We start from the raw sequence: 54,345 nt of genomic DNA on the forward strand, positions 1-54,345 counted from the left end.
AAACTATGAGAACGAGTCACGGGAGAAAAGACCATTAGCCCGTCTACTGCTGCCCCATCCTTGTTCTTCCAGCAGTCTATTTCAGTCTGTTCTTGATGTTTTTCATGGAAGTTGCCCCTGTGCTTCACCATTCTTGTCCAGTCAAGGCTCATTTCTCCCAACAAAGCTTCTTCGACGTGCTGCGGTTTCCGTTAAATGCCAGCAGAGGTCACTAAAGACCAGGTAAATCCGAACACCCAACAGTTCAGTCCAAAATCGCTTTCATTTATATTCTTCATTTAATTTCATGTTTCAAATCTTCTTTTATTATTATTTTTTGGTTAACAATGATGTGTCTTCCGCTCCACATGTGACGTCTCCCGTGTTGGCCGAGAAACTACCGTTCCCTCTCCCTCCTCCTTTCCTGCTGTACTCCCGTATAACAATTTCCCCGAAAATATCTCGTATTGTGCCGCCCGCTCTCACGTTAGTCCCCCGGTCTCATGCTACTCTATGTTCAGCAACAAGCTGGAGTTTTTTTCTTGAACCGGAAACAAACTGTAGCACTCTCAGTTTGAGGTTGGCTATTGTGTAGAACAATGGAGCACTGTTCTGACATTCTTGTCCAACATACCAAACGTCTTGCAGCTCTCCAACTCTGAAATAAAGGAAGCTGCATTTGTTCACGTCCATCTCACACTTTTTACTCAGGGAGCAGGTGAGTCTGGGGAGTAAATCTACATTTCCCCAAATCACCATCCTTTTTAAATAGGGGTGCACCGATTGCAGTTTTCCCGGCTGATCCTCAATCTTTAAAAAGGCCCGATCGACACCAATTTTTTTTCTTAAGTTAAATGTAGAGACAATGACAAAGTAGGTTTTTTTGAGACCTTCACTGATCACAGATTTCCCCAAAATTAAGGAAATTGGAGCCAATTTCTTGATGCAACCCTACATTTTAAACATATAAATACTTTCTGTGAATAAATCAAGTATTCATTGTTAACAGATTGTAGCGCTTTCAACCAGTGGTCAGGCCTTAAATGTGGAATCTGCGGAAAAGCCGGACTGATTGTTTGGCTATTAACCAAACAGAAGAACCGATGATGGACAGACAGATGGACAAAGTAATGAATAAACAAAAAGGCAACATGATGCGACTCAGGGATGGGTGGACAAACAAGAAGCTGGACAAACGGATAAACAAACAGGTGAACAACTGAACGAAAGAACTTTTAGATAATGGGATGGGGAATAATGTGTGAAAATACAACTCAACTGGTTGTCCTTAGTACGTGGAAAACCCATAAACTTCTTATTGGTCCAGAATGAATGTGCGCATCAAGAAAAAAAAAAAGCCCATGTGGTACAGTATGGTAGTACAATATTTATTTTCCGTTAAAGTGTTACATGTTGAGCAAGAAACTTACAGTTGTCTTCAGCCACAAATTGAATGCAGAGATAAAGACCAATTCAGGAATGTGTCAGACACAAGAGAACTGGCTAACTCAATTGTACATATATATACATAATGTTTATGTACATATATGGATGTTGCACTAGACTTTAGAAGAGCTGAGATGATGATGAGCAGAAGTTGGTATGAAAAAAAATTGAAAAGACCTTCAGATGGGGACAGAGAGAGACAGGTGCTGAGGAAAAAAATAAAAAAGATGACAGCAAGACAAGAAACCATCACAGAAAGAGAGGAAAAAAACAGAAACCTTAATGAACCCGATTGGTTTACCAACCCTGCTGCAGGAATGAAAACACACACACACACCCACACGCACATGCACACAGTGTTCTCATGAAGCTGTATTCACAGGGCCGAATGAAAGTCTCTGACCGGTCTGAGAAGGGGCGTCGGTCGAATCATCGCCTATCAGCCTAATTAGTCAACAGCAGGACAGTAAGACAAGAAAGATTATTCTGTTGGTTTTGGTAGAGCGGCTACAGTATGTACAGTACAAACTTCATCTTGTTCTCACACACATGAATCGAGCCTTCGCTGTCCTGTCTGCTGTGGTGGGGGTTCGTGTGGGACACAGTGGAGCTTGGGAGGGGGCCTGCAGAGTAAAGGGAGGGAGTGGCGCTTCGTGTCTCAGCAGCATCCTCCTGGAGAAGGCTTAACAGTAGTGCCTGGAGTCAGCTTCACGTTGGGCTTCTCTCCGCCTCCGGCCGTGGCCCCAGGGCCCATCCTCTTCTTGATTTCGGCGGCCATGGTCATGAAGGCCTGCTCCACATTGGTGGCGTTTTTGGCGCTGGTTTCCAAAAAGGGGATTCCCAGAGAGTCCGCGAACTCCTGCAAACACAACGTTGGGTTTAGCAAAGTGGCAAATCGGGAGAGGAGGAGAGAAACAGACGGCTTTCATTTAATAGAAATCTGCTGTTGTAAAAAGGACTCCACATCTAAACACAGAGTGGATTAAAATCTCCTTCATGTGGCTCGCTGTAAATTGGTCCAACACAGAAAATGTTCTCTATCCGTCTCTTCCTTTCTGCACAGCATTCCCATAACGTGCAAGGCAGAGAGAAAGGGGCTGATCACAGCTCTCTGGAAACTTTTGGACATTTTTTCAACTTTTACAGCAACACAACCTTAACTTTAAAATACCTGTATGGAAAGAGGGACTGATGGATTATTGACATTTCCATCTTATTCGAGACCCGGCAAACATGTAAACCAGATTCAAAACTTCTCCACCCTTTTCCAGACAATCCAGGAACCCTCCCTGTTTCTCTTCTGCTGCTTCCTTCTAGACATTCCAGCTGCTGCCTAACTCAATAATTTCCATTCACATCAATAGCCTGCATGTGGAAGACTAAATTCCATATGCATCACACTGTTTCTTCTGAATGTTCGGTTTTGTTTGTCAGACAGTTCTGACCCTTCACACGTGACGTCATGCTCTTCAGAACTCGGCCCGCTCTGCCATGACGGAGGTCAAAACAACTAATGCGCTCTTGTAAAGCCAGTCAAAAAACACATCTGGTAGCCTAACATCGCTTATTTAGTGGATTTCACTTTTAAAATGGTCGTAGGATGCTGAGAGGTCGGCGACATAAACATACAAAACCAAACTTGTCACTTTAATGTATAACTTTTAATGAGGAAAGATAAGGCGGCAATGGATAGCAGCCGTCAATCATAATGACTGGCGGGTTTGCAGTGAAGGTAGAGGTAAGAGGAGGCATGGGTCGGTTTCTAAACTAGCCATTTCAAACTTTTGTAAATACCGCCGTCTATGAGCCCCAACCAACAGTGCTACATTGACAGACAAATTAGCATGACTTGAACAAGTAGAATTCATGGTTAAACTGGCAAAAAACTACTTGGGAAAACAATTTTCCTCACTCTGTTCAGTACTCTCATCCCTCATACCTGACATCAATCATGGCCCCTATAGTGACAGAGTTGCAAAGGGTCAACACAAAGGACCTTACAAACTTCTGGTTTCATGGCAACACATCATATTGACAACGTTCCGATATTGTTTATCCAGTTAAGAACAGAAGTGATGGAAATGTCGCCGCTCGCTGCATGTCAGGCCTCCCACAGTGGTACTTGGTATGCTCACAGTCAACACTACAACACCAGAAGCCCACTGAGTTTTAACTGAACAACAACCAGATGTTTGACCTGCTCTACACCAGGACAGTCATTCAGATTTGAAAAGGTGCCATAATAACATATTTTGGAGATACTACTATTTTCTTTTAGCACAACATTTTGCTACAAAAATATAAATAGAGCCAGAATCGAGTTCAGGGAAGACCTTCTCTAAGAGGCTCTGCATCTTGAACTCTTGCACGAAGTTTCCAAATCTATGCGCAGATCTGGGAAGCACTACTACTGAGGTACCTACCTTTGCTGTTGTATAATCCACCACCTTCTTTGTTGTCAGGTCACACTTGTTCCCAACCAATAACTTGTTGACATTTTCACTGGCATAGCGGTCGATCTCCTGTAGCCACTGTTTGACATTGTTGAAGGACTCCTGAGACAGGAAGAAGATCAACGTTAGGCCACTCCAGCAGTAGAGGCTGGTTTAGTTCAACGCGCGCTCAGAAACTGGTTTAGTTCAACATGAGGTAACACATTCCTATGTGAATGACTGTAGTTTGAGCAGCTTCCATTTTCTAAAAGATGATCAAGATGGGAAGATGCTGTGGGGATGGATTTCTACTATCGCTGCACAGCATTATGCTGCCATCACCCTGTTTCATAATGGAGAAGGTGAGTTATGTTGGGTTTGCAGTGATAGCATTCCACCTTTAATAGTGTTATTTAGGTCCCCTCTGACCACTGTTTGAGGTGGCCTCTCCATGGCAAAGTGCAAACGTTAGCCTCAGATTAAATCACACACAGGTTGACTCTATTTACTAATTAGGGAATTCTGAGCCAGTTGGTTATACTTGGTGCTTAATTTGAGCCAGATCCTGCCGAAATACTCTTATTTTGAAAGGGTGCATTCCGGTAACTGCTTGGACCTGGTTAAGTCTCAAGCCTGCTAATAACATTTCTGAACAAAATCTTTTACCAACAAAACCTATATTGGACATGTAAACTCCAAATAATTACGTAAAACTATTTGTAAACATAACTGCCACTTACTAGCTTTTTAACATTATGTCAGATCACATAAAACCTGACCCTTCAGGTAAGCATTTCTGCTTCTACCATTTAAAACTCCGCCCGTATAATTCCAAAGTCATAAAAACACCGCAATTAAATTGAAAATCAGTTTTAAACTTATGTGGGTCATAAATAAAATCTCCCATACACTTAGGACACAAAGCATATAAAAGTAACCAAAAATATGAATTAGTTTAGCATTTTGACTTCTGAACACCCAAGTGTTGCGTTGTGTGTGCATTCCAATATCCCTGTTGTCCTCAGTTAACCCTCGTCTCACATCACTGTGTAAGTTACGGTACTGTTTGATTTACAGAGTAAGCACTGGTTATACTGGATTGCATTCAATGGTATCACAATGAACGGGGATGAACAAAAATAAAAGCAGTCACACTTTAAAATAAAATAAAGTATTTAACCAGATCTCTTTTCCCTTCCAAGTTAACTTTTCCACGACCTTACGATAGCTTGAAAATCCTATTCAGCTTTCTGGTTGGTACAGAACGAAAAGTGGAACAGTTTAACAGCCAAGAAAACTTTTACAAACCATTATCCGGATGTTTTACGATCAAACCGTTGCCTGTCATAAGAAGCTACTTTACCAATAAGTGCTTACAAGAAAATATCTCTGGGACTTCAGAAGGAACTTTGGAGCTTCCACAAACAAAAACATGACTTCTGACAGCAATCTTCCATTTAGCAATAGAGGATTGTTAAGATCATCCACATTCATCTTGAAAGTGGATAAATGGAGTAGCTGCCATTCGAGCTACATCCATGGTGACGTAGTGAGACGTCAGTGTAAAGTGGGACCAACCTGATCTGTGACATCGTAGACTACAATGATACCATGAGCACCTCTGTAGTAGCTGGATGTGATTGTACGAAACCTCTCTTGTCCCGCTGTATCCCACTGTTGAATCACACACAAAAAACAAACAAACTGATAAACACTGGGAACAGTAACACTTATTGATTTTATTTGAAAATGTACAAAGCCATTAAACTACACAATTATACAAGAACATAAAAACGATTGCCCTAAACTTAGTTGACATTTGTCCAGAGCTTCCTTTGAGCCCTTCGAACCGTCTTGGATCATTTACGGTCTCTCCACTGTAAATTGGAACTGAAGCGACGGTGTTGCTTGTTTGACATCGTTGCTATTCTGTACTTACAGATTGGTTTCTGACTCAAATAGACATCAAACCAGTTTTAATATATCAGGCATTAAACTCGACTTTTTCAGCCGCTGACCCCTAGGCAGGGCACCCCCCAGGGAATGAAAATGATATGGTAAATTATGAATCTAAATGTTATATGTGCAAATTTAACTAGGTTATTTATTTGCTTTAAAAAAAAAGTGCAATTAGAGCTGCTTCAAACTGAAGCAGGAGTTGGCTGCATTGCCTAGTTTCAGTGGTTTAATGTCATTTTTATTGATTTCGTTCATTTTATTTCATTAAACTTTTGAACCACAAATCATGATCTGCAATACAAATACATATCTATAGTGAAATGAAATAATATTTTAAAAATTCATATAGGAAGAGTTCTGCATGAGTTTTTACTGCTCAGAAACTCTACAGGGAGTTTTAAATTTGCTTTGTTTTAACTGACAATATTCTGCTTTTACAAGCTTGACTCCGCTTTAAATTGTAGGACACGTTTGTTGCTTTTATTGTGCCCCAGCTCCTCTGCTGTAACCGACACCGTCGACCAGGCCCGAGCTCACACCATTAAATATACAAACAAATAAATAAGTAAACGGGCCTTGTAGTATGCTGCAGTACATTTGGACTTGGGGGTATTGAATATGATTGCTTCAAATAGGGCCAGCTGAAATTATTAGTCAATTCAGAGTCCAAAAAAGAGTTATATTTTAAAATGCTTTTTAATTTTTACTATTTTACCATATTCCAATTGGCAACTATGCTCTTGTGTGGTATTTGGCACCCTGACAGAAGCGAGGTTGTCATTTGGCGCCATCGGCCCTTCTGACCACGATAAATACTGCAGCCTCTGTTAGTGACATGAGTTTTAAGAGTTGAAAGAACAGAAATGGATTACTGATCTTAGCTTGCATTACCAACTGCAGTTAGCCTGGTCACTTATGGTTATTTTCCACTACAACCAGCAGCGGCTCAACTCCACATAGTTTAGCTTAGGTTTTTTCCCCCATTACAGTTAAGTAAGAGGTCTAGTGGGTGGGGTGGTCATGCAGCTGGGTGGTCCCGGAGTCTGGAGCGCTATGTGATCTGTACAGGACACAACACGACAGCAGGGGACATAATATTCTATTCAGACTGAGAGATTTTTGTCAGACTATTGTCACTATATTATTTGTTTTTCTGAATGGCGGCTCGAGTTATTGTAAGAGAGTTGCTCTTGTGACGTAACTAGTTAATCCACCTCTTAGCCAATCGGCGACTAACAGTCTTCTGAGTAGAGCTGCACAATTTTATCGATTCTACGATATTTATCAATATTTTTTTTCAAAGAAAGTATAGATTTTTCATCCGCGAGTATCGATGCATTAAATCCTACTTTGAGTTTTATGTCAAATCCACATTAATTAAATGACAGCTATCACGCATTACATTTTTCACCCAGCTGCACATGTTACAATTAATTAAATAATGAAATGAAATAGATAAATTACATTATCTAATATAAGTGTATAAGACAAAAACGGTTTATTTTCTGCATAACCAAATGCACAAAGCCACACAATTACCATTTAGACAAAGCAAATGTATAACAAAAACAACATTTATTAAACCAGTATTACACCATCACTTCAATGAATTCAATCCAAGTCTATGGAAGAGTCACAAAATGCCACCAAAATCACTCTGTCCCTCTAAAATCTTTCAGAAAATCTTAAAAATGTATAAAATTGTATTGTTTGCTGAACACTGTGATATATATCTTATTGTGAGCGGAATATCATGTATTGTATTGTATAATGAGATTAGTTTATCGCTACAACCCCACTTCTGACATCACGTTTCAGCCAGTCTCACTTGGCACGCGAGTGTAGCGGGTTCTAAAAAAACCACATAATGGTTACTTGTGGAAAATCGTTCTAATCGTGGAGAGCAGAATCCAGCAGCTCTGAGTAGGTGCTGGCCAAAAAGGACAAAATGTGATTACAGACAGTAAAGCCTGAACATGGTAATGAGACAGAGATACTGTACACTGGTCATAGTGGAAACACTCTGTGGCATAAACATGGGGACGTTCCTGATAATCTGTGCATAAATGTGTAAGTGTGCATTCACACCAGGTTTCTTTAGTCCACTTTAATCAAACTCCAGTTCAACCAGTTCTAGAAGGTCCGATTCAGTTGGGGAGTTGTGAATGCGTAATCGAACTCTGATGCGGACTAAAAAAGCAAACCCTGGTCCGCCTACAAACCCAGGTCTGTGTTTGGTTGAAGTGAACCCTGGTGAGATTCTAATGAATATGTGAACACCGGAGACTGCTCCAAAAGCAGGAAGTTGACTACAGCGCATTCTGGGTAAATATAAACAAAACAAATGCCGTTGCTAGCAGGAGAAATGGCTCATGGTCTTTTGCCAAAGACAGAAGAGACTACCAAATCTCACACCACTCCATTTTCATTTTTATTCTTGAAGAAGGAACCTTCGATGATTGCTGGTGCAGCGCCACCATAAGCGAGGGGATCGATTTTTCAATTAGTTTGGTTTGTTTGACAACAGTGTGAAAGAGAACCGCAGCAGCTGAAAATTTAACAAATGTTGCAACTTTGTCCCCAATCGCAGTCTACCGGGCTATTAGGTGTGAAAACACATCAACACTCATTCATAACTGCTTCCAGCAATAAAAATTAAATAATGAACAACAGATATTCACCAAAAAAAGCCACAAACTAGAAAGAACCTGTGGGATACTTACAATCTGAAGTTTAATGGTCTTTCCATCTAGTTCTATGGTTCGTATTTTGAAGTCCACACCAATAGTGCTAATGTAACTTTCTGTGTATGTGTCATCCTAGAGAGAGTGAGAGGAAGAAAAAGAGCTGGTCAGATGGTTCACATATCCTGGTTCACTTCCTTCCATGTTCTGAATGCGATTTTCTGAAAAACTCACCGCAAACCGGAGAAGAAGGCAAGACTTCCCAACACCAGAGTCACCAATCAGGAGCAGTTTGAATAAATAGTCACTGTGAAGGAGGGGATATAAACATGGTTAGAAGTGCTAACTAAGCAAGTTACACATTATTCACAGTTAACAGCAGCCACTAAGGAATGATTCTAGACGCCCGGGTTCTTCTTGACCTCTCAGATCAACCCTTTCGTTTCCATGACAGTTTGCAGAGTAGTTGAGACTGGATTTTACCAGGAAACAGAACATTCATGGCAGTTAAACTGTAGAGAGCTCTAGCACAACTCCAGAGGAAGTCCGGTAAAGCTGACTCGTCCCTGATCATGTGACTGGACCCGTGAAGTCAACAGAAAAATCTTGGGAGGGCCAAGAAGACAGAAGCAGCACACACTGGTCATATGTTGCAACAGGGACTGCAGCCCCTGTTTACTGGGATCATGTAACAGTTGTGTCAACTATTCCCAAAGTCCCAAGCAAAAGAAGGTTACACTTTCCAAAGTCTGGGCTACTACAGCCCTGAAAGCTAAACCTGTGCTGCTGACTATGGATCAGTGCTGCTCACAGGATGCAGCCCTGAACTTTTTATGCTGGCTCAAAGAACGCAAGTTCAGTTCCTCAGTCTGTAGACTGGAAACGGTTATATAGGGTGGCACAATGTAGCAAACTGCAATCCATGTTGCAACATTAACATGGGCACTATCACAATCCAGGATATCTCCCAGTATATTATAAGCCTGGCAGGCCACCAGGCTTTACTTGTGCCCCCACCAGGCTAAGCATTGTTTATTTATTTGATTTCCTTTGAAATGTTTGCATTTTTTAAGACCTTGTAGTTGGTGTTCAGATATTAATCTTCCAATAAAACATAATTATCAAGTGATATTTTCAAATTTTCTGTCAACTGTAAACATATTTTAACTGAAAAACATGGCGGGTCGCTGGATGAATGACTGCCGAGTGCCGCAACCACCGGGCTTAGCAGGTTTTCAGGGGGGAAACCTTGCAATCTCAGAGGACTGTTAGGATGAAATGTGAGGTATGTTATAGTATGTCAATAAGACACTTGAAAATGTCCTGCAGGACAGTAAAAGTCCTTGGGATTTACTTTTAATGACCTATATGGTAAAGCTAGAGATGAACCCATCACAGATTTCCATTTTTTCCTCAGATATTAGTAGGAAAATGTGGGTTAAAAGCACAGTTGTCATGACAAATTTTTAATTTCTACCTGGCGAACTAAGGCATAGGGCAGGGCCTGCTGTTATAATACCCAGATTAGCCCATTCAGTGAGCAACACCCTGCAACAAGGTGGCAGACAGCCAACAGGCAAGTCTAAACCAACTCCTGCTCTTCTAGCAGTTGCCACAGGAAGCTGATCTTTCCTAATAATTACTATATGGCAACTGTTTAACCTGTTAGTTTCACCGCTTTGTTTTACTGAGCAGCGAGAGAGAAATGAAAACAATGTGCCCCCATCCGTCTGAGTAATATCTCATCTTCCCAAAGAGGATCCACCCTCCAGTCTCATTGTAAAGAGTCCTAGTCATTCCCTCTTCATTAGACGTCTGACTGGGAACAATGGTTTTTCATATTGAATACTGACCAATCAGTATTCAACATGAATACTGATTTCATATTGAATACTGAAATATTCAATATGAAACATGCAGACATGCAAACATGGTCTGCATGTTTAGGAACATGCAGACCAAAACCAGCCGAATGAAGAAAAGCTGTGCTTTCTTGTTTTATTGTTCTCAGCCGAATCTCAGTTCTTCGACTAATCTAAACTTCCCGAATCATGTCTGAGGAATATTTAACTAAGCAGAGCAAGCCAACGGGGAGCCGACGTAAATAAGCCATAGAACAATCTTGGATCACAGCCAAGATGGGATTGTTCCCAAACTTCTCCGTTCCACCTTTGTGAATGGAAACCTAAAGAGACAGGAAGCTCAACTGACTGATTACTCAACACTGCTGTGAGGAAATCCAGGGCCCGTCCTGTGACATGTGACCCACACATGACTGAGAGGCTGTGGAGAGCTGTTAGAGCATATGACTGAAAACTGAGTCATTTACAACACCAGATCCAGCTGTAAAAAAAAAAAAAAACAGTTATCCTGACATAAACAATGGACAACTCCTGCTACAAACCTGCTTAGCTGTGTCACATTGGTAAACTACAATTATCATCATCCATCAACAACTAGCTCAGGTATCTAGAAGAGCAACCAGAAGTTAGCTTCTGATTCAGCACTTCAGTGAAAAGCTACTCCACTGCTTATATTTTATTTTCTTGTATTTGTTCAGCACTTTGTTTGAAGTTACTATTATCATTATGAGGAATTTGGACCACATTTGTTCTAATCTGGTTCAAATTCCAAAACAGACTGGTTGAACCTGTACTGGATTATTCGACAGGAATTGGGAGTTTCTTGAAAGAACGGCACATTAGTTCAAGAGTAATTCAGTACAGGTTGGACTGGTCCAAGTGCTGCGGATTTTAAAGAAGATTCATTGCTCCGAATAATAATAAACACAGTTTAAACATATAATTTAAGGAATCTGTAAACAGAAATGCAGTCTGGCCCAGTTTGACCAGAATAAGTAGGTTTTCAAACCTGCCTTGTTGGAAAAACATTAAAATTGTTGTTTGGGTTTTCACAAGACATTCATCGACGGTTTTTTAATTTCCAGTTTTCCTTCTCAGGAAAAAGAAAACTACAATGAAAAGGAAGTCATTCTTTTTATTTCATCCATCAAAACTGTATCTTTACTAAACTCAAAGAAGTGCAGTAGAGTACTTGCTGCCAACTGGTGCTACTAAACACCATAAATTGGTGGAAGTTCTTGGTTTTGGTGTGTTTAATGAAAAAGAGAAATAAAAATCCCAGTTTCAGTGACCAATTGATCTGAAAGGATCAATGGAAAATAAGTCAGTTCCCATTCCTAGACGACTTACTGATGATTAGATTTCACAAATAGAAGAAAAAAAAACACTTTTGGAAATCACAAGCTCCGTTTCTAAGAATCTATACTGCGTGAGAATCAGTCCAGGCCAGGTTAGATCGTAAAAACTGTTCTAGATTTTGAGGTAGAGCTGATCAAAGTTGGCCCAGATTCACCAAAAGCAGCTGCATCTGCCCTTTATAGTCGAGGCTGAAGCACCAAATCGGTTGCTAACTTCTGTGCGCCCCTAACAAGCTTTTTATTTCAACTTTATGAAATGCGACTAAAACCCGGTGCAGACGACAGCTGGACCTTTGAAGCGCGTGAGACCAGCCAACATTAGTTAACGTTCAAGCTAACTCTTCAATATGGCACCTTTTGTCCTGTATTTACAACTCAAGAGTGAAATCTGGCCAGCCAACACAGCTGTCAGTGAAGCCCACCAGCTGCTTAATAAGCCATTAATGGATAGCCGACACAATGTTACATAAAGCAGTGCAATGTTCTGTATGCACACAGGTGTACATGAAGGCCACAAGTCAGCTGATGTTCCACGTTCGCTCCGCTCATCACATATTTTCCAGCGCTGACTTGTTAGCACAGAGCTAACCTTAACTAGCAGCCCTCCGCATTTTAACTCGGGATACTTACTATTCGGGATTCATTGTCGACTCGTAGTGTCACCGTCCGCAGATAAGCAGGGCTGTCTTGAGGAAAAACGGGGGACGACGACCAGCTTGTACCGCTCCCCTTAGCGCGACCCGGCTGCTTGTTTTCTCGGTAAAAATCCAAAATGGCTGCAACTTCAACCAGGAAACGGCCAACATCAGCCAGCTGCTAGGACGGGAGGGGGGAATAACGCCACGAAATGCGTGGTTAGGCTTCAGTTGGGTTAAACAGACGCGTCGGTCGTTGTTTAATAAAAAACGACTGAACGAGCAGGCGGCTGGTGGTAGATGTGTCTCTGACTGGCTGGTTAATGTCTGCGGCTACTGCAGCAGGGAACTGTCGAGCCCTAACCGGAGAGATTACATCATTTAGTGAAACGTGGCAAAGCGGAGTCAAACTACACATCTTACACTACTTCCGGTCATGGACTTCAACCTAAAAAAAAACTCAACAAGCTGACGGTGCTACTGTTCACACCTGATAAAAATGGAATAGGATTATAAGGAGAAAACTCAAGAGTTCACCCCGCGGTCAAACGCCACTGACATGTTGACACAGCGACTCACGGTCCTTTATTTCATGGCCCGGTTTTAACATCTGTTTTTGTTGCAGTTTTTCCTCACTTCGCTTTGGTGCACTTCTCAGAAGAAAATCGAAATTCTGAAAACTGGGGATTGCAGGTAATCTATGGTGTTCTGCTGTTTGGTACGGACTGTTTTTGAGAAATGAACTTACAATTTGGAAAATGTTCAAAGCGATTTGAGAAATGCACCAAAGCGACTGAGAAAAACTGTAAAAGTTCATCCGTTAAAGCACTTGTGTTGACTCTTGTGGTTTGATTTGTCTGATCATTTAAATAAGTTGGAAAGAGCAGAGGAAATGAATTTACCCCGTAACAGATTTGCTGTTTTTTGCTCTTTTTTTTCTCTCCCCATCTTATTTAAATGTTTTAGATAATCAGACTGATATTCTCAAAGTACGCACAAGAAAAGACCATCCAAAGCGACATGGAACTCTTTCGTTTTACCTGCTCACGAATAAATACGCAATATTTTTAAATAAAAGTAAAGATATTTTTACTTTTAATAAAAGTAAAAATACTTTTTTTTAATGGAAAAAAACAACATTTCAATTAATTTAAAAAAATTAATTGAAGGTCCCAAAAAATGCTTCCCAAACTTATATGTGAGCGCAAATATGTATATATGTGTGTGTGTGTGTAGGTATACCTACAGTATGTAACAGGTCAGCAAGCCCACTGTTAAGTTTGGAGGGTGATAAGTGTGACTGGAACTGTTGAAACTCGTCATTCAGAGCATCTAAATGCATCATTCATACGTCAGACAGGTAAAAATGGAAACTATAACCCTGGCACTTGACTTGGTTTATACATAAAACCCCCGTGTTAAAAATGTTATATATATTAACATATCTTCCAGTACCATGTGACAGAATGACAGAATAAAAATGCAGCAATAATGGAGCTGTTTAATGGGACCAGGATCATTCCATTAAGTCCATTTGGAGGCATGTCCCACAAGGAGGAGACATTATTAGGTCAAACTGGAGCGATTGTACAGTGATGTTCAATAATTAAGAAAGGTGCGTTCCGATGAGTTTATCAGATTAAAAGTACCTTTTCAGCAGGTATTAAACATATTCTTCATTAAGATGTGATATTTTCATCTTAAATGTTGTGTTTTTATTAGCTGTAAGCAAGCATAAAATCTCAATTAACAGAAACAAAGGCTTGAAAAGTAAGTCAGGGTTTCCCCCCAGTGTATTATAAGCCTGGCGGGCCACCAGGCTTTACTTGTCCCCCCCACCAGGATAAGCATTTCTTTTTTATTTAGGTCTTTTTAAAATGTTTGCATTTTTAAAACTTTATAGTTGGTGTTCAGGTATTAATCTTTCAATAACACATAATTACCAAGTGATGTTTTCAAATTTTCTGTCAACTTTAAGCATTTTTTAACTCAAAAGCACAGCCAGCTGCTGGATAAATGACTGTCCAACCATTGGGCTTAGCAAGATTTCTAGGGGAAACCTTGAAATTGTTTTGTGAATTGAGCAACTGAAGTCCATGAGCTTTTCAATAACATTCTCATTCATTGAATATGACTGCATATGATTTCTGAAACGTACTTAGATGCTCTATGAGAAGCTTGAGAGGAACAGTGTAGTCTTGCAGTATCTGCAACCAGACTGGGGAACCTGGAAAACAGCCGATGGATGTCTGGAGCTGAAGTTGCTTTAAACAGCTGACCAGGGAAGCAGTCAGTGGTTGGTCTGAACTGGAGGCAGTCGTGAGGCTCTGTAACGGTCGCGACTCCGGAATGCTGAGAACGTCACTTTGAAAACGAGTGTCAGGACTTCTCGTGGTCCGTCCACACACTGGACCTATTAGGTTCCAGCAGAGTTCTTCTCTTCCCTCAGCTGAACAGGACTGTGGTGAGTGGGCAGAGCCAGACTGTCCATAGCGGAGAGGATGGAGGAGAAAACGTGGTCCGAGTGATTCTGTAGAGCTCCGGACTGCTTCTCGATAAGCAGCAGAGTGTCTCTTAAAACTTAAAACAAAGACAGGACATACTAGGGTCAGACTCTGCAGGAACATTTAATATTAGTCTCTTATGTCATATATATATATATATATATATATATATATATATATATATATATATATATATATATATATATTTGATGTACATCACTGACATGGAGAGGTGCTGTTGATGCAGCTCAGAAGATGCTGTCCAGCACGGAGAACGCAAGATGTCAAAGGTTGATGGCTGCTCAACTCCTTCTGAAAGCTCTAAAACAAATCAGAGTGTAGAAAGCATGAAGCTGTAACTTATGGTTTGGGTTCTTACTACAGACGGGCCACTCAGAACTGATTTTCAATTGCGTTTTTTTGTAAAGCTTTGACCAGCTGATACCAATTTTGGCTCATTCCCATTGCACCTGGCTTCTTTTTTTTCCTGAAATTTTTCCTTGCGTTTCAATTAAAAGATTATGAATATGCATCACAATTTTAAGTGGTTCTTCTCTTGTCTATAGGCAGCTCTAAATCCTGAGAAAACCAAAGCTATGAGGATTTTTTTTTGTTTAACCATTGCGAACATTTTGGGAGGTTTATTTGATACCTGATAATCAGCCAGCGATGACTTCACGCTGACTATGTCCCCTGCAGGAGCAGCAATCCTCTCCATGCTCTGTGACAGAGCATACAGCTGCTGGATGAGCAGCTCTAGCTGTGAACAGAACAGCTGGAAAAACAAAACCACACACACACACCATTCACCGTTTACGGTCTGCCATCAATACACCAGTCGTGTCCAGCTCAGCTTGTTCCTACCTGGATGTGTTCGGTCAGAGAGTCGCTCTGCTCCTGGCCGTCACACAGCTGCTTCAGCAAACATTCCCTGACCCCCGTCACACTCAGTTGCCCCCTCACACCGTCGCTGCTCGCCAAAGCCTCAGAGTCCCTGCCGCCGCCGGCTGCTGCTGAGAAACAAACCAAGTGAGAACAGATGGGTGATGAACAGAAGAAAATGTGTAGCTCGATATGGAAAGGAAATAAATACCTGACTCTGCTGCACAGCGCTGCGTTCCTTCGCATCCATCCTGTTTGTCCTGCGCAGTCTCTGGGGTTTTCTGTGAGGAGGTGATGGAGGGCAGCATGGAGGTGGTGTCCCGGTCAAGAGATGCACAGCGGGCCGTCGCAGGCGGGCTTATTTGGGCCGCCACCTCCCTCACCTTCCCCAAAACACAAAAACCACAACATGTACCTGACTTTCTGCTCCGTCACTTACTTAAAAAATGACAACTAGTGTGTTTACTGTCTTTTAATCATCTGATACACTCTTCTTCTGCTTTCACAAAAGTATAATTTTCCTTTTCTGTTTTCAAATAGACCACATAGGGACGGAAATAGCTCACGACATCACCCGGCGTTACCTAGGAAGGCTGACGAAAATCAAAAACATTAACTGTTAACATCTACAATTACTAGATGTCATAATCTTCTTGGGGGGGGGGCCCTTGGATAATGGTATGGGAAACGCTGCTACGTCATGTTGCCAGAAAGGTCCAACTTAAATGGTTTCTTGGTTTTGCAAGTCTAGTAGTGATAGGCCTGGGTGTGGCAAAAAGGTGTGGCTAATCAAAGTTAATGACTTCAAGGTTTCCCCCAGAAAACTTGCTAAGCCCGGTGGTTGGGCTGTAAGACAGTCATTTATCCAGCGACTTGTTATGTTTTTGAGTTAAAAAATGTTTAAAGCTGACAGGAAACTTGAAAACACCACTTGATAATTATGTGGTTTTTTTGTTATACTCAAAAAAAAAAGTTCAAATGTCACCTGTGCAAATATAGATCACCCATTGCCATTTTTCACACTGACAAATATCGGCTGGGAGAATCTTGCATGTCGCGCAACCTTGGGGGAAACCCTGGAAGACTGTGGATATTGACTTTTGTTCTAATATTGATACTGTTTCCGCTGTGTGTATTATTGCATATTAAGGGAAATTTGCCATTTTAGATTAAACCCTGTACATGAGGCTGCTGGACTGACCTGTCTGGACAGCTGCTGCAATTCCTCCAGCTGCTCTGGTAGAGGCCAGAACTCCTCATCCACCTCTCCACCAACCCACCTGGACCGTGGGAGAACTCTAGTGGAACGGATGAAAGCAGCAGACGAAGAGGCGGCTTCTGCATGGAGTTGATAGTCACCATCCCTGCTTTGGTCACTTCCAGCTCTGTCCCTGCTGCAGTCCAAACTGTCCACGGACAAACTGGTGAGATTGGCAATGGAGAGCGGTGTACTGCAGGGGGGAACGTCTGAGGATGCGAGGAACACGTGTGGGTCATGTGAGCTGCTTCTGTCTCGGCTCCTTCCAACTCCAATCTCCGAGGGTTCAAACCCTGACAGGCTGGCAGAGCTACACAAGTGGTCCAACTCGATTCCTGAGTCCTTCATGTTTGGTTCAGTTCTTAGAAGAGAGTCTTCCTGCAGCTCAGGGGAGTTCCATTCCCTGTTGACATGTCCTGGTCTCAAAGGGTAGGTGTAGTCCAGCAGCGCCTCATATTCTTTGTTTGGGTTCCAGGCAGCAGACTTTCTGTCTGGAGAAGGAGGCAACACTTTTGGAATGGCACAGGCCCAATAGTCCACCTGATACCAACACTCAGAGTTCGCCGCTGAAGAACTCGTCTTCGTCCCTTCTACACCACTCTCTTCCTTCGAACTCAAGTGGGCTTGGCTTATTCTGGGGTGGCACGAGCGTGGCGTGTAGGTTGGGTTAAGAACTGTGGAGGTCAGCTGTGGCCTCAGAGGAGGATTTATGCTCTGAACCTCTAGAATTGAGCTGGAGAAGCTTCGCCGAGCTGATCTGCCATGGAAAGTTAATCCTGAAGTGGGTTCTCTGTGGCACAGTTCTGGAACAATCGAGGTTGAACTGGGCTTTCCTCCAGAGGCTGTGGGAAGTGAGAGGTCCCTTAGAGAGAGGCCATGCATCTGTGGTGGGTTGACCCACTGCTTCATGCTGGGTCCAGAAAGCTCCTCCTGAAAGACGTCAAAGTATAAGTTTGAGTGTATGGTATTATATTTACAGATTTTTAGTTATTTATATATACTTTGGATGAAGGAAACAGCATTTTAATGATCAATCTCAAGTTAATAAATGCCTATTTACCTTAATAGTGAGCTATACTTCACACAATAGAAGAGCGTTTTAGAACTCAAGACAGAGTCTTAAGCACTGAACGTAGAATGAAATGTAGAGCAATGAAAATATTTTCCCCAACTCACCATTTCTGGGAGTTTCTTTAAGATGGACACACGATGCTCCTCAGTGAACAGGGGCTTTCTCTGCACATAATGTCTGTCTGTCATATTGTGAGTCTTGGATGCTATGGTCACACTTTTATGGTGCTCCCGATTGACTGTTGCCTCAACTTCGTCTCTACCACCATCTTGTGCAGCTAAGAATGCGTTGCTGCGTTTAAGTGTCGAGAGACGCATCCTCCATCACTGTCTGCTTTCATCTGAGAACAGAAACGCTGAGGGTTCCTGTAATGAGAACAAGTTTGGAAATGAAATGAAATCTAAGCCAGATTAAAGTATGTACTTTTCTAGGTTCCTAACAATACATCAAAGATTATAATTTAAAAAAAGCTTCAATAATTACAAGCTCTGGTCAGAAAAATACACTGACCAGCCACTAGAGTCTCTCTGAGGCTCAGCTGGAGAACATGAAGGCTTGTGATGCGGAGCCTCGATGTTTCAAAGATATCTGGGATACAAACTACAAACAAGAACTTCTGGTTGCTCAGCGAGTCTTTGTGTTTCTGCGGAGTCACTAAGCAGCAGACCGGTTGAGACTCCCGATGGATCCGGACGCTGTAATGACATGTTGCTACTCACCTAACTGGCCTCATTAAAACTGCATGTTCACTGCACCAACTAGGAAGAATCCGGATTGCCCAATGGAGCCACTAACACTATCACGGACGGAATGTGTTCAGACATGGAGACAATGGAGATATCAGGTGCAAAGACTTGTGTGGATTTCCCACTGAAACATAGTGTGATGGATAAATGACAAAAATCGAGTCAGGACGAAAGACCCAGATGTATGAAACTGTGATCAGAGCATGTTAGCTTTGCACATCTCTGTCAACATGGAACTGAATACATGAGGGAATAAACTCATCTCTATACACACGCCAACCTTTCAATTCTTACAAACCATAACGCAAAATGGTCTTAACTTCACCAGAGGCAAAGAACAAAACAGTCAAAAAACACTGAAAATAATGAAATTTCTACTATTTCTATTATGAAATTTCTACTATTTCTATTATGCATGGTGCCTGAGTTTGATGTTGGGATTATTGTGAAGTTCTGGTTTTCTAAATTTAACTTATCAAGTGATATTTTCAAATTTCCTGCCAACTTTAAAAATTTTTTAACTCAAAAACACGACGGGCCGCTGTATAAATGACCGGGCTTAGCAAGTTTTCTGAGGGGAAACCTTAAATCTGATATTAATATCAGACCAAAAATAACCAGTAGTAGTTTTCAAATAAAGATTTCATGAATGAAAAGTTAAAACCTGCCCTTACACAAATACACAAAGTAATTACAGTAAACCCCTGCCAATAAACGCTTCAGATATTTTTGTGGAACGCAACTACAATTTATTTGTCGAGAATTTTTCCTATTCAAATTTTTTCCATAGAGCATATCAAAATGTAAAGACAAAAAAAGATTTTGTCTTGGAAGCTGAAATATTTATGCTCGATGCTACCTGTCACTGTTGGCTACCTTTTTTGTGTGTGGAGGAATTTTGATCCATTCTGCTCTGGAGAATTGTTTGAATTTCTGTAGCTTTCAACATTTTTTTAACACAAAAACATGGTGGATTGCCCTTACGCCCCTACCAGCGGGCTTAGCAGGTTTTCTGGGGGAAACCCTGATATCCTTGAATCCCCCCTCATAGCCATTTTGGGTGCAGAAAACCAAGTGCTTCCTTTTCGAAGCTGCTCCCTGGAGTTGAGTTTCTGCCTCACAGAGCACTCACCAGTGTGGGTAGAGCGGTGTGACTCACCCACGCCACTCCTTCAGACTAGCAGCAGCAGCAATTAGCAAACACCTGGTGGATCTGCACATCTGCTGAGCTCATCATGTGAACTACTTCTCAGTGAAACACTGGTAAAGACGTTAAACAATTGGTACGATTATGATTAAATCCTGGGTGTTTTTGACGTTTCTACGGATTTTCCCATTGATTATCATTTTTGGGATATTACCATGGTAGGTCTCCGGCTGTATGCTCAAGGTCATGATTTTAGGATGTTGTTAGTTTACAGCCAAATATGCATGTAGGTAAAACAACAACAAAAAAAGCACATCCAGCCTAAGCAGAGCACCTTGTCTCACACACTTGCTGTGTGTTCGCTGCATGGACCTGCAAACGGGACTCCCCTCGGCTGTGTGTGTGTGTGTGTGTTTAGAACCAACTGTGGCTTTGTTCCTCTCCACAAACTTACACTGTGGACGACACCCCGGTACCAAGCGACACCAATAACCCACACAGAGGGAACATTTGTCCGGTCTTTGGTTCAAACGAGTATAGAAATATCAGTAATCTTCGTCACATCTGGTTTTTTTTAGAAGTTTGACGCTTGACAATGTCCACGAGGCGTTGAGCGGAAGTCTCATAGAGACCACATCGAGAAGTGAACAAAGAGAGGAGAAACTGAGGCTGGTGCAGCCATTTTTAACCGCCCAGCACAGAGCTCAGGGATTTTACCTGTTGTGTCGTCCAGCTGCTGTGGCCTTCTTTTCGGCAGCTGTCGCCGCCATCAGCCTTCTTCCTCCGCAGCTCTCGTCTCCGAGCTTCCGTTTCTCTCTGTCTGCTGCCGCTGTCCGCCACAAACACGCCTCATTCTCGTTGCAGCCTTCTCCTCACAACAGTACTAACGTGTTCATATAAAGAAAAACTTCTAAGTTAATCAGATACGCTCGGTGAAACAATATTATAACAACTACAGACAGTAGTTATAACATTAGTGATGGAACCAGAAAATGCACTTTCAATTTTTATTGTCCCCCAAGTGGACAAAAGTAGAAATGCATGTATAACGGAGACCCGTCTCTTTTCTTTTCAGTGTCACACCATTATAACTATTAAGACTGAATAATAAATCTAGTAAATCACAGACAGGTTTAGCCCAGGATTAAGCGACTTCAGGCCAGTTGCAGTTCCATCCCTGGTTAGGCAAGTTTTTGAATAAGTTATTAAAGACATGGTGGTTCCAAACCCGACCCAAACCTTTCCATCTCTGTAGACTACTCGGAAAAACAGAACTCGCAGCATGCAGTTATTATGCAGTTTTTGCTTCCCCATGTTTTCTCATTTTTATTGTTGCTTTTTCTGCACCGTCTAGGTTTACATGTAAATGTCTAACTTGTGTCCTGTCCCCCTTTCTTTTCACAGCAGCAGAACATTTAAAGAGACAATTATATCAAAGTTTAGTGAAGACACAACCCTCATGTCTCTTCCTCAGGGTTCAGATCAAGTCTTGCTGATGCATTATCTTTGTTAAATAGTGTCAGTATTCCTTCCTGGATGTTAAAAATCTCTCAAATAAACGAGCATGAAACAGATGGATTGGAAGTCAACAAATGTTTGTGACTAAGAAAACGTTCTGAACCTGAATGCTCTCACCGAACTGCTGCGTTGGACTGGATCTCATGTTGATCCAGTCCAACGTGAGACAAAGAGTCAGAACAAACACTTGAGGCAGGTTAAGATCAGACCAAATCATCCTTTAGTTACATATGTGGGACATCAGGTTCATCGGGTCTGCTTATTGTTCTGAATACACACATGTACAGTAAATATTTACATGGCCACACAGTCTCAGTCTCTTCCGAGGTTCCTCTGACTGTGCTGCATTTGGCGGGGAAGCTGGAAGACTTCCCTAGAAGTCCACACAGCGGCCCTTCCTCTCCCAGTCTCCGTATCTGGTGGGCTCCGGGCCCCGAGGGCCACCTTTCTCCTTGGTTACAGGGTTTACGTCATCAGGAAACTCTGCAGGAAAACAAGACACCAGTAAAAATCTCTTCTGTCCATGTCATGTTTCTCTTTGGACTTTGGTAGCTTTTTGTCACTCGTTCTTCATTATTTGTTCTTTCCTTTTATATTTCACAAGCTAAATAAATTTTTTTTTCTTAATTTTTATAGTTGCTATTTAAATAAAGAAATGCAGAAACTAAAATACTTTCCTAGCCAGTAAAAACTACAAATTGAGTTTCTAAGAAAATCAGACCGGTTACATTGCTTTTCAATACAGAAACTTTAATTATGCAAATGCCAAGATAATGTACAGTGCATAGGCAGTAAAATTAATTCCTAGATTAAAATTAATTAGTACTATATTGTGCCATATTTTAGTTTTCTGACAAACCTGTTTCGGTTTTACTACAAATATAAATCACAATCTTCAAAAATAGCAGAATAATAACAGAGCTAATGAGTTTCCTCAGTGAAATAATCATAGTGCAAGCAAACAGAACAAATCTGATAATACTAATTATTGACCTACAAAATTTGGTCAAATTTTACATCGACATTTTGACTCCTGAACTATTAAGTAAACGAAGAACAAAACGAGAGTGGAAAATAAGGAAGTAAATGCATGAGGAATAAATCGAGGAACATAAAAATGAAATGATTTAAAATGAAAGGGAAGATTAAATAAAAAACGCACCTCTGTCCTAAGATTTACAATGCGGAATTAAAGAATATGTGTTGATATCATTTTTCTTTTTGACTATTTTTAAAACATACTTTCATTTCTTTGCACAGTAACTATTTAATTGAGCCAATAATTGAATTATGTTTTTAATTATTTGTTCTGGCAGGTTTAGAAACACATGTTAGCAATTTAGAGGAGCGGGGCATCATCTGCGTAAGACCCTGAGAAGATGGGAACCAACCAAACAGGCTGTTTCTCACTTTCTAGAACATCTCCGCTCTTCTCCGGAGCATCGAAGCGACCCTGCGGGGTTTTGGCCTTCTTGAGCGGCTCCTGGTCCTTCGGGGCTCCGCTGGCTGACCGTGCCGAGCCTTGACAAAGACGACATGCTAAAAACTACTGCACTTCATCAGCTTTCACATCAGAACCAGCAGCCTCCCATGAAAAACTGACACAGCTCAGAGCCCGACAGTCTTACTCCTACCTGAAAACACCGAGCCCACAGCCTGGGTTCGGGACTCGACCCGTCTGCTCGCTGACACACATAACCGTAAAAAAGACATGTTGGACGGCAATACAGGACAGAATCACGCCGAAACGTCCTCCTAAGCTGCTGTGGGGACAGTTACACCACTGTCGGAGGAGCGTGGTATTTACGTAAAAAACCCCCAAAAGAACACAACACAGTCATCAATGTGCGACAAATGATTGTAATGTCACTGAGCGTCCAGCAGGGGGGAGGGGAGAGCAAAACAAAGTCTATGTTCTTATGACGGAAACAAATTATGGGCTAAATAAAATAATTGATGACGTACAGAAATTTGCAGTTAAAGACTGAGGAAAAATTGCTGAGATGATGATGAGGAGGAAGATGATTGAGAGTGTTGAAACTGACATGCAAATAATAAATACATTAACAATAACAGCAAACTATAGAAGTAAATAATAATAAACAAGAGCACACTCATGCCTGAGGGCAATTTAAACAAGCCAATTAACATAATAGAATAGAATAGAATAGAATAGAACATACTTTATTGATTCCCAAGACGAAATTGCTTATTTGTTCAGAAGCTACTCCACCCAAAGTGTTAAATATGAGTAAATATAACATAATTATAAATGATATAAAATATATATTAAAACGAATAATATATGCATACGTGTGATATTGTTATTTAAATATGACCTAAATATAAAATAAATAAACTAAGCTAATAACAAGCAGGCACATGGAAATATGTTGACTTATGAATAAATCTATAAATGAGTCCAGAGAAAACTTAGATTTAAAGAATGCTTGTGCTTTAATGATCACAATACGATAATTAATACGGAACGAGTTTTATTTTGGTAACCGGAAGTAGATCTTTTTTGCACTTTCCGTGTCTGATCTGTAAATTTAATTTTGATATATGTGACCTTCGTCCCTCGATCAGATGTTGAGAGGGCTGAAAAGTTTCAATGCTCCATGTTTGACAGCTCAAATATTATTATTTTAGGTAATAAGTGATATATATAAATAATGAATATTGCTCTGTCTTTGTCATGGTGGTTTTGTAGCTTGTGGATTATGGGTTGTTTTTCATTAATTCTGTATTTTTGTTACGTGTTTTTTTTTTCTTGTTCGTTTGGCTAAGTTTAAGAAAACCAGATCATCTTTCTTTATATACATGAATTGTTTTAGTTTTTTTAATAAAATAACCTTTGGTGTCCAATCTCACTCCGTTAGGCAAGGTGTTTGTGTGCACTCGCATATAGTACATATAGAGGAACACTTTCAAAATATTTATAAGTCATTAATGGAAAGTGAGGACCTTTCCCTGGTATATGCTTCTTTTTGCAGTTTACTGTGCTCTAGTTATTTTTAGCAGTATGGTGTGAATTAGATATTAGTTGTAAAACTAGAACTGGATAGGTTTAGGATTAGGTATGTGATGGTTAGGGGTAGGCGGTGGGTAAAGGTTAGGCTGGAAAATGAATGGAAGTCAATGTACAGAACCCACAAGACACGAAAACACAACTGTGTGTGACACACAGACCCTGTGTGTGTCTGCGTGTGTGTAAGCAAGCTGACATTACCCAGGCAGCTTTCTGAAAAGTTAAGGAGGAATTTAAAGGAGAGTTTCAACATCCACTCAGAACTATCAGCCCTCTAAAACCTTCTGGATATCTTCACACACATGCACACACACGAGTGTAAGCAAGTGTCAGCGGCCTGGCTACTTCCAGAAAAGAACGGCAATGCAAAATTGAAGAAGCAGAGCAATAAGAACATGGCGACTGTCTCAAGTTAGCAGTTAGAAAAAAAAAAAACATTTCTTAAAACCTGGGGAAAACAGGCTTTGATCTCTGAATTTATTTTACTGTCAGGTTTAAAGTGAAAGGCCAGAGTGATGTTTCCTTTTCCAAAATTGCAGTTTTGCTAAATAGCATGGCAGTAAATTATAAATTTCCAGTGCTGTACATCACCAAAATATGTGATTGGAAAAGACACTCAGCTCACGCTGATATGTTGTGGAAAAATTGAGTAATGCTTAATTAGCTGTGTTTCCCAGACTGGGGAACTCCTTTGCAGAAGTCAGCAATTGGCTGCCCAATGGTAGATTAGCAGAGTTCAGCTGTAAACCATAATCTTGCCTCAGTTCAGCTAGTCCCACCTGCTCCTGTCAGGTCATGTCCTTCTCAACAACGGATGCTGCCCAGTATATTCAATGCAATTCAAAAATAATTTATTGATCCCAAAGGGAAAGTAAATGTTGTAACTCGTTTATTCAAAGTGTTATTGTAGATGGTGATGGCTGTGGACAGGAAGGATCTCCTGTAACACAATTTGATTTAACATGAATTTGAAGAAGCCCCTGACTAAAGACAGTTTGTTTTTCTAAGACAGTTTCATAAATAGGATGGCCACAGTTGTCCATAATTTACCTGATGACATCTACAGGCCGGGCAAGGAGAGCATCCAAGAGAAGCTGTGGAGATCTACAGACCTGCCCAAATGTTAGTGGTGCACTCCATAAATCTAGGCTTTAGTGAAGATCAGCAATGCAAAAGCCCTTGTTTTAAGAAAATCAGAGGAATTTACCATAAACCACAAGAGGACAGAAAATGAGAGGAAAGATGTGATCTGGTCAGGTGAGACCGAACTGGAGCATTGTCCTACACTGTGGCAAAAAAAAGTCCATTGCTCATTATACACCATAAACTCATAGTGAAACACGAGAGTGGCAGGATGATGCTGTGGGGACGATGTTCTCAAGCAAAGATAAAGAAGCTGGTCGTAGTTGGGCAGAAACCGTAAAAGACTGGATTTGTTCTTCATTGACTTTCCTACTCTCTCTTTCAAACTCCATGTCCTTTTAGTATCTTTAAAAAGAAAACAACCTGACATTTTGAAAATGCCAGGTTGACACGTAAAACAAATAAATGTAACCAAACTCTGTTTAGAGTCACTAATTCAACTCCATAAAGTTGGTCTGACTGTCCGTTTCTTCTGCATAATACTGACATGGTAAGGAGATGTAAACTGGTACTAACAGTGATAATTTCGCCTAAATGTTTGGGATTGATCCTCAATATATCTCAATAAATAAATCATCATTGACTCTACCCTCCTGGTTTTTGTCTCTTTATTTCTTGCTCGCTTACTCCTACAGTGCCTAACCTGAGAAAATGTGGAGACGTTCACATACCTTTCTTTGTGAGGCACAGCAACAGCTGGAGAAACAAAAACCAAAAGGCAAACTGTTTCCACTGAAGGTCTACACGACGGGAACGTGTCACTGTTCTTTATTTAAACATAACAATGCATTGGTCCACCTTAACCAGCCACGTTTTTCTGAAGAATGTGACAAACGGCTTACTTTGTGCCGTTTTTTTGCGTTTTTAAGCAGTCGAGTCAGAAATAATGACGTGAATTTGCCTGGACTTGTCTACTCATAATAAAACAAGGTCGGCGCCACACAGAGCTGTGAATAAAGGTATTTGCACCTTTTCTGATTTTTTTTCTGTTTTTGCTTTTTTTGTGTGTTGCAGTTAAATATTTTGTATTTTTTAAAAAAAAGCTAGTATCCGACAACGGTAACCTGAGTTCATGCAAAAACCTGTTTTTAAAATGATTTAATTAAAAAGAAAAAATCTACCCAAGTTAACCTGGCCCTATGTGGAAAAAGTAACTACACCAAACGCCTTTATAACCCTTACAGACTGATAGTCGTCAACGACTCTATTTCCCATCTGCTCTTGAACTTCTTTACATCCGGGCACGATCTCTTGCTCTGACTTTAGATCTCTTAGCCTACTTCATGTTGTCAGACAGGTTCTATTTAAGTGATTTCTTCATCCTGGAACTCTGGCAGTAGTCAGGCCTGGGTCCAGCATATGTGCCCCCCCCGCCCTCCCTTCCTTCTCACATTGTTGGCTTGGTGAAGTTTAGACTTTATCATCCAAAAGCTGCACTTCACTCACGTCCTGATATGAAATTAGTTTGATGACTTGAAACATTTAAATGTGAGGAGCAAAAAGCAAAACCTAAATATTCTGCAAGGCAGACATATGTTTTCATACAGCTCTGTCTGTAAACAAGTGTCCACCAAATAATGCAGATGAAAGGGAGTGTGTGCACCCCCCCACAGCCCCCCAAACACACACACCCACACACACACACACACACACACACACATGCACACACACCAGAATGCTAAGAAGAAAAACAAAAAAACAACAACAGTAAAATGTGGTAATTTGCATTTAAATACATTATTTAGACAAAGTGCAATATATTACATTTCACCATTTAGGTTGTGTTTTTTATGGTTTGTCTTATTTGTACTGGGAAGTTTGGTCCATGATCCGGTCTGGAGATGTCTGTTAGAGTGACCACTGAAGCTGGTCATTTTGATGTGTAAATCTCAGGACTTCCTGATGGTGTTGCAGTTGCCGTGGAAGTTGAAACTCTTATCAGGGAATGAGGTCATATCCTGTATAAGTGTGCTCCAGTTGAAGGTCAGCGAATCGCTACTTGTTGTGCTCGGTGACCAAGCTAACTTCTGTTAGCAATACAAACCACCGATTATGTATTTCTACGCTTTCACTAAACTGATCCACAGCAGTAGCATACAGTGGATTTGTGGTTCATTATTTGTGAGTAGTTCTGTGGAATGTAACTCCAGATAATTATTGAAAAATAATTTTGTAGAACATATCTAACATCCATCCATCCATTATCTTACATTCTTATCCCTAATGGAGGCTGCCAGGGGTGCTGGTGCCTATCTCCAGCGGTCAGTGGGCGAGAGGCTGGTTCACCCTGGACAGATCGCCAGTCCATTGCAGCATATCGAAAATATTCGATATACAACACAGAGAGAAAATGCATCTTTGGGAAACTGACATGGCTATGCCCATATCTACTTGACATGATATTGGCTGGCATTTGCAAAACAGCCAATCCAGGAGTGGCATTTACTTTTGTTGGGACCGACCCTCAACAGCGGAGACAAGCAAGGCTGCAGATGTTACTGTCCGCTAAAATGGTTTCCGTTGTGCATATTAATGCATATTAAGATACAGTTGGTGTTACAATTATTAAAATAAACAGTTGCAAGTGTTTTTAGATGGAATCTCAAGTATTAGTGGATTTCAGCTGTTAGGAGGAGGCTGCGATCCCAAACTCCAACATACACAGAGGGTCCACTGTGCTATATAAGGGCTGTGCTATATCCTGAAGGGAGACTGATTTAACGATATAAATACAAATAAACAGCTTCTTTCTGCATCTCTCACTGTGTTGCATAAGCACCATGTTGGATTTTAAGATGGCGGTCGGAGGGAGGTTGACCGAAACCTCCAATTTTCCAAATCAAAAATATTTGATTTGTTCGAATTTTCAGCTGATTTTTCTGACAAAGAATTCAAACATTCCAATACTCCAAAAAAAAAGAACAAAAAAGAGAGAAAAAAGAAGAATTCAACAATGGATTTATGGGACACAGACCCATAAATCCAATATGGCTGCTGCATGCGTAAAAGCTAGTGATAGCTGCAATGCCTGTCTGTATGTGCTGAGGAACTTATTATTGTTAGTTTTTATTGCTAAGAGTCATCAGCCACCCACCGGGTCACACAGCACAACTATAAGCGAAGACTTTGATGGAACACGTTTAAAGTTACCACAACATCATTTCCAGGCTGCAGCTGTTGATTCGAAGGTAAATTAAAAGCGCGGTTAACAAGATTGAGAATCTCCATTGATCTCATTACATCCCCTTCTTTCTAAAAGATTGTTGAAACAAGTGCTTTGTTATTCTGCAGTCGATTAAAAAGTCGATTAAAGAAGGCCGATAAATACGCATGTCGCTCTAAGACAAAGCCCTATTCAGTCAGTCATATAAACTTTTATAAAAATATCTTTTTTAAAAGTCCCTCATGTAAAGAATATTAATAGCAATAATAATAATACAACATGTCGTCGTGTGGGCCCCATTTGATGGGAGAAGTGCAGAGAGAGCCCATCAACAAACAGCACCGGTGTCCGTGAGACAGAAAGAGCAAAAGGCCATGAACCAGTCCAACGGCAGGACGTCCAACGGCAGGATGTCCTCAGCAGGGGTCGGGCCGCTCCTCCACACCGCAGCAGTCACTGGATCCCGAAGGAGAGACGAAGAGCTAGAGGTTTACTCACAGGCTGACACGCTGCTGATCTTTGCCGTGTTCTCACTCCACGGCTGGAGGTTCTGCAGGGCGTACAGGGAGCTGTTCTGCAGGCACAGTGGGTCGGGGGCTACCGGCTGGTTGATGGTCTTCTGGAAGGCCTCCTGTTGCAGCTGCATGAGGATACGGTTGGCCTGCTGCCGCTCCGCTTCCCGCTCCTCCGCCGTCTGCCGTCTGCAAGGAGAGTGCAGAGAGTCTGTGAGGGAGAGAGGGCTGACTGCGGTGTGGGAACACGGAGTCCACACCCTGGGAGGAAGTGGACAGGACCAGAGCTTTGACACCTTCAGTCAATCAATCAATCAATCAATCAATCAATCAATCAATCAATCAATCAATCAATCAATCAATCACTCACTCACTCAGTCAATCAGTCAACCAACCAATCAATCAATCAATAAAATTTTTTATTTGTACAGCACCTTTCAGCAACAAGGCATTTCACAGGGCTTTGCATCATAAAAACACAATAATACAAAGTCGTAGAACACACAGTCAACAACATTACATTTCCCCGTTGCACATCAGATTATTGATTAGTATTTCATTATGTTTCAATAGCAACTCTAAACAATAGAGTTTTGAGTCTAGATTTAAAGGAACTCAGAGTTTCAGATGTTTTTACGTTTTTTTAGACGTTTGTTCCAAATTTGTGGTGCATAGGAGGAGAATGCTGCTTCTCCATGTTTGGTTCTGGTTCTGGGGATGCAGAGTAGAACCAGAAGGAGAGGTATCTTGCTGGCTCTTCTTTTCTTTTTTTTTTGTCTTTTCCACCCCCCCCCCCCCCAACTCGTGATGCATTTTTGAGGCCATGTCCAAACAGAGGTGTCTGCCAAATTTGAGACGGTGAGGGGGGGGGGGCATAATCAAACAGACCACCAGAAGGCTTTAGTGACATATTTTTATTCATGCTGAATAGAACGGGGATATCCTTTGATACGGTACAAAATGCCCTTCTTTGATTTTGCACCTTTAAAACAAAACCCACTTACTGTACATACACATAAACCTTTGTTCATTATCTTATCTATATTCACATTGATTAATCATGGAGAAAATTCAGATGAAATGTGAAATTTTGTAGCGTTTTCTTCTTTTCTTTTGTTTTTCTTAAACAAAAAAATACACACACAATTTGTTGTGTACTAAACACGTCCTTGTGTTTTTCTCTATTACTAGAGAAGCAAGCCGGAAGTGTTAGTCAAATTACCCCTGGGTAAATCCATACCCAGAGTTGTTACCGTTCTCTTTCTGCTCCCATTTCGTAGCAGTAAGCCAAGCATTTCGTACCCAGGTACTGCATATCAGTTACACTATATTGCTAAGTAACTGGGACGTATTCTGTATTTTACTTTTGCACTATATTTAATGTAAAATTAAAAGCTGGGCACCAATAACGTAAAAATAATAGAGTAAATATAGACTTATCCTAAACATGCTAAAATATGTAATGCTAAAGATAAATGCACAAATTACCTTTTATTTTAATGTATTTTTTTAGATTATTTTTTCTGAAACATTTTGTATTTAATTCTACTTTGATGTATTTAGTTTCTGATCCCCGTTTTAGTCAGTTAGGCTAAATATGTCCGATCAAACCAGAATAACCGAGCGGCCTCCTCCTGCTGACAGACGGCTATTATTTATTAATTATATGCCCACAGTTTATTACAGCAGATATTTTATAGCATCAATAATAAAATAAAATCTAATAAAATTCTATACAAATGTAGAAAATAATTGAAAAAGCAGGTATCCCCAATACCGTAACAACACGACGTAAGCGCACCGCAAACAGAAAAACAAAAGGTCAGATATGATTTTGACGGGGGGGAAAAATAAGAGATGAGAAAGGCTTCTTAAAGGTGGACCGGCAAAACTAAAAGATTGGGCCTAGACGATAAATGTGGGAGCTAATCTGTGATAACCCACGAAAACTGATTCTCCACTTTGGTTTTACGTGGGTCCAGACTTGCTGGCCCGGTTCTGGAAAAAAAAACCCTGAAGCTCTCCAGTCTGTCGCACGAGCGTGGTTGGAAAGCCTTTTTACTAATATCGCATAGAACAACTCTGCTCCGAAAAAAAGGTGTTTTGAGTCAAACCTAAAGAGAAGAGAGAGCGAAGAGAGCAGTCACCTCCACTTGGTGCGTCTGTTCTGGAACCAGGTTTTGACCTGAGCGTCGGTCATCTTCAGGGCCTTGGCCAGCGCGGCGCGCTCGGCAGACGCCAGGTACTTCTGCCGGTGGAAGCGCTTCTCGAGCTCGCAGATCTGCAGCCGGCTGAACGACGTCCGCGGCTTCTTCTTCTTCGGCGGAGTGCGATTCTGGTACGGGTGACCTACACGGCGCGTGACAGTGAGGGGTGAGAGGGAGACTTGACGGGGACGGTGGTCAGGAAGGGACAGGAGAGCAGAGCGGGACGCGCAGGGCGAAAGACAGGAAGCAGACAGTGAGCGGAGAGAAGCGGTACAGGAGCTGCACAGGAAAAGGTGAGGCTGTTACAAGAATATCTAATTTTAGCCATTAAAAAAAAAGTAACTTTGTAAAAGTATAGTCTAATCACATAGTTACAAATCCGAAAATCAAAATAAGATGTTTAATACTTCAAAAAAAAGTCGTTTTTTTGTTGTTGTTGCCTATATTTACTATAAAATTTCAGAAAATATTCTATGATTTAATGTTTTAAGACATTTTACCAGAACTTTCAAAAACGTGAGAGTTATTCAAAGTTTACGGTATAATTTAAAAAAAAAGTGTATGTACAGTTTGATTTTGGGGTTTAGTGAGAGAGAGAGAGAAAAAAATGCAAATATGCATGAACAAATGAAGCATTGAAACTAAGCGGTATGTGCTGGTTTGGAAATCAACTTAAAATGTTTGTGGGATGAAGGAGAGTCAGAGCTAAAGTCAAACTAACCAGCTGATAAACTAAAGGCGCATCGTAGCTGGTTGTCAGGAAACATTGTTACCAATTTAATGTTTTGTTTTTAATTATTATTTTACATATCGTGGCTCTTATCCATTTGTTTACAGCTGACTTTTTATTTATTCTAAAGGACAAACCAGATGAGTAAATAGATCTTAACAATTTTATAAGTAATTTAAATGAACTAGTTCATATATATATATATATTCTATTTCTATTTTATCAGTGTGTTGTTGTGCTTGCAGTGATTTCTTTTTCTCTTGATGTCTTTACTTTGTCACATTTATTTCATTTGTATATTTATCTTAGATCCCCCCCCCCCCTCTGGTTGAAGATGTACCTAATGTTATGTAAATTTTTTTCCCATTTCCAGTTATCCAGAGACATCAGAGAGCAGAACAAAAGCAGCAACAGGATCGCAGAAACAGCAGTGGGACCAAAGAGACAGCTCCAAGAAGAAGCAGCGACCGCATCTTATGTGACCAACAATTAAAAATATTTACATCTGTAAATATCTCGTAGTGTAAGATATTCTAAAAATGTGCGAGATTTTGTTAACATGATGAAAAAGTTATTATTCCACAAATTCTTACTTTGCTAAAAGAAAAAAACAAAACAAAAACAAAACATTGCTTTGCATGAGGGTCAGGCTTTAAATTGTCCTTAAGTCTACTTAATAATAATAATAATAATAATAATAATAATAATAATAATAATAATAATAATAATAATAATAATACCTGTGAACCTGTCTTTGGTGTAGCGCCGGTTGCTCTCCATCCACGGGAAGGTGAGCGCACTCAGGTTGCCGACGCCGCCGCTAGCGGGAGGCGGCACCGCGGAGCCGCCGCCGCCGCCGCTGAGAGGAGGCCGGTGCGCGGGGACGCGGATGACCCCGGAAGAGTTCATGTTAGTCCCGTTCATGTTCACGCTCATGTTCATGTGATAAGCTCCCCCGAGAGACGCCATCCCACACGAGCCGCCGGCGGTGCTGTTGTATCCGCCGCCGCCGCCGCCGCCGCACGCGAAGCCTCCCACTCCCCCGGCGCCGCCGTTGTACGCTGCGTGGCCGTAGTCCGGCTCCGGCATCCTCGAGCCCAGCATGCAGCTCTGCTCCACGTTGCTCAGGATCTGGTCGATGCCGAAGCTGATGGGCTCCACGTGCGCGTGCTGCTGCAGATGCGCCCCCAGGATCCCGATGTGATCCATGGCGCTCGATGCGCTCCCCTCGGCTCCCGTGGCCCACGCGCTGCTTCTCTGGACCTGCTGCTCGTTATCTGGCTGCGCGGAGCGGCGCGCGCGTCTTTCTGTGGGCTCCCCTGTACCCCCCCCCCCCCCCATGCTCCCCCCCAACCCTCTGCTGTGCTGGACCATCAATCAAGTTGCCAAGGAGACAGCACGACGTCCTGCACGGCCTGTAAACTCAGAGGGCTTCTCAGCCTTAAGTCGATACACTCCCCGAACCTCTCACACACAAGGCCCGTTTTATTTTTTAATGCCACTATTTTCCTCTCATCTGTGGAGAATCTGATATTTTATTGTCTTTTTAAGATGTTGTATCTTTTCCTTTTCTCCTTTCGTCGAGTGGACAGTCTGTAAAGTACATTTTCTAACCTTTTTTGTTCTGGCCTCACTTTTTTTTTGCTTCTGCAAATTCCGACCCTCAGACCAAATGAACATGTGCGGATTAGATTTTGATGGTTAGAGTATTTTAAGAATACATGGAGATTTAGATATATTTGGGCAGCATCAGCTGAAATATGCAGATCCCATTATTTCCCAAAACAAATGCCCCCTAACCCTACAAACACAGAAATAAATGAATAAATAAATAAATTGATCATAAGATTTTACAATACTGAATTGAAAAAATATGCCGAAAGTAGTTATCTCTGGGAGTGATCCCCCCCCCCCAAGAAAAACTTATTTATGCAAGATAAAGCTGCGATTTGTTTTGTCATTTTCTGAAGAGACATGTTCCAATATATAAACTAATGACATTTACATGCTGATGCACATTAATTGCAGCGTCAAAATGTGTAATTAATAATTACAACGCAGTGGTTAAGTTAAAAACAAAAACAGGAGCCCTTACTGCCATTAAAGAAATAATAAAGCTACATTAAAATAATGCATTTTAAGCAATTTTGACTTTGTTTTTATATAAAAAGAATCCTCTATCTTTATAATAAAACGGCCAATTTGGCTGAAATGATCCAGGGTGCGTATAGATGATAAATGAGCGGCTCTTAATGCGCCTTATTGCTGCGGATGTGACACTATTATTAATTCATGTTCAGAGGGAAGACACGGCTGCAAACACCGATCCACTCCTCGTGGATTTTCTTTTTTATTTTCGTTTTTTTTTTCTCTCTCTCTCTCTCTCTCTTCCTTCCATTTTCTCCGAACCCAAAACTCCCGGGGATCGGTTCAGGATAAAGCAAAAAAAAAAAAAAAAAAAAAAAAAAAAAGGTGAGATTTTTAAACATGTCAAGGAATGGAAAAATCTGCGGTTGTTTCCGCAAACTCCGTTATGTCGAGGCAGATATTAATACTGTGAATAGTTGATCATAAATAACGCGCAGCAGCCCCGCTGAAAAGCCAAACAATTAAGTGAAAAATTAAACCGAAAGCCTCATTGATTTTCTCTCGCCAACGAACGCCGCTGGGACTTCATTACTTAACGCTGGGGGTACTTACATATTAATATTTGATACGGTCTGAAGTCTTCTCATTGGCCTACTGAGTCGCATCAAATTTTAATGCCTCCGGTAGCCAATCGGCGCCCGGACGTGGGGCCCTCGGTTCAGACGTAGGCCAATAAATGATCATCAGGGACAGGAGGCATATGAGAGGCAATCATGCGGTATAAGGCGGTATTTGGAGACAATCAGCTGGTGTTTACCATCTATCTTCTGCATAATCGATAACGTTCATTTCAAAGACGAACCGGTTTTATTCGCTGAATTCAAAACATGACGGTAATTCGATTTTACCGGGACGTTTCAAATCCTGTTGAGCTCCAAAGTTTGTCGGTCAGATTCAGCTCGGAATGCATGGCGGTGGGTTTTTTTGTTGTTGTTTTTTTTTGTTTTTTTTTTTGGTTACAAACGTTGTGCCTCCTAACTGTGAAGTTCAAGTCAGACAGGAAAATCCAAGGGGATTTGTAATTGTAGTCTTTCACAAATACAAAGAAGTTACACCTCTTCAAATTCGTAAGTAAAAAAGAAGAGTCACACTTAAAAAAAAACCAAAAAAACTTACACTTATAATTTTGCCCAAATGACCCAAAATAGTGCAAACCAAATATGCATACCTTTGTCCGAGAAAAAAAAAAACCTTGCAAATATTTCTTCGTCACTCACAGGCACCCCTTCACAGATTTCATACAAGTCACAAAATATGAAAGCTCTGCTCTAATATTTTAATATCTAATATCACTCAATCCAATATATTTGGAGCAAAACTCATTCAATCAGTTGTATTAACATCTTCACACAGACACACAAGTCAGTGAATGCTACTACACGCGAATCTGCTGATGTGAGTCCCAAATCCTGCTTTACGAGCCACATCAGCTTCATTCACGCGCCACGATTTTTACACCAGAACGTCTGGCTGCACTTCCGGCCTGCAGCCAACGTTTTGGACGAGAGGCCGGGGTCACCCTGGACAGGTCGCCAGTCTGTCATAGGGCAACACAGAGACAGACGGGACAAACAACCATGCACACACACACTCACACCCCCACCCCCACACAAGAATGAGAGAATTTAGATAGACCAATTAATCTAACAGTCATGTTTTTGGACTGTGGGAGGAAGCCAGAGTACCCGGAGCCCAGGGAGAACATGCAAACTCCATGCAGAAAGACCCCAGGCTGGGAATTGAACCCAGAACCTTCTTGCTGCAAGGCAACAGTGCTACCGACTGCACCACTGTTATGTGCTAAATATTGTTTTAGGGTTTATGGCCTCTTGGAGCCGCCTAAATTGGGTTGATGCCACGGTGAAATTACAAAATGATTCACATCTCAGCCAGATTTCTGACTTAAATTAGTTGTCTTTTACATTGAAAGTTGCAGTCATCCGAAACAACAAAAGCAAATGAGATGCACTATCTCTCAATTCCAAGGTCTTATGTATCAAGCCAGGACAAATATGCTCTGTTCTTAACCAATGGCAACATTTGTTTAAAATCTGCAGGTGTGAAAAAGACGCCAATGTCATTATGTAGAGAAATGAAGTGAAAACGACATAGCCTGTCTGTCCAAAACTAAGTACACCCTTTGTGCTTCCACAGGTTTAAAGTTTAGCATTCGCAATTTCACAAAAAGAAAGATTATTCACAAGATCAAAAGATTTTACACAGCTGACAACCTTCCTAATTTGGTCCCAGCATCCTCATCTCAAACTCATCTCATGCAGCATAAAACTCAGAGTAACAGACAAAAAACAAAACTAAACAAAACAAAACTGTAGGTCTCCATCTCTTATGGGTGTTAGTAGCTTAGTGTTAAAATTCAATACAGCAAGTTAGAAAAATGCTGAACCAGTTTGACTGCTTGTAAGGATTGAAGGTGAAAGTCTCTTATTTCTAAGACAATAGGGCAACAGGACTTGCTGACCTGCGATCATCTCTGTCAGGTGTATTACAGCATCTAGAACATACGGGGCAGCATGCCTAGAGGACCAGGATTGAAAAACACTGCTCAAGACAGACAGATGAGACCAAAGTAAGCATGTTTGGAAAAGATGCAGTGCTCCAATTCTGGAGAACACGAAACACGTCCTGTCGACAGAAATTACTTTTGTCTTATTGACTTTCAAGCACATCGGCGGAGGGCTGATGATTCGGGCTCGTTTTTCCATCTATGACGAAATGTCAGATAATAAAAACAACGTGTTACAATGGCCCGGTCAAAGTCCAAGACCTCAACTTGATTTGAAATGCCGTGGCGGGAAGCTGTGAGGGAATGAATGTCTGGACGCCTCGATGAACTGGAGCAGCATTTGGAAGAAAATTGGGCCAAAGTTCTTCCACAATCTCCACAGTACACTCCGCATGACTTCAGGCTAGGCTCTTACACGTACCATTCCAGTTCGACTTCTTTTATGTTAAATCATGACAAGTGGAATCAGTCGGGTTAATTGAGGTTAAACAATATTGGCATTTGCCAAACACTGATCCAATCTGATCATGTCCTTATTCGTTTACTTTATTTTACACCTATCATAACAATCATCACATTGTCAGGGAATTTGGCTGGATTGGTAGTTTGCTGCTGCTTTGTTTGTCAGATGCTGACATCGCAACTTTCAGAACTCATGCATCATCTGGATATTATGTTATGAGTTCTCCTTTTATGTGGGATATCCCATCACAATTACAATTAAATGCTGTCTTTGATGGGTTTATGTTGGGTTTAGTTTATTCACAAATTCAATTAGTTGCAAATAAGTAAAAGAAAACTACATTGCCTAACACTTTTGCGGTGCATGTGCCGCAGAAGTGTACAGCTACTGAGAATTTCCTTCTCAATGGCTGTGCAAAAATCTGTGAATACAGAAATGATGTACTTCCGTCACAGTCTTTCACCAAAATGGCTTTTAGTAATTGTGCTAAACTAAACCAGTGCTGTTAATATTCAGGTCACAGTGTCACACTGGGTCAAAAGAATGGTGAGACTGGGGTGCTGATATGAAGAGCTGGACATCGGGGTGATTTGTTGGCTAATGCCAAAGGTAGCATTTGGATTCTGATGTTTGTTTTTTTCGTCCAGTCAGATCATTCCTACAAAAATACCGAAAGCATTTTTTTGTAAAGACTCCACACAACTCTTTCTGCCCTCTTCGGACATTTAATTTTCCATTTGGGTTAAAGCAAAACAGCGGCGAGGAAGCGTTCCCAAAACTGTGTGTAAGAGCTCTTCATCTCTCTGCATGTCACTCAAGACATGTCAAAGCACATAAAGAAGACGATCATGAGTTTAAAAAACCTGACTGCTCAGAGCGCAGGAACAATAAGAGAAGGTATTTAAAGTCATTACTGGCCACTGAAGTTCAGTATATGATTACTGAACTTTCCTTCACAGCATTTGACTAGCGAGAAAATATTCTACAGGAAGTATATACATCGAAATTCAAGGCACGCCTGTATGTCGTCAGGTGTAACGCGTTTCTTCCAACCGGAAGTACAGATCCGTTCAATAAATGAGAATTTTATTGAAATGTTCCTTTGTTTCAGTAACTCAATTCACTCAGTGAGTGACATTAAATGAATCCCATACGGACTCATTAGGCTGATTTTCTGCCAAAGAAAAAATACATTTGATTGAATATTCAACCAATAAAAACATTTCTTCAACACAGAAACATTGTCTTCTGAAAGTATTTTTAATCTTAAAATAGTATTTCCAAATAACCTGCATTCGTGCAGTACTTTATCAAGTCCAGCATATGGAGGACCAGAACTGACATAATTAAAAATATTAACTGAATTATCTGTACATATATATAGAGAGAGATTTTCTTTTCTTTTCTGCTTCAAGGCTTATATTGGTTACTTGATATCTTCGGTCGCCATTTCATTTGGAAAACATCAGAACTGGGGTTGAGGCTGAGGGCTACTGTTTTCCTTCCCACTGTGTGACTGACGGCTCCCTATCAGAGCACTTATCAAGTGAAAGTCAAGGACTTCCAGAAGTCCCATTTTCAGGTGATTGATGGAAGCCAGTGAGTAAGTAAGGAGACAGAGTGAAAGAGGAGAAATTTACCAACACAAAGAGTGAAGTGAAAAGAAAATAAGCACGGATTTAAGCAAACTGGCATCAAAGGGACTAAATTTGGTTGAAAATAAACTATGGATGTTTGGATGATTATTATGACGCTCACATTTTATCGTAATAAACAGACAGTATGTGACAGTTTCCCATTTCAACAATTAATTACAATACCAGATTTTTCACAATGTGCTGAAAACTTTGGGAAAATAAGAACTATGTTCATTTTGTGATGACCAGCAGGAGAGTGTTAGAGCTCAGTTCAGACAATGTAATTTCTGCCAAGACAAAAGTGGGTTCTGTTGGGTTAGCATGTGCACACATTTTAAGTGTGTGTACAAATTTAGAAGTCTAGGAAATGCATGCTTAGCCTGAGACTCGTAGATACTTGGATGAGCAGCTGCAAACAGGTCCGATACAGAATCACAGGTTAGGTATTTAAACTCTCACGACAACTCCCCCCACCTCGTCCGACGACCGGGCGGTTGAAACTGGGGAGTCCAAGGCAATGCACGGGCCGCCACAAGCCGTCCGCAGTTCCTCCGTCCCCTGGTCGTACCCAAAGAAATGAGAGACCTATCCATATTGATGTGTGACCCTGAATGTCTTAAAGCCCCATAGAGCCCCCAAAAAACCCTAAAAACTTTTAAACTGACTAATCTTTTTCCTAAACAGCAAAATCAAAGTAGCAGTGCAAACTGTCAGAATTAAGATCCAAAACAGACAAACAAAATAACTCAACATTGGGGAAGTAAATTTCTTGTTTATTGTAGAACAATCCTAAGCAGGATTGCTCTACAATAATAAGCAATTATTGGACTAATGAAAGTCCAAGGTAACTTGAGTTAAGTCAGGTTTGTGTAAACACTTTATTGCAATTATCTTTGTAAAGTCAAGGACACATCATCAGTAGTGCACCTTGGGGTCTCAGGGTGATTTGGCCATTATCACTAGACACCCTACCCAAGGAAAGCCCAGCTATGGTATCACAGGTTAGGGTTAGGGTTAGGGTTAGGTTGGGGATTCTTGGTAACACCAAGCTCCTTTAACAAAGTCCCCTTGACTACCACTGATAGTTTCTCATAGCTGAATTTGGTACCTCCCTAGCCTGGTATAACCCAGCACCTTGTGTAAGTGCGGCAAGCTCTCACTAGTCTAGCCCCTTAAAGCTCTTTCGTACGCAACACATTTCTTCTTCTAAAAAAAAAGAGGTCTTGAATCCTAGGGTTAGGGTTAAACACACACACACACACACACACACACACACACACACACACACACACACACACACACACACACACACACACACACACACACACACACACACACACACACACACACACACACAGGTAAACCTGTAGTAAAACCAGTGAAACGTCTATACCCATACATGGCCTCTAAAAGACACACACTGACTCAGTAGTTTATACAGATTTTCCATAAAAGGCCTTTTTTTTTGTCAATTGGACCTCAGCTTGTTGACGTCTTGAGGAGAATAGATGAGTGGTCGATGGGAGGAATGACTGGCTCTGTGGGAGGAAACGAAGAATGCTTGATTCTTGGCCTCGGCACTCAGAGTGGAAGCTCGAAGGTTTCAGTAATACGGAGAAAACTTTTCATCTTCTGATCTCTGACATGACACGCTGTGTGAATTTCCACAGAGGAAGAGCGACGTTGGCATCGTTCAGTCAGAAGGACTGAAAGCAGAAAGTAGATGTTACGAAAGGGACAATGAAAATAGCAACGACAATGTTGACTTAGGTTCTCATTATTGTATGAATAGCTATCGCTATGATGGAGCTTTACTGGTTGAAACAGTCAAGCCTCTACTTTCAACCCTTTATAATCGGACATAATGGGATCGAAACATTAATATTCAGAATATAACTTTTGCCTTTCCAGTTCTAAGAAGGAAGGAATATAAAACATACTAAGGGCTCTAAAGAACATGGGTAGAGTGTATAAGTTTGAATTAAAGACAGACACATACAGTTAGCATTTCTAACTGTATGTGTTAGAAATGCTAACACAATTTTGGAAGCTTTCTTGTCTGATTCTGGATAATTGCTCACTCTTTTTATTTGCTCCCCTCTTGGCATACATGACTTTTAAAAGGCTTTTAAAATAGCCAAAAGAAATGTAAAGTGTGGAAGTTAGGAAGGATATTCCAGAAGTCTGAAGTTAGTCTGCATTTTCCTTTTCATACTAGAATTACACTGAAGGTACTATAATTTTTTTAAAATTATTTTGCAATTAAAATAATATTTAACTTGTTTGAATTGTATTAGAAATAAATACACTCGTTATTAATTTAATATCACTATACTTTAATAATACAAAATACATGCAAACATTTAATTGCATTCATTATGCAATTCAAATAAATAGGCTGTATTACACTGATGAATATGAATTTGATGGGTTTGAATAAATATTATAAAAAAAGATAAATGGAAATTTGTCATGTAATAAAACTGCATACATTTTAAAAGTCAGGGTTAAATATTTCAGTGAGTGTAGTGGTGAATGATGAATCTGAGCGACGGGCTTAGATCCCGTCACTCGCAGGTGAGGAAAGTGAAAATCACTTCCTGGGACGTCCTGAAGTCCCCAACCCAGTGACCACCTACAGAGAGCATGGTTCAGTGCTGTACGAATGAAAATGTAAAGCAATTCTCCGTCCTAAAAATTCCCAGTCTGCTCGCAGGGGGCTTTCACAAACAGTAGCAATCAGCAGACGGTCATCAGTTGACAGTTTCAGTGACGCTGCTTTATCAGGAGTGAATCTGTCAGCAGGGTAACAACATGCCTGTGGTCATAGACACAACAGAGCTGTGATACTACGGTCCATCTCTGAATCCAGTGTGAAACAGCTAATTTCAGACCAAACATAATCTATCATGTTACCTTCCTCTGAAAGGAGCCTCAGACTTAGATAATGACTCCTTTAGAACAGAACCTGAGACGGCGTGTTCACGTCCAACAGCAACAACAGCCAATTTTACTCTAATAAATTGTAAGGAAGTAGCTATGCTAGTTTGAGATGGAGTTCATATGCCAGCATCCAACAGGTGGAGTGTGTCTGGTGGAGTGCGACAGTAGCTCCTGTCAGCAGTCTGAGGGCCCCAGCCGTCCCAACCAGAGCACTGCGGCGGTCTCTGCCCTGCGTTAAGGCGCTCGGGGTCGAGTGCCGGCTTCCTGCTGTCTGCTGTCCAGAGCAAAGTGAGAGGAATGGTGACTCTTCTGGCTTCCATATTTGGTCCATCCATCTTGTATGTTCAGCTGGGAGACACTGATGGGATCGTCCTGCTAAGTTTTCCGTGTAGTGCGTCTGATACGAACACTGACCTGTAAAATAGATGGAGTTTTTTATCAGACAGCATATCTCATTTGGAGATTTTTGAATGTGTTTTTTTTCTTGCTAGCTCTACGGAACAGAGCTTCTTAATTGCACACATCTATAAAATATCCTTATTGTTTAGGATACAGCAGTTTTACTCTATTTGGGATGGGTTAAAGAGAGCAAAGATTCTGTAAACTGAGCAACTTGTTCATGCAAAAAAAGGTGTGAGCTTGGTGGCTGTGGTTAAACAGAATCAAGATTTCCCAAAGAGAAACCAACCTTACCATTATCAAAAATGTATAAGTGGAAAACATACTTAATGGGTTGCTTTTTTTTTTTTTTTTTAAATTTAAGACATTTAAAGTACGGAAACATGTACATACGAAGAATTTTATAGAGAAGCAGTTCTTCACTTCATTTGCCGTCAGAATTGTAGTTTTTTAAAGGTCACGAATTAATAAATTTGTTCAAATCAGAGTATTAGCAGAATTAATAATGAACATAAATCAAATCCACGAAGAACAGACACCCCCCTCCACCCCCCACACACACACATCCACACATAGATGCACTTCAGAATCAGACTGGCTGGTGCCTGTGCGGCCCCAGGGGTGAGGACTTGCTGCCGTAATGACTTACTCAGATCCACATTAGGCTGCTCAGGCTCCGCAGTCTCAAGCAGGGAGGAGGAAGGAACAACAGCAACTGACCCACGGCCTCCCCCCTCCGGCTTCTCTGCTCTTCCCGTTTCTCTCTTTTTTGTTTTTTGGAAAATTCGTGTCACATTTTCTTTTCAAATCTGAGTTTGTTTTGTTTTTTTTATTTAACCTGTACCATCTGCCAAAGGGCTCTCATTCTTACCTCTTCTCCATTTGAGCAGACATGTCTGAGTGTGGCCAAGAATCTCCCCGCCACTTCATTAAATTGCACTCACTCTGACAAACTCAAGTGGAGCAGCGACTGTTTTCCACCATCTCGTGTTTGGACAGTTGTGCTTGCTGTGGGTTCTCGTTAAATGGGATCTCAATCCGCGTTCTAAGAGCGCCACGAGAGAGACACAACCCGCTTCAGCTTCTGCGTTCTGCTGTTTGGATTCATAAAACAAATATGGTCTGAATCCGGCGTGAAAACATGAACAGAAAACTGGCAGGTATAAGGCCTTAACAACTGTGTATGTGTGTGTGTGTATACTTGTTTATAGAGCTATTTGTAACCCTTTCTGGTCCAATAGGCCTTATAGGGACAAAAGCCTGTTTCTAATATAACAAACCCCCATATATGGAATAATATTTACTCTGCAAGCAAGTGAACTGGTCTGACAAGCAGAGGCATCTACACACAAATCAGAAGGAGAGAGATTGCTATGTGAGACTTTTAGTAGACGTTTGTCTCGAGGCTGAATGACTAAAAGTGTTTTTCCCTATGAATCATGCTCTCCTCAACCGAAGGTCAAAGGTCGTTCTCTAATTGACTTAATGGACTGGACAGATCTCAGGTCAGTGCTGATCAGAGACTAGCGAGGACCTGAGAGGGACAACAAACCAGCAAAACACACACGTGTTAGACACAACACCGCCATCCAGCAGCCAGATAGAGTTCCTGAGCTTATCCTGGCTGTGTCCACGGGGACTTTAACTTTGAACAGATAAAAGACCAGCGTGGAAACATGCACTACTTTTTTCATTTTCCAAGCTGAGCACAATTTTCTATTACCCATAGTGAAGCAATCACAGTGCACACAGAGCAGTGTGGAACAAATGTTGGCGTAAAGATGCCAGGGAATGCCTGGTAACCTCGAACTGATTTAAGGAGTGACAACCAATTTTTATGTCCTACCACAGATTCTTAGCTGAGTTTAAGCGAGGGCGTGTGGAATGTGACAACTGTGGTTTGAAGTCCAGACTTTGACTAGGCCAGTCTAGCACATGCATAGGCTTGACTTGACCAATTAATTGTCGCTCCAGCTGAATGTTTTTGTTCATTGTCCTCTTGGAAGGTGGACCTTGAATCCAGTGTCAAGATCAGTGTGCATTACAAATAATTTATGTATTAATTAATAAATGGGTCAGTTAAATATATTTGAGCATTAATTCATTTAAATCAGACGTGAACTATTTTCCTTTATGTATTAAAAAGCCTAGCATTTTCTCAGAACAGTAACATATTTCTTCTGGAAACAGACGGCTGGTGTTTTGCAACTGTTCTGTTGTTTCATCACACCTGAACTGAACAATTCAGTCATTATCAGGTCTTTGGAGAAGGCGATTACATGCAAAGATGTAATTTATATATTTGTTTCAGAAGCAATGGACCAGACAGATAATTCAGTTTACCTCCAATCTTCACCAATTCACAGCAAATGTGGTCTCAAGGCAGTTTCTGAAAAAAATTAATTTCATTTCAATAATACATACATACATACGTACATACATACATACATACATACATACATACATACATACATACATACATACATACATACATACATACATACATACATACATACATACATACATACATACATACATACATACATACATACATACATACATACATACATACATACATACATACATACGTTATCAAACAGTAAAGCATGTTCAACTAATTATTCAAAATAGTTGAAACAGTTTCTAAAGAAACCCAGCAGATTGAATTGAGTCACTGAGTTGCAGCATTGTAGTTATGACGATCACTTTGTGTTGTGCCGTTGACGGACTGAATGGAGCAAGAATTTTAGAGCAGGACTTCTATATGTGTGACTTGTAGAGCAGAATCTGTGTACCTGTGCTGAAGAATCTTTGAAGATGTAAAATTTCTTTATGAGTGATAAAGAAATATTCACAAGTAATTTTTTCCAACAAGGATTTGTTTCGGACCATTTGTTTTGGATTATTTGGGGGACAAATTTGTAAGTGTCAGATTTTGTGTGACTCAAACACTACTATTTGTGTACCTGCACCTAAGAATTTGAAGAGTTGTAGCTACTGTTTGGTATTTGTGAAATACTGAAAAAAAATCTACAATACCAAAGCTCTTATAGTAGTTTCAACGTTCAAATACTTTTGTACGAAATATAACTTCATAATTTCTCATTTAGATTGATAGGCTCAGTTGCATGCCCTAAGCATCAGATTTATGAGACGCAGTACATCTTAGTCCACTTTTTATGTATGTTGCAGCAATAGCCAGGAAAGAATCGGAACTCTGGACTTTCCAGCTCATAAATATCATTGTGTATGACAAGCCAGAGAGGCGCAGAGACGAGAACTTCCGACCAGCTTCAGGAAGCTGCAACAACTGGAGGTATGATGACTTCTGACACTTGACCCACACTAAGAATGAATGGTTGTTCTAAAGTTAGAAAAAAAGGGGCTTGCTGTTTTTCATCACAAAAATACTGCTGACAAAGGATGTCATTGAGGCGCTGCACTATGAAAGAGAAATGAATGAAAACAGTAGCCCTCCCAATTTATTTTCATATCCAAGGTAACTTACAGTGAGAAACTAACGTTAAAATCTATTATGTTTAAAAATGTATAATGGATTTAACCAGCAGAGGGCGTGCAGTGCCATATGCACCTGTGTTGACGTTCTAGCCGGCAGAAGAAGTTGGCCACTGCTGAGGAAGCAGTTTTAGAGCAGACATAAAGCAGCTGCTATAACCCACTGTATGGGGGAATTTTCCTGCCATAATCCAAGAACACACATTTTCAGTCTGAAAACAAGATTTGGTGTCTTTTGTTCTCAAAACTTTTAATACTTTTGCTTACATTTTCATTTGAAAGCAGGACTTCATGTCTTTCTTCTCAAAACTTCTCCTCGCGCTCACACTTAGTCTCTGCTCGCTGTAGGAAACGCCTTGTGGCACAGTCGCCTGGCAACCTCTCAACCAATGGAATGAAAGTGTTGTACTTAGTGCGTTTGTTTCCTTCTAGCAGGTGTGCCTGTGTGGCTACTATCGATTGTAGGAACCTGCGCCACTCACTGCATCTTTGAGTGGTGCAGCTATAATGAACCATGGTAAAAGCCAGAACAGCACTGGGTTAAATTATATTTTCACCTTCATTATTTTGCAGCAGCACAGGAGCACCCAGTTTTGAACCCAAACCAGGTGATGTGTGGTTTTAAGGTCCAGCCATGATTATATTAATCTATCCTTAGTAAAAGTTGATACCAAATGTTTTTATTTTATTTTATAGAATTTCTCTGCAGGAGATTGTTCACATGTATAAATTCCTGGTCCAGAAGTCACAAACATAACTCTTGCAAAGCATCATGGGTTACAGGAAAAATGTGACTACAAATACAAGAATTGCAAGCAGTTACCATCGAGTTCCTGGCCCCACCCCTCTCACACACATGGGCAAGTGTGTCAGTAGCTGCAGGGTAGACAAAATTTTTTTTTCAGCATTAGTGGCCTTTATTTGACAGTAACTTGACAGAAAAGCGGCAGAGAAGTGGAGGACATGTGGGAAAAGAACCACGGAGGTGTTGGCCACGTCGAGGTATGGAGCCTCTGCATACGGGAGCTGCTGCTCTAACCACTGCGCCACGCGACGCCCCGGGACGCTGTAATTTTAACAAGCTTTAATTGACCAAACTTTTGTTTGACATGCTCTGCAAACACGGCCACATCAATCTAGCACCAATTACAAGTGGCCTCATGGCGACCAGCCCCACCAGTCACTGTGACAACCCAGATGATTGATCACCAACAGCAGCAATCTTCTAACCTGATCAGGCAAATTACCATGGTGAGTGCCAGGGCCATATGAGTCCCCATGCTGCAAAATTAAATTTACTAAGCTTATCAGCTTGTCTTAGTGACAGTCTCACAGAGACAGCGCCACAAAACGCGTCTCACTCACATCAAGTCGACACACTGGGGACTTGCTGTATTTTTCACACACACGCACACGCACGCACACACGCAGACACACACATAGTTTGTCTTTCTATCTTTACAGGAACTTTGCATTGACTTCCATTAATTTTTCATTCATTTCTATAGCTTAACCTAGCTTTTACCACTTCTAGGATACCATACTCTTCAAGATCTGCTGGTGCCTGGTGATGGGTCATTTTATTTGGTTCAATCATGAAGAGACACCCATAACATGTAGGACATGGCCTTTAAGGACTGATTTTGGACTAATTGATGGGGACATAACAAGATTTAAGCTCCAGTCAAAAGAACTGTCAGAAATATGCATCTCGTTTCAGTTTTAGTCAGTTTAAAATATTACAGAAAAAATAAAAAAACTTCTTTTCAACATTATGAAACTCTAGAGAACACACTGCTCACTTCCTGTTTGTGTGTGTGCCTGTGTGTGTGTGTGTGTGTGTGTGTGTGTGTGTGTGTGTGTGTGTGTGTGTGTGTGGGTGGGTGCATGACTGTAGGTGTGTGGCTGTATAAAGCTGTGGCCAGCTTTGAGAGGGTAATCCATCTCTATCACTTAAATGATTATCCCCATTAATCTGTTGTAAACTAATAAACACCCTCCCTCTCTCCCTTCCTCCTCCCTCTGCTCATAGTCCTGTGCCTCTACTCTGAATGCAGGTTCATTAAGTCTTCAGTACATTAATACGTCTTCTTGTCCCCCCTTTTGCTCCTGTCACCTGGTGCTTTAGACCCCTAGAGGCCCTGGAAGAGATTGGTTCTTTTTCCATGTGTGAAGAGGTGTAAAAGCATGTAGGCGTATGTGTGTGTGTATGTGTGAGTACCAGGTTTTATATCCTTATGGGAACCTATTGCTGTCTCTGATGTGGGGTTGTGGGGACCATTACTCCTTTGGGGACATTTTCTTGGTCCTCATGAGGGGAAATGCTGTTTATGGGTTAGGTGGTTACATCTGTGATGGTTAGGGTTAGGTTTAGGCATCTATTGGTAATTTTCTGAAGGTGGAATTTCAGAAAGATCAGGAGTTTCAAAGAGACAGACTTTGGCTCAAACATGTAAGGTTGTATCGTTGTTAATAAACTCAAAAAATGGCATGTGAAAAGGAAGGATGTAAAAGTATGAGTCATACTTGAAATATACTATATTTTTATAAGAACTGAAAGTAACATATTTACTTGATTGTGCTATAAAATGGCACTATTTGCCCAGAAAATACATGATACTGCCTCTTTACAAGCTTTCAAGCACTCTATCTGTCTGCAGCTGATGCTATATGTAGAATGATCACTGAATAAACCCTAAATTTCTGGATGGGTTGGAAAATTCTGTGGCACTGTCATCATGTACTGAAATGTTATACAAACCACATGTAGGACATCACAGTCAACAGAGCTAGCACTTAGATGCAATTTTGACGTAATAATAGCATTGCTTGTTTCCATGTTAAACCAGGCAGATGCTCAGTTTGCACTGATGAAGATTCAAATCCCCTTGAGATGCTGAACGTCAAAGTAGCTCCATCTAAAATTCCCTGACCTACTGTTTAATCCATTTGCCTCAAAGCAGAGTAATACCCAACAGGTGTCACAACGGCCGAGGACAAATTCAAAAACTCAGCCTCCTGCTCGCACCAAAACTCACTCCACTCCTCAAGGCAACCCAACCCTGACTTCATTACAGTCATGCAGAATGGGATCTGTAAGCAATAACATAAACGCTGCAGGGTTTGGAGTTGTAAATAAATATTAGACTAATGAAAATGTGAAGCGTGGCCTGTTGCTCGAGCGCTGAGTGACTGAGCTTAATGCAGCCGCAGGCTTGATGGGGCGAGTGACTGCTCCCTGAAGAAATTAAGACAACATGTTGTCACCTGCATCTGGCTGTTGTAGGATGAGATATTGCTTCTATTGGCTGGTAATAAAAGTGTCAAGCACCTTATGCCTGCACAGAAACACTAACCTGATCTCATTCCAGAAACGTTGACTTTATTCAAAAGCAGACTCTGATGCACACACAACGTACACTAAAGTAACCCTGCTAATGTGTGCAGAAATATAAATTGATCCAAATGCACCCAAAGCCCCGTTCATAGAACCACATGTTGAATGTATTCTTACTTCAACATAGACTAAAAAATGCCTTTTAGAATTTAACCGACAGACTGATAAACGTACACTGTCCACAGAGAAGCTTTAATTACGTCAGCTTGGCTTTTCCTGCCTCTCTGCCGCCTGCTGCTGCACAATAGATCTCTGTCAGAGCATCTGACAGATTAAGACAGAGTACAGGTACTATGGCATATTCACAGCATGCACACACACACACACACGCACGCACACGCCCACACACACACACACACACACACACACACACACACACACACACACACACACACACACACACACACACACCCTACCCCGCACACACGTATACATATATGAGCATTGTGCTTTTCAGTTTTCAGCAGTTCCCATTTTTCTCTGAGTTCCTCTCCCTTTAAATGAAGGGATCATTTCCAGTATTCTAATTGTCTTTTCTCTCCTGCACGGGTCACCTTGCAGTGAACCTATTGGTACCACCACCAGGATGGTACCAGTTTTGGTAGCTCTTGCCCGACTCTTTGCTGGCCCACCCAGTTTTTTCTTTGCAGCAATACCTGCTTAATCTACCTGCTTTTGGTAATTCCAGCTGCCAGGTGATTTCCTGTTTGATTTGTTTGACATATTATTTTTGCTCAATAAACTGCTTAATTATTTTTGCATGTCCTCATCACTCTGTCTTTTGTTGTGACTAAATGAGCCGGGTCATAACATTCTCCAACACAGACATTTTTTGCCTCCCCCTCCTTGTTCCTGCGCCTCCCCCGTTCTGCTGTGGTCACAGAAAACACGGGGTGAGTAAATAGTCTGAGACTCGCTCGATGGTTTGTTTCAGAGTAAAATAAGTTTTACTACTGGCGGAGCTCAGTCTAAAACTGAGCGTTAACGTAGAAGTGTTCACATAAACACCACTTGAAGGGTAAAGAGGATAACATTGGGCTGGCTGCAATGCCGGCTGGTGGAAAAAATAGTAATTCTTGGTGGGGCTGATGGGCCAATAGATTTCCCTTGGTGGAAGATTGAATCAAATGAATGGTAGAAATATGACTACAATTCCACAATAATGTAACAATCTCCATACAGCAATAACACAAAAGCTTAGATTGGCTAAAAGTAAAAGATTCGTTCAGTAACTTGCAAAATATTAAGTATTTAGTCATTAAATAGGTGTCAACAACTCTGCTGATGCAATTGTGCAGCTCAACAAATATAAACAGGACTTCACCTCTTGTACAACACCACATCCGAATGGCCATGTTACCCAGAAAACATCATGACACCTGATCTAAAGACTTGATTGCTCTTGGTGAAAAGCTGCAGGCATCATCCCGTCAAAGATGAGGCTTTGACTGGACGCCGGAAAGATAGTTCACCCACAGCGTCAAACAGGCTGGGGCCGCCTGTGATTCTAGGTGACGACGACAGCCGCACACAACTTCTGTCATAGTGTGGAAGGTGTACTTAAGGATGTAGTACATAGAATCTACCACAAGATGTCAGTAGAACAACAAACAAGGATGACTCGATGGTCTGCAACATGATGGGCAGACAACCCTCAGATCTGAGGAGTGTCTCTCTCCTTCTCATCCGTTTCTCATGCACACCCCCCCCCCCACACACACACACACCCACCCACACACACATCCTTGTACTTCTGTGCAAACTGAGGACTTCGTTTTGAGTCCATTAATTTTAGTTACAGCATTTTTGCCTCACCCAGACATCCCTAACCCAACCCTTACTAGTCTATTCTTAACCCTAACCCCACCTAAAACGTAGTTCACCCCATATCTCTAAATCACAGTGAAACTGCAAAATTATGAGGACCGGGAAAAAGTCACTTTGGACAAATGAGCTCTCTTTCTAGGCAAAATGCTGTGAAAGTTGTCCTCAAATTGTAATATGCAAATATGCCTGCACAAGCCAGCCCTCTGCAGAGGCTCTGTAAATCTAAACGTTCTGCCACATTAAGAAGAGGATGCTCAGCACAAAAACATCGTAGCAGACACACAATTTCTGTTTTCAGCAAATAGCCAGCCGACCTCATTCTGCTTCTGTGACTTTAACACACTCGGCAGGCAGCTTAGCCGCCAAGGAGCTCAAGCCCCGGGACAGATGTAGGAAAAAAAAGTCTTTCAGTATGAGTGAATTATGGTTTCCAGCGTTGCTAAATACATTTCTTTATCAAAATTATCAACTAGAATTTGATTAATGTGCAAATTGAGAAGGGGAAGGAGTTCTACCTGTGAATACCAATTAATCACCAGTTAAAAATTAATACATATATCAACTTTACCAGGGACATGCTCAGCTCAATAACCCATAAAATTGAAGCTTGTGGTGTTAAGGGGGCTCTAAAGGAATGTAATAACTAAAATTTCAAATCAACCCTATTTAGTGATCGATCAAGCTGTGCCCTGTAGCACAGACAGCTCATTTGTTCAGCTCTGCTCTAGCAAACACAACCATAAAGCCAAGATGGCGCTTAACGCACTCTGCTACAGTTTCTTACAGTTCAGCACATCCTTACACAGCACAGGATTTTTGCAGCACAATCCAGAAAAGGCTTCGTTCTGCATGAAAAGATGATTAGCTATCATCTGCCTACTGATAAATTAACTCAATCTACTCAAGGCATGAAAATGGTAGTAGTATAAATAACAATTGTTAGGCCAGAGCAGTGAAGCGCTGCGAAGGCCTATTGTATAAGCAGGATTGCTTATTATTTGTCTGACAAACTATACAGCTTTTTTGGAGGCCTCAACATATTCAAAAACTCACCAAACGTCACCCAAAGTTGTCCACCAGCTAAAAGGTTTGGATTCAAGTGGAATCTCAAACTGCTCTACAGCGCCCCCTAACGCGAGATAGGACAAACGGTGTATAGGTATCCCTCCCCAAATCAAGAAAAAAGGTCTCTTACCTCCAAAAATGTACAGGGAGGCGGCCATTTTGAGTCAAAGATATAACACATAAAACTCTGCTGCTTGCATGCTCACTCTCTTGATATTGTTCATCAAAGGACACCAGGATTTCAAGAGGTTTCAGATGTCACAACGAGACTTACACACTACTGTTTTACTGTAATTAAAGGGTCCTCTAGTTCCTGGAGGCCCCTCTAAAACTAGAGGGGCCTCTAGTGGTGTCCCTTGTTGGAGAAGAGTCTGTCCATAGGACCCCAAAGCGCTTCACACTGCTTTCAATCATTTATCCATTCACGCATATTCAGATGGTGGCAAGCTTCCATCAGCTTGACTTTAAAAAAATTAAAAATTATGATTATTATACATTCTTAGAGTGGAAAGGAATCGTTTTAAAAGACACAAAATATGGACGCAAGTGAAATTTTCACAAGAAACCGAATTGGTAACAGAAAACCAGCGTAGTCTGAATTGGGTCCAGCAGGCCCAACTATAGCAGGTCCTCACACTTTGTGAGCGTTGGTTGTTTGGAAAGGTCCCACATGGCAGCAGCCGGGTCCAGCAGGAGGAAATGAAGGGAGGTGGGTGGGGGGCGGGGGGTTGTGTTAGGTCTGGTTGTTCAAGCAGGGTGGGGGTGTGTGCATCAAACTTCAATTTTCCAGTCGAGTGAAATCATATTTCTTCTCTGTGTGTGTTTGTCACAAAGAGAAGCTACGGTTCCCTGTGGTCGTTCGCTGTGCAGCCTTCTGCTGCGGCAGACTGGCGAAGGCAATTCACCGTCCGCCAGACGAAATGTCAAAGGAAAGACTTGAAAGAATGAATCCTGTCATCTCCATTGATTATATTAAGGGAACATGATTGTGGAAAGACACACAGTAAAAACACAATATATTGTTGTTGCTATGTAACAACATTTTGAGACATATTTGTCTTTATTTTGAGAGACACATTTGTCAATATCGCAGAGTAAGCAGCAAACGTTAATGCAGAGAGAATAGGTGTGATGATTCTCTTACAGTAATGAAATGATTTCATGTTATGTAATACAGAGGTCCAAAAGTGTCAAAAATAATAAGTACAAGATTGAGTCCTTAAGTGATTCACTTTGTCAAGGATAAAAGAAAAATGTGTGTGTGTGCGCGCGCGTGTTTGAAGTCTACATATTGACTTTCAGAAAGTAATTTTTCATTTTAATACTACTTTCTTATGACAAGAACTCAATTTTGCACAGCCACACCTAAGACTGTAAATGAGAAATTTTGTCAAGAGTTCACACACCAGTTTCTGTCTGCCTGCCGGGGTCTGCATGGATGCAAAGAAATAAAAGAATGCATTTACAAGAAAAAATATGTTTAGTAGAAAAAAAAATATTTGTGTGATGCAATAATCGAGTCACGAATCTATTCTTTTGGCCTTTATTACTCAAAGTTAGAAATCAGGGCTACCGATTGCTACATTAAGTAGCATGTTGACTTGCTGTGGTTGTAACTAATTAGATGCTAAGATCTACTTGATAGATTTAATTTAAAATTAAGGTTATTTTATGGTGCGCTGTGGCACAGCAACCACAAAACAGCTCAATAAACACCAAACTACAACAGTTTTAAATTTGAATCAGCGGATTTTACCAGCTGCGACAGACTGGTGACCTGTCCAGGGTGACCCCGTCGCTCGCCCGGAACCAGCACCTCTCCCGGCCCCACTAGGGACAAGGGTGTTAGAAAATGGATGGGAGGATGGATTTGACCAGTTATTGTACACAATGCATGAAATATTAATTGCTTTTTAAAAATATTTTATTTATTTATTTTTTAAGCTCACAACACTGGGACTTTTGGCACCAGTTTATTGTTCCCATGGCTGCAGCCTACCAGCCCGCTCCTTGGAAAATGAGGCAAATGGTTGAAAGTCTTGCACTAGCTGACGGTGGGAAGCTTTAACCCAGACAAAAAGCGGCGACCCGCTGAGGCACATTCATATTCATGGCCCCAGGGAGCGTGTCCACAAACAGGGTCTAATTGTTCAATGGA

The 54,345-nt window shown here is 41.1% G+C and overlaps 4 protein-coding genes across 6 annotated transcripts; all 4 read right to left on the reverse strand.

Annotated features, from left to right (window-relative positions):
* Window positions 1-1,346: 1,346 nt before the first annotated feature.
* Window positions 1,347-12,735, reverse strand: LOC102231865 (ras-related protein ORAB-1-like). The gene is made up of 6 exons (XM_005806566.2): window positions 12,351-12,735; window positions 8,735-8,807; window positions 8,540-8,635; window positions 5,436-5,531; window positions 3,849-3,980; window positions 1,347-2,284 (listed from the first exon to the last, which is right to left on the reverse strand). The coding sequence occupies exons 1-6, from the start codon at window positions 12,362-12,364 to the stop codon at window positions 2,084-2,086; spliced, it is 612 nt and encodes a 203-aa protein (XP_005806623.1). The 5' UTR covers window positions 12,365-12,735; the 3' UTR covers window positions 1,347-2,083.
* A 1,541-nt stretch (window positions 12,736-14,276) lies between these two features.
* cep68 (centrosomal protein 68) lies at window positions 14,277-21,150 on the reverse strand. 3 transcript variants are annotated; one of them, XM_023327961.1, is made up of 8 exons: window positions 20,682-21,150; window positions 18,176-18,436; window positions 16,943-17,929; window positions 15,953-16,124; window positions 15,724-15,869; window positions 15,512-15,634; window positions 15,084-15,180; window positions 14,277-14,935 (listed from the first exon to the last, which is right to left on the reverse strand). In XM_023327961.1, the coding sequence occupies exons 2-8, from the start codon at window positions 18,386-18,388 to the stop codon at window positions 14,772-14,774; spliced, it is 1,902 nt and encodes a 633-aa protein (XP_023183729.1). In that variant the 5' UTR covers window positions 18,389-18,436; window positions 20,682-21,150; the 3' UTR covers window positions 14,277-14,771. The 3 variants fall into 3 exon arrangements, with proteins under 3 accessions (XP_023183729.1, XP_023183728.1, XP_023183730.1); XM_023327960.1 differs by having other exon boundaries at window positions 15,724-15,872; XM_023327962.1 differs by lacking the exon at window positions 18,176-18,436 and having other exon boundaries at window positions 15,724-15,872.
* A 529-nt stretch (window positions 21,151-21,679) lies between these two features.
* Window positions 21,680-23,321, reverse strand: sdhaf4 (succinate dehydrogenase complex assembly factor 4). Its single transcript, XM_005806568.3, has 3 exons — window positions 23,117-23,321; window positions 22,893-23,003; window positions 21,680-21,965 (listed from the first exon to the last, which is right to left on the reverse strand). The coding sequence occupies exons 1-3, from the start codon at window positions 23,193-23,195 to the stop codon at window positions 21,856-21,858; spliced, it is 300 nt and encodes a 99-aa protein (XP_005806625.1). The 5' UTR covers window positions 23,196-23,321; the 3' UTR covers window positions 21,680-21,855.
* Window positions 23,322-27,379: 4,058 nt separating this feature from the next.
* On the reverse strand, window positions 27,380-33,477 carry tlx1 (T cell leukemia homeobox 1). The gene is made up of 3 exons (XM_023327963.1): window positions 33,009-33,477; window positions 31,479-31,716; window positions 27,380-29,520 (listed from the first exon to the last, which is right to left on the reverse strand). Exons 1-3 carry the CDS (start codon window positions 33,475-33,477, stop codon window positions 29,310-29,312), a joined length of 918 nt encoding a protein of 305 aa, XP_023183731.1. The 3' UTR covers window positions 27,380-29,309.
* Window positions 33,478-54,345: the final 20,868 nt, after the last annotated feature.

This window comes from Xiphophorus maculatus, chromosome 22, assembly GCF_002775205.1.
Source record: "Xiphophorus maculatus strain JP 163 A chromosome 22, X_maculatus-5.0-male, whole genome shotgun sequence".
Taxonomy (NCBI): Eukaryota; Metazoa; Chordata; class Actinopteri; order Cyprinodontiformes; family Poeciliidae; genus Xiphophorus; species Xiphophorus maculatus.

Coding starts and splice junctions, on each gene's coding strand:
- LOC102231865 (XM_005806566.2), bottom strand. Junction 8,636..8,734: donor GCCTTCTTCTCCGGTTTGCG/GTGAGTTTTTCA, acceptor CACTCTCTCTAG/GATGACACATACACAGAAAG. Junction 2,285..3,848: donor TGGATTATACAACAGCAAAG/GTAGGTACCTCA, acceptor TTGTGTTTGCAG/GAGTTCGCGGACTCTCTGGG.
- cep68 (XM_023327960.1), bottom strand. CDS start 18,388: ATGCGTCTCTCGACACTTAAACGCAGCAACGCATTCTTAGCTGCACAA. Junction 16,125..16,942: donor TGCAGCAGCTGTCCAGACAG/GTCAGTCCAGCA, acceptor GTTTTGGGGAAG/GTGAGGGAGGTGGCGGCCCA. Junction 15,873..15,952: donor GCGCTGTGCAGCAGAGTCAG/GTATTTATTTCC, acceptor TTTGTTTCTCAG/CAGCAGCCGGCGGCGGCAGG.
- sdhaf4 (XM_005806568.3), bottom strand. CDS start 23,195: ATGTCTTTTTTACGGTTATGTGTGTCAGCGAGCAGACGGGTCGAGTCC. Junction 23,004..23,116: donor TGTGGGCTCGGTGTTTTCAG/GTAGGAGTAAGA, acceptor GTCTTTGTCAAG/GCTCGGCACGGTCAGCCAGC. Junction 21,966..22,892: donor GAGCGGAGATGTTCTAGAAA/GTGAGAAACAGC, acceptor GTTTTCCTGCAG/AGTTTCCTGATGACGTAAAC.
- tlx1 (XM_023327963.1), bottom strand. CDS start 33,477: ATGGATCACATCGGGATCCTGGGGGCGCATCTGCAGCAGCACGCGCAC. Junction 31,717..33,008: donor CACCAAAGACAGGTTCACAG/GTATTATTATTA, acceptor GTCCCCGTCAAG/TCTCCCTCTCACCCCTCACT. Junction 29,521..31,478: donor AACAGACGCACCAAGTGGAG/GTGACTGCTCTC, acceptor CTCTCCTTGCAG/ACGGCAGACGGCGGAGGAGC.